This window comes from Pseudophryne corroboree, chromosome 5, assembly GCF_028390025.1.
Source record: "Pseudophryne corroboree isolate aPseCor3 chromosome 5, aPseCor3.hap2, whole genome shotgun sequence".
Lineage (NCBI taxonomy): Eukaryota > Metazoa > Chordata > Amphibia > Anura > Myobatrachidae > Pseudophryne > Pseudophryne corroboree.
Genome location: NC_086448.1, coordinates 479,010,819 through 479,082,907, shown reverse-complemented (window position 1 = coordinate 479,082,907; position 72,089 = coordinate 479,010,819).

The following is a 72,089-nucleotide window of genomic DNA, read 5'->3' as shown; positions in this document are numbered from 1 at the left end:
TCACTCTGCAGCAGCCACAGGGGACGGCTCATTCTGAAGATAGGCAGCAGAAGCTGAGGGCCGGCGCGGCGCGACGTGGCGCGCGCGGGGGGGGGGGAGGTGTACGGGGACCGGACTATTGGGGTTTTTTTTAAATAAAGAGACATAAATTCCCGTGGAGGGGGGGGCAGGGGGTGCGCGCACCTGACCCGCGTCCTTCCTCCGATCCACATGTGATAAAGCTGCCACTGTAGCTCCCTTCCTGTACAGCACTGACAGTGACTGGTTACAGTCACTGTCAGTGCTTAATCTGTTGCTCAATCACATCTGCCTTCAGTGGCAGTGGCGTGCTTTCATATATGCTGAAAGCACGTCCCTGCACTGAGGCACTCACACTGGTGCCGCTTACACTGATTTTTTCAATGGGCTTTTACAGCACTCTGCTTGGTCCCGCCCCCTACCCGCCCCCTGCTTCCGGACATTTACTATTGACAGCGGGAGGCACCGCTCTTGGTGCCTCCGAAATCAATTTAAATACCTATTTACACCGAAAATTATTACCATAATATAAGGAAGATAGTTATGACACAGAATATGTGACATAAGTATCTTCTTTGTATTATTTTAATCATTAGTGACAGGAGAATGACAGGGGAGGCACTGCCTCCCCTGACTGCACGTCCCTGGGTATAACATGTGCAGAGAGAGTTAGATTTGGGTGGGGTATGTTCAAACTGAAATCTAAATTACAGTGTAAAAATAAAGCATCCAGTATTTACCCTGCACAGAAACAATATAACCCACCCAAATCTAACTCTCTGCACATGTTATATCTGCTCTACCTGCAGTGTACATGGTTTTGCCCATTAGCTAAAAAAATTGCAGCTGCGATCAGAGATCATGCAAACTCACACTTGCATTTCCTCTTTTGGCATCACCAGACTCACCAGCCTGATGTTTTCCATTCAAAAGATATAACTCACCGGATGTAACAGGCTGTGAGTTTTAAATTTGTTCAGAACTAGTAAAAACAAATCACAACATAAAAGGCTTGCTTCTTGCTGGCTAGTTCAATTGGACACAATACTGTAAATCTTCATAACACAAAAGGAGACCATTAGCAAGAATGATATCCCTATAGAAGCACAAATGATTTATCTTACTTTAAAAAAGACAGACACAATTGTATTGGCAATCCAAATTTACTGGACTCAGATGAGTTTACAAAAATTTTTAATTTTTACAGCAAAAAGAAAAAAGCACTTATTTCAGTAGTGCTACTGTACTGATGTCGGTATTCAGACCATTGGTATCCCGTCCATCAGGAATACATACTGAAACCCTTCCAACATCTCTCACTTTCTGGTTCACACTACTACATTCCCTTCATGCTTTGGGTGAATGTTTAGTGATTAGGTTGGTAGGGTTGTTGCCTGACTGATAGTAGGCAATGTTCTAGGCCCTCCCAATGATTTGCTTTGTTCCATAAGCTCTCTTTGTAGACATATAAGTGACTCTGTCCCCTAATAGCCTAGCTAATCTTCAACAAGCTCATATCTATATTATAGGACATTCTGGTTCTCGTACCTTGGGCAAATCTGGTTGTGTTGGTTATTTTGCACAGTTGACTACTGATGGTATTCATTTGTGTTGTTTGTACATTCATAAAATTAACCTGAATGTTATGAAAATTATACAAAGACTGTGCCATTTCTTCCACAGTAGGGTTGGTTGAGGTGTTGGTGTGGGCTGTACCTGAGCCTGTTGCTATTATTTTGTCTCCACAATGTTGTCTGCTGCTGTGTCCTCTGCTTGCTCAGTAGACATCAGGATGATGCCCTCCTTATCCAAAAACTCTTTGATGACTATCAGTGCTTGTGGGGTCGCATGAAAAGGACCTGTAAATTGAATATTAATGGTAACTAGCCATGCTTGTCAAATACAAAATGCACTGTCCTAGTAATTTGGCCCTCCTAACAATGCACATTTTGCAGATACCCATGCTTGTGCACAGGCTTTTTCCAATAGTGACTCCATTAAGTTATTGAATTCAGCACAATTCAAGCATGGTTTATTAGGAATTTCTGGAAGGGAAATCAGTGACTTAAAACTAGAGATGTGAGCCAGACCATTTTTTCTGGATTTGGATTTGTCTCTGATTCATCATCCAGCTTTGAATTTCTATTTGGATTTGCCAAACTGCTGTGACTGGCCTTGGATTTGAATTTGGATATGGATTTTTTCCAAAATTTAACAAAACAGCTAAAATCACATGTTTGCCTTTTTTTGTTCCTAGACTATTACTAACCTCAATAACAATCATTTCCAGTCAATGTTGACCACATCACAGCTCACAATATTGTTTTTACCATTAGTGGCTGAAAACTTCAATAAGCTGACTGGTTACTAAGCGACAGAGCTGTGGCACAAACACTCTGCAGTTTATAGCACATCTATAAAACTTTGCCACACAGCAGTGGCAGAAATGAAAGGTGGTGCAAGATTGAATTCTCCTTGGGGCCTCCCACCCCTCCCACCCACCCTTATGTTGGATATTAAAAAGGCCATGCACACTTTAACAAACCAAGCACTTTAGCAATAGGGACTGCCACTTTTTTGGCTGAAGTGCTTTGTTTGTTGGGCCCCCCACAAAACAAGCTATCAATAGGCTTATGGCAACATCTCTACAATGGCAAGATGTCATCATCATTGCCATCTTCACCCTCCTCATGGTGTAAATCATACTCACTCAATATTAATTCATCCCCTGCTGTAATCCACTATTACAGAAGTCTCTGTACTTTGATGTAATTGCTGGGAAAGGCCTTCCTCGTGGAATTTCCAGGTCATTTTTATGAAGATATTTTCCAAAATATTGAGGAAGTAGCTTCCCACGCTGTTTGCTCACACACTGGATGGTGAGCAGCTTAAGTAATGCAAATCCAATTTGTACAAGGGACTACAAATTGGCTTTTTTTCCTTCTAGTACTCGATGGGACATGTTTATTTGTATGGTGTTATGAAAATAATTTTCCACCATTCTTTGGATGGTGACTGTATCAGATGGAGTTACTGTAGTGGTGTTACTAATGTTGGGCAATTCTTTTACACCCAACCAGATATCAACATGTTGGGGTTACTTATCAGATTCCCCACTTGGTCCTTTGGGAAAGCTGAGTTTTTTCTGGGAATGTTGGGAACACCCAAGATGCGACACGGGTAGGACTTGGATCCCAATGTTTGCAGAGGTTTGGCTTTTGAGATATACACAAAAGCAATAAATGATCTGTAATAAAAGGCATAAACACGTATGACCTGATCTAATATATGTGATCAAAATGACCCTATGAGCATATTACTTGCATATGACTAGGAGACTACATTTGACTGATATATATTTCATTCTGAATCTTTGAGTGAAAAAAGGACATGGAAAGAAATGAAATAGTCCTGAATCAGGTAATTTCTTCACCCCTGACCTCAGGGGCTCTGTCAGATCTGCGTGTGTTATTCTGAACGCTCTGCCAGACCTTCTTGCAAGGTACAGTGGGAACAGCCTCATCCTGAGGGTCTAGGCAATTCAGGACCATTATAGCAGGCAGACCAAGGGAAATACAAAAATGGTGTACATCGACAGGCTTACTGAGCACATAAAGCTTCCCCTCATGCATGATCTGGATATTGAGTAGGAAATCCCAGCAAAACGTGATATTCCACTGTGGGAGGACAAAGCAGTCACCTATGCTGGAGAGCGTTCCAGGAAAGATCTTGAAAAATCTGTATCAAGCAGCCATTGAAGTCAATCTCCTTTGCTTGTTTAGCTTTTCATAGAAATTCTTAATTAACAGTGTAGTAATGTAATTGACAAATAATGTCTCTAGGTCTTTTAGAAGGCATACCTTTAGAATGTAAAGCCTTATGAGCACGATCAATTTGTATCCTTTCATTTGGATTGGCATGCAGAAGTTCATTAAATATTTTAGTAAGAACATCTTCAATGCCCGCTGGAGGTACATCTTAGGAAATTCCACACACCCACAAATGATTTAATCCTCCTATTGTCAACATTATTTAAATGCTGGTGCATTTCTATCATCTTACGTGACTGTAGGGAAAGCAACAAATGGAAATCCCCAAGCTGGGTATCAACTGTATATGTTCCTCCAGAGAGACCACCCTCTCTGCTACATGGGTAAGGTCTGACTGAAAATAGTCAAGATGAGTCTGGACAGTTCTTGTATCCTCTTTTCCAAGAGTTGCAAATCCTGATTGTCCTATCTCATTGGGGAGGACTGAATGTATTGTAAGAGGTCAGAGGAGTTATCAGAGATAGAGTTAGAGGGATGTCATGAACAGGTTTTCGGTGTAGATGTAGAGCCTCCATCAGAACCTCTGGTAGCCATCTGTGGAGTGTTATGTCCTGAAGAGGCAGCAGATGCAGAGGTGGTATCACCAGAGTACAGAATGCAGTTTTAGGGGAATATTTAGCCAGAGTTGCATTAAGGCATCTAGTAGACTTCCATCAAACCATATGGAAGCATATTAGAGAAGATCCAAGCTTAAAACGAAGTGTACCTCTAGACACAGCAGAAGATGAGAGCCATAACTCTAGTTCACCTCATTTCTTTGTATTTATATTGTGGCAGTAGTTATTGAATCATATAGTCTGGCCAAGGTGGATTCCAGGTTTACCACTTAATCTGTAATTCACTTTCTCTGTGGTTACACAACAATAAGGGGTAGCATGTGGGAAACCAAATCCCGTTATGCCAAAGGCAAGTAAAGGACCACCCAGAAGAATCAATCAGGATTCAACACCAAGGGTTGAAATAGGAGTCCAGCACACACTCGCAGCCACCTAGCCCCCCACAGTAGCCATCAACACATTCCAGGACAGCAGCACAGGGTTTGCACGGATTAGGGAAACCCAAAATGGCAGCCTGGCCATGGCCATTTTCAGCAGCCCTCCTGTGGTATACAATATCCCTTCACAGTGGCACCTTGTCAGCGGAGATCCAGGGAAGCGCAGGGAGTGATGGCGGCAAATGATATCTGTGGCAGCACCCGTTTGCCAATTGCCACCGGAGCTCCAAACTCTAGGCAAGGACATCAGAGGGAGAGACCGGCTATGGAGTTCTTGAGACCTGGTGACCCCATCCAGAGCCCAGTTCATGAATCAGCAGAGCTGCATGCACATTTTAAGGTCAGATGCAGTCATGGCAATGGGTAAGTGTGTCACAGGATCCTAGGCAAATCAGGCCTTGAGCCATCCAGGGACCTGGTAACATTTACTTTGACCATAAAATCATATAAGGTAGGGTCAATATATGATTTTGAGTGTAAATTGTTCTGGATTCAGGGGTGAGATCCAATTGGGTAAATTTTTTCCATCGGCAGCTTTCCCTTGCGCCTATTTGTGTGGTTTACAAGAAAAACTATTATTCCTTCTGATTCATTTTGACCATACCTAGATTTTATGTTTGTCCTTCACAAAATGGATTTTGACCCTCCTACATGGCCATGTTCATAAGTTTTTATAGGGACCAATTTAAGTTCCCAATATGAACTGGGGCCCTGCGTGGCATTATGTGAACTGAAGATACATTGTCACGTAACGTGATCTTTGGGCACTGTGCTGTATAATTGTAACTGGAATACTGTGAAATATTGTGCACCTGATATGAAGGGTCATTCCGAGTTGATCGCTCGATAGCAGCTTTAAACAGCAGTGCAAACTCATTGTCGCTGCCCTTTGGGGAGTGTATTTTCACTTTGCAGAAATGCGAACGCCTGTGCAGCAGAGCGCCTGCAAAACCATTTTGTGTAAAACAAGACCAACCCTGAACTTACTCTTCGTGTGCGTTAATTCTAACATTGGAGGGTTGGCTTTTGACGTCACACACCTGGCCAGCATTTGCCCAGCCACGCCTGCAATTTCCCTGGCACGCCTGTGTTTTTATAAGCACTCCCAAAAACCCCCCTTTCCTGTCAATCTTCTTTCGCCCGCCAGTGCGAATGAAAACATTGCTAGAACCTGTGCAAAACCACAAAAGCCTTTGTACCCGCACATCGTGCGTGCACATTGCGGTGCATACACATGCGCAGAAATGCTGATTTCTAGCCTGATCGCTGCGCTGCGAACAACGGCAGCTAGCGATCAACTCGAAATGACCCCCATGGATAATTGAATAAAGAAAATGTAATCTTGATGTCAGTTTGTCTATTGCTTAAAAGAAACTTGCTTTAAATGGAATTTATATGTTTGCAAAGAAACTTTGATTTAGTAGTAGTTAAGGAAGTTAGTCTAGCTATACAGTATTTCATAGACTGTGGTTAGCTAGTATCCTATAAAAAAGGGAAGCCAAAAGTATGTTGAATGTAAAAGTATATTTTTAATATTAAAATCATAATCACAAGATGCTGGTCTAACTACTGTAATTGGAATCCCCCATAAGGGGAGTATATAATTTGAAGTGAATCTGAAATGTAATTGGTCTATGTATATGATTGGGCTGTTGATTTGATTGGTTTATGTAATACTGTCATTAAGGTACTGTATATAAGATTAAATCATTATGTATGTCTTCAGTTCACAATTCATTTTATTGTGATCTCCTGTGTACATTACACAAAATAAATCTACCAAAGAGACTTCATTTTTCTTCAATTACTTATTGATGCTATATCACTTGGAGCATCCACCAAGATCAACCCTACATTAACACACAAAGAAGGAAGGTGGGCTAGAGCCGGGATATCTGGATCAACAGTGGCCACAGGTAAGAGCTGTTATCTTACTTCTGCTCCATGTGTCCCTGCCTCGGTCTGCTGCCTTTGTGTGTCATTGTCGGCTTGTGACTCCTTGAAGTCTTTTTGGAGATTGTGAGTATAGAACCAAACTTTAAAAATGTTACAGTATTGTTAGGATTGCAATTTCATCACTAAGTTTCACATTTTGTGAGATATTTTGTCTGCCATATCCTGCAAAATTGAGAGTGAGGTCTATGAGTGATTGTGAGTGTGATTGGCTGAGGCTTTACACCGGCGGAGTCTGGATAGTGCCCTGGTAGGAGAGAGGCTCCGGTTAAACTCTCCTATGCTGGATAGTATCAGGGATACTCACCCACTGTGAAAAGCACGTTGTATACTATAAGACCAAGCTTAGCAGAGTGTGGAACATGTGCGTCTGTCCAGAACTGTGGCACCTGATGAGGTGGTGTGATTTCCTGAGAAGGGAGTAATATTTCCTTAATAGGGGAAGCGTTCCTATTACCATTGTATTGAACACTGAGGCTGGACTTTAAAATAAAGATTAGCCATTTCAATGGGACAGGATATGTCCACACCGAAGGGTTCTAATGTTAGAGATCCCGCACGGCAGTCTAGCAAGTGTGATGTATCAGAGACATGGATGTGTAGCTATTACATTTTTTCAGGAGAAGGAGATAGCATGCAAAATACCTTGACCTATCATTGATAGGAACCTTTAGCATAGACAAGTGGAAAGGATTAAGATATAAATTAAGGGAAGAAGGCCAAAGAATGGAAAGTATATACATTATGGCTAGAAGCATCTAATTATGTTCCCCCTTCAGCCTATTTAACACAGATATCATTGTTTAGAGAGAAATGAAGACAATCAATGTGTTCCACTTAGATAAGAGTAGGGGGGGAGCGGGAAAAGTATGCCAATATACACCCAGATAATGTTACTACAACTGGAAGTACACAAAGTAAGGTAGCAAGCAACAAACAGTTTTATAAACTCTACTTAGAGAGATACTGTAACTACTGATGAGGGCAAGTTATGGTGAATCCATATGCCCTGGACCAGAGAAGAAATAAACCAAATGTGTACTTAATGTGCTGATTATAGGAGAAAGCCAAAGTAAGTTAAACTCAAGCTGGAATGGCTGTATAAGACACATTCACTTACACATATGTGTACAGTAACATGGTACAATTGTTTACTGGTTTAATAACAACTGAAGAATAAAAGGCACTCACTAAAGAAGCAGGGTGAGAAAACATCCATTTCAAACACACAGGATACAAATAGAGTAAGAAAAGATGTTTCTCAGTGACCTGCAGAGAAACAAACTAGACATTTTTGGGTAAGGTTCAAACTAGTGATGAGCGGGTTCGGTTACTCGGAAACCGAACCCACCCGAACTTCACCCATTTTACACGTTTCCGAGGCATACTCGGATTCTCCCGTATGGCTCGGTTAACCCGAGCGCGCCCGAACGTCATGAACAGTTTGCTGACCACCAGTATATAATATATAGCAGTACGGTACAGTAGGCCACTGCTGTACCTACCTCTGTGTCGTCAAGTATACTATCCATCCATACCTGTGGTGCATTTCAGTTTTGCACAGTTTGCTGACCACCAGTATATAATAAATAGCAGTACAGTACAGTAGGCCACTGCTGTACCTACCTCTGTGTCGTCAGGTATACTATCCACCCATACCTGCGGTGCATTTCATTTTTGCACAGTTTGCTGACCACCAGTATATAATATATAGCAGTACGGTACAGTAGGCCACTGCTGTACCTACCTCTGTGTCGTCAAGTATACTATCCATCCATACCTGTGGTGCATTTCATTTTTGCACAGTTTGCTAACCACCAGTATATAATATATAGCAGTACGGTACAGTAGGCCACTGCTGTACCTACCTCTGTGTCGTCAAGTATACTATCCATCCATCCATACCTGTGGTGCATTTCAGTTGTGCGCAGTATATATAGTAGTAGGTCATTGCTATTTATAATGGCATATAATTCCACACATTAAAAAATGGAGAACAAAAATGTGGAGGTTATAATAGGGAAAGATCAAGATCCACTTCCACCTCGTGCTGAAGCTGCTGCCACTAGTCATGGCCGAGACGATGAAATGCCATCAACACCGTCTGCCAAGGCCGATGCCCAATGTCATAGTAGAGAGCATGTAAAATCCAAAAAACAAAAGTTCAGTAAAATTACCCAAAAATCAAAATTGAAAGCGTCTGAGGAGAAGCGTAAACTTGCGTAAACTTGCCAATATGCCATTTACAACACGGAGTGGCAAGGAACGGCTGAGGCCCTGGCCTATGTTCATGGCTAGTGGTTCAGATTCACATGAGGATGGAAGCACTCATCCTCTCACTGGAAAAATGAAAAGACTTAAGCTGGCAAAAGCATAGCAAAGAACTGTGCGATCTTCTAAATCACAAATCCCCAAGGAGAGTCCAATTGTGTCGGTTGCGATGCCTGACCTTCCCAACACTGGACGGGAAGAGCTTGCGCCTTCCACCATTTGCACGCCCCCTGCAAGTGCTGGAAGGAGCACCCGCAGTCCAGTTCATGATAGTCAAATTGAAGATGTCACTGTTGAAGTACACCAGGATGAGGATATGGGTGTTGCTGGCGCTGGGGAGGAAATTGACAAGGAGGATTCTGATGGTGAGGTGGTTTGATTAAGTCAGGCACCCGGGGAGACACCTGTTGTACGTGGGACGAATATGGCCATTGACATGCCTGGTCAAAATACAAAAAAATCAGCTCTTCGTTGTGGAATTATTTCAACACAAATGCGGACAACAGGTGTCAAGCCGTGTGTTGCCTTTGTCAAGCTGTAATAAGTAGGGGTAAGGACGTTAACCACCTAGGAACATCCTCCCTTATACGTCACCTGGACCGCATTCATCAGAAGTCAGTGACAAGTTCAAAAACTTTGGGTGACAGCGGAAGGAGTACACTGACCAGTAAATCCCTTCCTCTTGTAACCAAGCTCCTGCAAACCACACCACCAACTCCCTCAGTGTCAATTTCCTCCTTAGACCCACTTGATTGAGGTACTGTTTCCCCGGTACCAAATACCATCTAGGTTCCATTTCTCTAGGCAGGCGATACCGAAAATGTACACAGACCTCAGAAAAAGAGTCACCAGTGTACTAAAAAATGCAGTTGTACCCAATGTCCACTTAACCACGGACATGTGGACAAGTGGAGCAGGGCAGACTCAGGACTATATGACTGTGACAGCCCACTGGGTAGATGTATTGCCTCCCGCAGCAAGAACAGCAGCGGCTGCACCAGTAGCAGCATCTCGCAAACGCCAATTCGTTCCTAGGCAGGCTACGCTTTGTATCACCGCTTTCCAGAAGAGGCACACAGCTGACAACCTCTTACGGAAACTGAGGAACATCATCGCAGAATGGCTTACCCCAATTGGACTCTCCTGGGGATTTGTGACATCAGACAACGCCACCAATATTGTGCATGCATTACATCTGGGCAAATTCCAGCACGTCCCATATTTTGCACATACATTGAATTTGGTGGTGCAGAATTATTTAAAAAACAACAGGGGCATGCAAGAGATGCTGTCGGTGGCCTGAAGAATTGCGGGCCACTTTCGGCATTCAGCCACCGCGTGCCAAAGACTGGAGCACCACCAAACATTCCTGAACCTGCCCTGCCATCATCTGAAGCAAGAGGTGGTAACGAGGTGGAATTAAACCCTCTATATGCTTCAGAGGATGGAGGAGCAGCAATAGGCCATTCAAGCCTATACGTCTGCCCATGATATAGGCAAAGGAGGGGGAATGCACCTGACTCAAGCGCATTGGAGAATGATTTCAACGTTGTGCAAGGTTCTGCAACCCTTTGAACTTGCCACACGTGAAGTCAGTTCAGACACTGCCAGCCTGAGTCAGGTCATTCCCCTCATCAGGCTTTTGCAGAAGAAGCTGGAGACATTGAAGGAGGAGCTAGAACAGAGCGATTCCGCTAGGCATGTGGGACTTGTGGATGGAGCCCTTAATTCGCTTAACCAGGATTCACGGGTGGTCAATCTGTTGAAATCAGAGCACTACATTTTGGCCACCGTGCTCGATCCTAGATTTAAAACCTACGTTGTATCTCTCTTTCCGGCAGACACAAGTCTTCAGAGGTTCAAAGACCTGCTGGTGAGACACTTGTCAAGTCAAGCGGAACGTGACCCTTCAACATCTCCTCCTTCACATTCTCCCGCAACTGGGGGTGCGAGGAAAAGGCTAAGAATTCCGAGCCCACCCGCTGGCGGTGATGCAGGGCAGTCTGGAGCGAGTGCTGACATCTGGTCCGGACTGAAGGACCTGCCAACGATTACTGACATGTCGTCTACTGTCACTGCATATGATTCTATCACCATTGAAAGAATGGTGGAGGATTATATGAGTGACCGCATCCAAGTAGGCACGTCAGACAGTCCGTACGTATACTTGCAGGAAATAGAGGCAATTTGGAGGCCCTTGCACAAACTGGCTTTTTTCTACCTAAGTTGCCCTCCCTCCAGTGTGTAATCCTAAAGAGTGTTTAGTGCAGCCGCTCACCTTGTCAGCAATCGGTGTACGAGGTTACATCCAGAAAATGTAGAGAAGATGATGTTCATCAAAATGAATTATAATCAATTCCTCCGTGGAGACATTCACCAGCAGCAATTGCCTCCAGAAAGTACACAGGGACCAGAGATGGTGGATTCCAGTGGGGACAAATTAATAATCTGTGAGGAGGGGGATGTACACAGTGAAAAGTGTGATGAATCGGAGGATGATGATGAGGTGGACATCTTGCCTGTGTAGAGCCAGTTTGTGCAAGGAGAGATTGATTGCTTCTTTTTTTGGTGGGGGCCCAAACCAACCAGTCATTTCAGTCACAGTCGTGTGGCAGACCCTGTCGCTGAAATGATGGGTTCGTTAAAGTGTGCATGTCCTGTTTATACAACATAAGGGTGGGTGGGAGGGCCCAAGGACAATTCCATCTTGCACCTCTTTTTTCTTTAATTTTTATTTTCATCATGTGCTATTTGGGGACAATTTTTTTTAAGTGAAATCCTGCCTGACACTGCAGTGCCACTCCTAGATGGGCCAGGTGTTTGTGTCGGCCACTTGGGTCGCTTAGCTTAGTCACACAGCTACCTCATTGCGCCTCTTTTTTTCTTTGCATCATGTGCTGTTTGGGGACTATTTTTTTGAAGTGCCATCCTGTCTGACACTGCAATGCCACTCCTAGATGGGCCAGGTGTTTGTGTCGGCCACTTGTGTCGCTTAGCTTAGTCACACAGCGACCTTGGTGCGCCTCTTTTTTTCTTTGCATCATGTGCTGTTTGGGGACAATTTTTTTAATCTGCCATCCTTTCTGACACTGCAGTGCCACTCCTAGATGGGCCAGTTGTTTGTGTCGGCCACTTGGGTCGCTTAGCTTAGTCACACGGCTACCTCATTGCGCCTCTTTTTTTCTTTGCATCATGTGCTGTTTGGGGACTATTTTTTTGAAGTGCCATCCTGTCTGACACTGCAATGCCACTCCTAGATGGGCCAGGTGTTTGTGTCGGCCACTTGTGTCGCTTAGCTTAGTCACACAGCGACCTTGGTGCGCCTCTTTTTTTCTTTGCATCATGTGCTGTTTGGGGACAATTTTTTTAATCTGCCATCCTTTCTGACACTGCAGTGCCACTCCTAGATGGGCCAGGTGTTTGTGTCGGCCACTTGGGTCGCTTAGCTTAGTCACACGGCTACCTCATTGCACCTCTTTTTTTCTTTGCATCATGTGCTGTTTGGGGACTATATTTTTGAAGTGCCATCCTGTCTGACACTGCAGTGCCACTCCTAGATGGGCCAGGTGTTTGTGTTGGCCACTTGTGTTGCTTAGCTTAGTCACACAGCGACCTTGGTGTGCCTCTTTTTTTCTTTGCATCATGTGCTGTTTGGGGACTATTTTTTTGAAGTGCCATCCTGTCTAACACTGCAGTGCCACTCCTAGATGGGCCAAGTGTTTGTGTCGGCCACTTGGGTCGCTTAGCTTAGTCACACAGCTACCTCATTGCGCCTCTTTTTTTCTTTGCATCATGTGCTTTTTGGGGACAATTTTTTTTAAGTGCCATCCTGCCTGACACTGCAGTGCCACTCCTAGATGGGCCAGGTGTTTGTGTCGGCCACTTGTGTCGCTTAGCTTAGCCATCCAACGACCTCGGTGCAAATTTTAGGACTAAAAATAATATTGTGAGGTGTGAGGTGTTCAGAATAGACTGAAAATTAGTGTCAATTATGATTATTGAGGTTAATAATACTATGGGATCAAAATAACCCCCAAATTCTATGATTTAAGCTGTTTTTGAGGGGTTTTTGTAAAAAAAAAACTGAATCCAAAACACACCCGAATCCGACAAAAAAATTTCAGGGAGGTTTTGCCAAAACGCGTCCGAATACAAAACACGGCCGTGGAACCGAATCCAAAACCAAAACTCAAAACCCGAAAAATGTCCGGTGCACATCACTAGTTCAAACCAGAAGTACAAAATTATGGACAAATAAAAGAGATATTTGATCACAAGAAACTTTTACCATTGTTGACCATTGCTTTTGTTGAGGGTATTAGACCACATATCAAAAATTGGTTGACCATTAATGATCTACTGTGGCGCACACAAGTCACGGAGGATTTGACAACTTTTGCAGTACATCATGAAGATAAGTTGGTGTTCAATAAATTTGCAAACAAAAAACTAAGCTTATGAACCTACAAGTTAAAGTTGCTGAAGCCAATTGTGATATGGCTGGGTGGGCAACAGAAAGGTATAAACCCTAGACATAGACAGTTTCAGCATGAAACAGGCAGGTGTTCAGCTTGATCAACTAATACTTGTGCTGCCAGGATAAAATTGTTTGCTAATTCTGTAGAAACAACAGCAGATACGTTGTTAATTTGACCTGCAGACCGTGCTAGGTAGGACAGTTCCAGAGAAGAATAAAATATATATTAATTGTTAATTAAGGCATATAATGTAATTTCACCTCATATTGTATAACAAACCATGCTATCAGAAATCCCTGCAAAGCTAAATAATAATAATAATAATAATAATAATAATACTAATAGCAGCTCTACTAACTTGTCAGAAAACTCGATATGCCACTGCAGCACGCTTACCAGAATAAGATCTGGTCTTCATTATTCCTACCACCATTACCCTGGTCAAATGTAATATTTCGAAGTCTGCAAATTTACTAATGGTTAATGAAAATGATAAGTTTCAGAGAGAGGAATGGGGAAGAAAAGTGTAACTCCTCATGCTTGCTTAACATGTGAAAAACCCTGACTATGCTCATAATAGCTGCCAAGGCAGCAGCACAAAGAGAAATTGTAATAAAAATGTTTACATGTTTACTAAAGATATATGTATTCCAAATGAACAAACATTAATCACAATACAAAAATCTTGTTATTTACAGGAAAGGACTAAAGAGGGAAAATGCAATGAAGGCTTGTGGCACAGCTCTAAAGGTAAGACTGTTGGCCCAAATCACTCTTGCAAGATTTGGCACAGTTGTCCCATGGACTGATCCATGCAGGTAAGATGGCCATAATTAGTCTGATTCAGACATATTGGTATGCACCTGGTTTTGCATCAGTTGCAACCAAATACTGTGCTTATTGCATTATCTTGCAGAGGAATGCTGGAAGACCTGTTAAGACTATACCTTCAATACCTTCAGATCTTCCCCAGGCAACTGGTCCTTTCCGAGTTATACAAATTGATATCATTCAGCTTCCAGAGGGTAGGATATTTTCCTATGTATTAGTTTGTGTAGACATGTTCAGTGGCTGGACAGAGCATCAAGTACAGTACGGAAATTGGTACAAGAATATATAGGTATGGTATAACATATGTGATATCATCTTACCAAGGCATACATTTTTGGGGACTAGTGTTTAAAAAGATGTGCCAACCAGCAGCAAAATTGAACATTACAATGGGACTATTAAAAAAAAGATGGCCAAAATATGTAAAGAGACTAGTTTTCAGTGGCCACAAGCTTTGCCATTAATACTACACTCAATCTGGACTGCCCCTAGAGGAAAACTAAATATTTCCCCTTATAAGATACTACTTGGAAGATTGCCTAATGTTACTATTGCATCCGCATACGAACTCAGTAAAACAAATGACTTAACTGTGAACTATCTTATTTCATTAAGCAAACAGCTATAGAAAATCCAAGCTACTGTGACCAGCACACAACCAACTCCAGTGGAAGGTGCTTGTCATAATCTACAACCTGGTGATGAGATAATGGTCATAAATTTCCTTAGTTCGGGCTCGCTGACAGACTGGTGGGAAGGACCTTATTAAGTCTTGCTGACAACTCCAACTGCTGTTAAGATAAAGGAGAAGACATCATGGATCCAGTCCACTCACTGCATAAAAGTCACACCTCCTGAAACAGCACAAGTAGAAGATATTTTCCAAGACACCGCCTCTTCTCTTCTCCAGTAAAACCAGCAAGTGAGTGGTTCGGGCATAATAATCCCTTGAGCTACTTGCTAACGCAGTGTCTCTATGGAGGGTACATAACTCCTGCATTAGTACTGTGAAGATCAAGGAGACCAAAGACAATCCTAAACAGGATGATGTTAATGGGCCAAAGGCCAGACCATGGACTGTGGCGGTGCATTCTCTCATGGACATTTCTAATTACAATAATATTTGTTCTGATTGAGTTTGGTATATACACTCCAAATACTATGAAAAACATGATGGAAAAAACAGGTAATAGATCTCTATGATATAAAAATAGTTTACTAGAACAAAATGTGTATGCAGAACCTTGCAGAGGGAGACCATAAAAATAAATATACAGGTAACTCCATGATAGAAAGGCATAGTAAAATTACAAAACTCTCCTATGAAGTCACTTTGTAAAAGTTACTAATTATTGGATCAATACCCAAGAAATATTACCATAGAACATGATTTGGTGCCAGATAATTTGACATATTTATAACATCACATTAAGAGGGAAGTAAAAAGAAGAGACATATCTTTTAGATTTTCTTATGGTGAATGAACTGCTTGGACTCTGTTCCCATTATCTACTATTTATCTTATAGAAAATGCTGTGTTTCAGATATTGATAGACCTAGGTAAGATGGTAGGGTAGTTGGTGGTTTGAATTAACCAGACAGTAGAGGAATTTGCTCAGGTGAGAAAGGTGGCTTTCCAGAATAAAATAGCATTGGGACAATTGTTGGCAGCAGAAGGTGGCACATGTGCTGTGGTAAAACAAGGATGTTGTGCTTACATTGAGGCTCATAGGGCTGAGATTGGTGTCCACTTAAGCAAAGTGTGAGAATTGCAGAAGGAAATGAAGAAGTTTGGTGCTGGTGAAGGTTAGGATTCCCTTGGATGGTTAGAAGATAGGAAAAAAACTGTGTTCCCTAATGCACACCGAGTGAATAATATTTCTACATAATAATAGTCAGATAATACGGAGATCTTAGTTGCGTATATCTGCAGATATAGGGTTAAGCCCCCAGGCCGATCGACAAGGCTTCTCCGTCACTGGGGGTCCCTAATACTAGGTATGGGCCGGGGGTGCAGGACCCCACGATGTCGGCACAGGTCGGCCACCCCAGGTCAGCACACAGGTGAGAATTAATAAGGGTTAATAAGAAGCACAGAAGTGCTATGTAAGTGGTGTGATTAAAATAATATATACAAAGTGATAGGAAAAATAATAAGTGTTAATAAAGTGTTAGGGTGTGCCGACCTGAAGCAGCCCAGCCATACCGACACAGGGGCCACCGCACCCCACACCCACCCCATAAATAATTACAAATATATCTGGGTTAAATTCCCAGTGTAAGGCCACATGGTAATGGCACCTACAGCATCTGAGAGCCAGCTTACCTGGGGATACCCCTGGCTTCCCCTATGGCACTTCTGGAGTCAGCAATCCCTCCCAATGCTGACCCACTTATGCCTCTCTATATACAATACACAAAGTGGAAAGCTGCTCAATCAGATTGTAATGTCACTCAGGTGCTAAAAGGGGAGGGGTAATTCTGTGTAGGAAAAAAACTGTGTTCCCTAATGCACACCGAGTGAATAATATTTCTACATAATAATAGTCAGATAATACGGAGATCTTACTTGCGTATATCTGCAGATATAGGGTTAAGCCCCCAGGCCGATCGACAAGGCTTCTCCGTCACTGGGGGTCCCTAATACTAGGTATGGGCCGGGGGTGCAGGACCCCACGATGGTTAGAAGATAGTATTGCAAAGCTAATCTCTGAAATAATACAGTATATGGGTGGTAATTCCAAGTTGATCGCAGCAGGAAATTTTTTAGCAATTGGGCAAAACCATGTGCACTGCAGGGGGGGCAGATATAACATTTGCAGAGAGAGTTAGATATGGGTGGGTTATTTTGTTTCTGTGCAGGGTAAATACTGGCTGCTTTATTTTTACACTGCAATTTAGATTGCAGATTGAACTCACCACACCCAAATCTAACTCTCTGCACATGTTATATCTGCCTCCCCTGCAGTGCACATGGTTTTGCCCACCTGCTAAAAAATTTCCTGCTGCGATCAACTTGGAATTACCCCAATAATGTATGCTGCCATTGTTGTAGAGATCATATACCTTACCATCTCATGTGCAAAGTTGTAAAGAATTTAGAAAGTTGAAACTACACCATGAGATGACCATTGTGGTAATAGATAAGGAGGGTCCACTGGAACAGGTAACTCAGGAAAATAGCCAGGAGCAACAGGGAAGACAGGTGGTGTATGCCGACATGAACAAGTCTTATGAAAGTTTATAGCTCATGGAAGTTGACCCCATATACCAGACTTTAGAAGGTGATTAGGAAGGTAGGGAAGGTACTCAGCATGTAAATTTCATTTATGTGATGGCTAACAAGGTGGAAACTGACAAGGATGATTATGTTTGACATGAAATACAGATGAGTTTCAATTAACTGTATTGAAACCCTCCTAACCAACACTGGAAGGTTCACATGAAAATTAGGGATTACCCGTCCAGTGTGGTGAGCATTGGCGCCAAGCCCAACCACATGAACATAACCTTTACATGTGTTGTGCATCTACCTAACCTTCACTAGAAATTGTGAATTTGAACCTTCAGATTTGTGTATTAGAGTGCCAAGTATATTTGCAGAGAGAGGAATGATATGGATAATTGAATAAACAAAATGGAAGCTGGATGTCAGTTGTTTATTGCTTAAAACAAACTGTTGCTTTAAATGGAATTTATATGTTTGGAAAGAAACTTTGATTTTAGTAGCAATGAAAGAAATTAGTCTAGCTGTATAATATTTCATAGATTGTGGTTAGCTAGTATCCTATAGAAATGGGAAGTCAAAAGTATGTTGAATGTAAAAGTATATTTTTAATATTAAAGTTATAATCACAAGATGCTGAGCTAACTAATTGGAAATCCCCCATAAGAGTAGTATATAAATTATAATATATTCTGATTCAGTATTTGAAATGTAATTGGTCTATGTATATGATTGGGCTGTTGATTTGATTGGTTTATGTATATAAGATTAAATCATTATGTATGTCTTCAGTTCACAATTTATTTTATTGTTATCTTCTGCGTACGTTACACAAAATAAATCTACCAAAGAGACTTCATTTTTCTTCAATTATTTATTGATGCTATATCACACCGATGGTAAAATGTGAACTATGGCACATTAAAGAACTAGAGTACAGCTATAGGCCAAAAAATAGACTAGGGCACTGTGGTAGGTCTTATAATGAAGTAGGGCAATACTGTGATGCATAAGATGACCAATTGCAGTAGAGAGAGGTGCCATCTGAAGCGTTGCGGGCCCTTAAAATATTGCTATGAAGTTCCAGTTATGCTCCTATGGCCTTAAACTCTTCCTTTTTGCTGACTTTGATACACTTTTTTACAGTATGAGTATGGATGATATATCTTTATCAGAGCAATCTGCCATGTCAAGTGCATAACAACCTGGTTGTGTTAAGCTAAAATCTAAAGAAATACTATACACACATGTAGATCTTTAGCCAGTGTTGACAACATCATACAGTACTTTAGAGATTCATAGTAAATCTATATGAATAAGCTTCTGGAGCCCTTAGTATGAGTCAACCATATATGAAAAAGCGATCACTTATTTGATGTGGGTACTTGTGAACTGTCTCCAAATTCACCATCTCAATGGTGCTCTTCATGATTTATCATATTTCCACTAGAGTGTGTTGTTTTATTTATTGATCCTTTTCCTCACAATTTAATGAAATGTTAAAAATTCCAATACTTGTGTATTTTCTTATTGCTTGCCTTATTTCTTCAATAAAATAAATTGATTACACAAAAGAAATATAGATGAATATAGTTGGTATTGCCACTGAAAATGCACATGCAAATAGCCTTCACAACAATTAAATCTCAACTCAAAATATTAATTCATAAAAATCAGGATAGATTCCCATAATATACAACAAATCAGCAATTGTGAACCAATAAAGTAAGCTACCCTTTACTACATTACTTGGGAATAAGCTCAAATCCAATTTCATGTGGTTGGGGATGGAGGATAATATGCTCTATAGTTCTTGAAGTACAGAAAATATTTCTTTTATATTGTTGAAAAATAATACAAATGTGAGTTTGCTGTAAACTATCAAGTGCCAAAGGTTTTTCCCATTAAAGATTACATTAAGATAAAAGTGTCACAAACATCAAGTGAAAAAGTAGCATTGCATCTGCAGGTACAAAGTCCCATGTTGATACAATAACACTCTCACATTGATGCATTGAATAAGAATCAGCAGGTCTGTTCAAAATGCCTGTGAAGTGGCAAATCAACATAAAGATTACTGTAGTTGACATCTCTTTTCTGGGATCAGAGTGTCCGCAGCTCAGTATGAATGGTGAGCTTCAATTTAACATGCTATCCTCAGAGGAATAAGTCTCCCAAATGCATCACTTTCTTACAAGCCTGTTAAATGTTTTATATCATTTTACAAAATAGCTAATTTCTTTGGTATTTCTTCTTAAATGATTACTATTAAATACACAGTATAGCACTTAGATTTTTGTTTGTTTAGTGGTCTATAATTGATATAGTTTTGCTATAAAAAGCTATAATTATACACACTAGAATATCTGAAAGCTAAATATTGTTTTACTAATGGCTTATGTTACAAATCTTTAATGCTGATCTAATGATATCAACAGTTGCAGATTACTATTGTATCCCAATAATGGCACAAAAGAACAGGTCAATAACTTTTACAAACAGATTCAACAAAACTGAACACATTTAATAATGTTTGTGGTGTTTTCCTCTAACCATACTGCATTTACACAAAACAGTACGTCAGTGAATGGGATCAATATGGAGCAGTCAGATAAACTGTATTTACTTCAGTTAGAAAAAGCACTGGGGGCCTGATTCAGAAGTGAAAGTTAATACAGTAGTGACTGGGAAACTGCAGTGGGCAAATAGTCATACAATCAAGCAGACATCAACTGCACCATTGGACATTAGAGCAACCCTGTGGTCGCTCAGAATGTCCAATGGTACATGTGTTGTATATGTGCATGTGCCTGTGTCAGTGGAACTGCATCTACAGATGAAGTGCATCCCAGATACATGTACAGAGCAAAAACATTGAGTGCTTTCACTTTATGTCTCTCCTCAGTCCAGGTCTGAATATTGCCCTGGTTTTAATCACCTCACAGAAATCTACTGTGTCCAACATATAATTATGAAATGCAAATGGAAAATAAATATACTGTATAGGAGTGTGTGCCACATTAAATTCACAATTAATTTAGTTAATATTGAAAGACAGATGTCACTCATTCACAGTGTACTACTGTATATAGTTCTGGGCTTGCCACTTCATTTTAGAGATCTGCAGTGAACCCAATGTTTTGATTTTGTATCTGTGGTAATTTAATGTTTTGGCAAAATGACCCTCACATGTTTTGGATCTGTAATTTTAAAATGCTTAAAACAGATAAAATCCTTAAATTCTGGCCTGATTTGTTCGTACAGTATTATTATCCTGAACATTAATTTCCAGTCATTTCCAGTTAATTTTTACAAGCCAAAGGCTGCAGAGAGCTGGCAGGTTACTACAGGTAAGCAACAAAAGTGGCACAAACACAGCAGTTTATAGAACATCTACATTATGAAACATAGCCACACAGCATTGGCAAAAAAGTTATGCAAGATGGAATTGTTCTTGGACCTCCAACCTACTTTTATGTTGGATATTAAAAAGGACATGTACAGTTCAACAAACCAAGCACTGAAGTGCTTGGTTTGTTTGGGCAAAACTAAAAAAAAAAAACAACCAATATGCTTAAGCCACCTAGCCGTGTTGTTTGTTAAAAATCTCTTCTGTACAGTGTCAAGATGTTGTAATTATCACCCTCACCCTTGCCAGTGTTAACATCATCATTACACAATATTAACTCATCCCTGCTGGAATCCAAAATTACAGATGTCTTTGTACTTTGACGTAATTGGTGGGTTAGATCTTCCTCATGGAATTTGTAGTTAATTTTTATAAACATCATCTTTGCCACATTATGAAGAGGCCTTCTATGCTGATTGCTCTCCAGGTTCCTTGCTGTGCTGAAAACTCTTTCTGATTACACACTGAAGGGAGGGCAGCTAAAGAAAAGCATAGTGAATTTCTTAAATTGTCTCCAAATATCCTTTTTTCCTCCCAGTAGGGACTGTCTAACAAGCTCATATGTACACTGTCATTAAACTAATCCTCTACCATTGTATGGATGGTTACCATATTAGATTGAGCCATGGTAGATGTGTCATTAATGTTGGGCAATTCTTTAGACCTGACCAGAAGTTAAAATGTTGTGTCACTCCAGTACCCTGAGTTGACTCATTCTTATCACTAGTGGGTCTCTTGGGAAACCTAGGTTTTTTTCCTGGCAGCCTCAGTTTCTCCTGAGACATTGGGCCTAATTCAGACCTGATCACAACAGCAAAATAGTTCTCTAATGGGCAAAACCATGTGCACTGCAGGGGGCGCAGATATAACATGTGCAGAGAGAATTAGATTTGGGTGGGTAATTTTGTTTCTATGCATCGTAAATACTGGCTTCTTTATTTTTACACTGCAATTTAGATTTCAGTTTGAACTCACCCCACCCAAATATAACTCTCTCTGCACATGCTACATCTACCCCACCTGCAGTGCACATGGTTTTGCCCATTACAGAAAAAAATTGCTGCTGATATCAGGTCTGTATTAGGCCTATTGTTGTTTTTGTGCAGCTTGAGCTGCCAACTTGCTTACACAGAGCATTTTACATTTCTTAAAATCTATCTTCATTGGAAAGAGATACATTATTATTATTATTATTATTATTATTATTATTATTATTATTATTATTATTATCCTTTATTTATATGGTGCCATAAGGGTTCCACAGCCACTAAAAAAGTACATAAACAAATGAGCAAAATGAGAAAAACAGTGACTTAACTTATAAAACAATGTAGGACAAGTACATAGTATATAAATATTTCTGCATCTGCAGATATGACACAAGCATCATGGTGACTGAAACTGAAAGCTAAGTGCCATTTTAAGTGTGGAGTAGAAGATAATCTAATTAAAAGAAAGAAAGAAAGAAAGGCACATGAGGGGAGAGGGCCTTGCTCATAATAGATTACTTTCTAAAGGGGAGAGGCATACAGACAAGGATGACATAGAGGGTGCAGACAGTGAGAACATTAAATATGACTTAAACCTAGGATCAAGTATGGTTGCCAAAGTATAGTGATCTAATTTTTTATAATTCTTTGGCCCTGCTGAAGCAAATAAAGAACTTGATCTACAAGTCCAACATACTTACCATAATTGCTTAGATTCATCTCCTCCTTCAGTTTCTTGTGCTCCCTTTCCATTATTCTATTTTAGGGAATCACCTGACACAAGCTGAAACCATCTGAACTGACTTCCAAGGTTACTAATTTGAATGGTTTCAGTACCTTGCATAAAACAGAAAGAATGCTCCACTATACTGGACTAAGGTACATTCCTTCTCCTCTCCCTATGTCTTGGCTTGTTTGTGTACGCTTAAAGGGCTTGCTGCTGTTCTCCCTGGAATTTTACCTTGTTACTATCATTTGCTTCAGTGGGTGACATTGCAAATTGAACTGTTCTTCCAGCCACTTTTAATCTCCTACATGCTGTTTCTGAATTTGAAAAATGTCACAAAACATTTTTAGGTCACAGACAGCATCTACTGCACACCCCTGTCATTTAAAAAACAATTCTGTACCAACAAGTTGAACTTAGCTTTATTAACATTTTGAAACTGGTATACCTCTCAGTGAAGTCAGTGATACACAGAGTAGACTGTATGTAAATGAGCTGGTATTTTGTGTTACATACTGCTGCTGCTGAAGGTGATAACCCACCCAGTGGGCTGTCACAGTACTGGTGGATAGTGGATACAATAGCATTTTGGAGGTCAAGTATTATTTTTTCTTAGTGTCCTGGTTCGGATGAGTATTTGCTTTTTTGGGTAAAATGGAACCAAATTTGGTAATAGAGACACAGTACCGCAATTAACTGTCTAAACCAAATGCATTAATGACAGATATTGGCCACATATCTAATACTAGCATTGCCATCATGGCTTCAGTGATTGGCTGTGAATCTAGATGGCAGCTTTCATGCTTGTTTCCTCTTGCAAAGGACTGTTTTACAGTTAATTTTTGTTTGTAACTACTAGTAGTCTTCTTTGTCACCTTCTACAGTGTACATACACCCTGACCAGAAGGCCTAGTGCTCAAGGATTCTTCTTAGGAATCCTGGATAGGGGAAGAGTTGGTTAGCCTTAGCAAATTAGATGCAAGAGGTCTATCTCATTAATAAGGATATTTATGATAAAGATGTTGATGAAGGAGATTGCATTTGCTGGGACCAAGCAGAGAGATGGGTACTAGCTGATGCTGGAATGCATGTTTGATTTTAGAAGATTTTTTTTTTTTTTTTTCAGATTTTGAAAAAAAACTTAATGAACTCACTGCAAATGATGTAAAAGAGAAGAGGTATTTGGTATTATAAACACTACAGATAACTTGGCATTTGTAGTCAGGATGTGGATAAAAATAATTCCACAAATATTAGGTAGATTTTTTGATCTTTGCTCATCCATGCAACTGGTGCCTGACTTGCAGAAACAACATACTCATCATGAACATCCTAATTAACAGTGTCAGCTAGGCAAATATCACCCTCATCCTGTTGCACTTCAGGGTGGCATCTTTAAGTTCTTTGTCACCATCACTACTTGTGCTACTCATCCGCACATCTGCAAAGGGTACACAAATGGGTGAAGTAGGCTTTTCAATGAGTATAGTAACAGAAATGTTAGGCTCACACATACAGTAGCTAACATGGATGCCCTCAGACAATCCTTAGTGATTTGTGACCTTTATGAACACAGTTTGTCTTTCAGCCTTAGTGTTTTTTTTCTGCACTGATTTTCCTGTTTTATATTTGACACCTCTTCTATAGTGAAAAGGTGTTACATCACCATTTGAGGTTACAGAAGAAGATGCCTCGCTGACAACAGTTCTAGAACCACCAATTGCAATAAAGGTCAAGACCTGTGCTTTTTATTGCCACTGTTGGTGAATTGTATGTTGGCTATCAGGTTACTAGGTTTTAATGTTCTCAGGGAAGACACTTGACCACTTTCGGTGGTGATGCTGTGTGGAGGAAACTGGGCAGGCATATGTAGTTCTTATTCATAACATGGTGAATAGGTCAGCAGACTAAATTCAGGCTTGGCAGTGCAAGACAGAGCTGTTGCTGATTACTACAGTAGATGTTGACTGGAACAAACTGACTAGCATGAATGACAGCAGAAATTGGATCTTTGGAGGATGCTGAGCTATGAATACAGCCTTAGAAATACCATACTCAAACAAATATGCAGCAGGGACACTGGGACTGGAAATGGCTATCTCTTAGATACCAGACCAGGACTAGGTAATGAAATGAAACTTTGCTAGTTCTGACCTGTACAATGCTTTTCGACATGGCATTGGCTGGGACTGGTTTTGCACAGTTACTGGGATGGGACTGGTTAGAAGTGAGAATGCTGGGCTGGAACCAGCTTTGCACACTGTTACCTGGCTGGGACTGGTTAGGAGCAAGAATGCCAGGTTGGAACTGGCTTTGCACACTGTTACCCGAACTTCACCTATTTTACACAGGTCCGAGGCAGCCTCGGATCTTCCCACCTTGCTCGGTTAACCCGAACGCGGCCGAATGTCATAATCCCGCTGTCGGATTCTCGCAAGATTCGTATTCTATATAAAGAGCCGCGCGTCGCCGCCATTTTCACTCGTGCATTGGAGATTGAACGGAGAGGACGTGGCTACGTTCTCTGCCTGAAAAGCTCCATATCTGTGCTCAGTGTGCTGCAAATATCTGTGCTCAGTGTGCTGCATTGTGGTGAACAACAGTATATCGTTGTACAGTACAGTAGGCCATTTCTGCATCTTGCAGCTCTGTGTCACTGCAAGTATCCATTCCATATCTGTGCTGCATTTTTGTGAGCAGTATATATAGTAGTACAGTGCAGCATTTTGGTGACTAACAGTATATAGTTGTACAGTACAGTAGGCCATTGCTGTATCTTGCAGCTCCGTGTCACTGCAAGTATCCATTTCTGTGCTGCATTGTTGTGAGCAGTATATATAGTAGTACAGTGCAGCATTGTGGTGACCAGTATACTACAGTACAATAGTCCAGTGCTGTTCTCGCTGCTCAGTGTCAGTTCTCCGTAGTATCATCAGTGCTCAGTAAAATCAGTGCCATTTAATTCCAGTGATTTTGTCATTTTCTTCCAGTGATTTTGACCAATAATACCATTGATTAGAATGAATAATTCCTGTGATTTTGTCATTTTCTTCCAGTGATTTGGACCAATAATACCATTGATTAGAACAAATAATTCTAGTGATTTTGTCATTTTCTTCCAGTGATTTGGACCAATAATACCATTGATTAGAACGAATAATTCCTGTGATTTTGTCATTTTCTTCCAGTGATTTGGACCAATAATACCATTGATTAGAACGAATAATTCCTGTGATATTGAGGTGTTTGTGTCGCTAAGCTTAGCCGTCTAGCGACCACAGTGCACCTATTTTTTTTTTTATTGCATCATGTGCTGTTTGGGGCCAATTTTTTTAAGTACCATCCTGTCTGACCCTTCCGTGTATGTCTAGTGGTACTGCCATTTGATATAATTCCTGACATTACTGCCATTTAATTCCAGTGATTTTGTCATTTTCTTCCAGTGATTTGGGCCAATAATACCATTGATTAGAACGAATAATTCCTGTGATTTTGTCATTTTTTTCCAGTGATTTGGACCAATAATATCATTGATTAGAACGAATAATTCCAGTGATTTTGTCATTTTCTTCCAGTGATTTGGACCAATAATATCATTGATTAGAACAAATAATCCCTGTGATTTTGTCATTTTCTTCCAGTGATTTGGACCAATATGACCATTGAATAGAACAAATAATTCCTGTGATATTGAGGCGTTTGTGTCGCTTAGCTTAGCCGTCCAGCGACCACAGTGCACCTCTTTTTCTCTTTTCTTTGCATCATGTGATGTTTGGGGCCAATTTTTTAAAGTGCCATTTTGTCTTACACTGCAGTGCCACTCCTAGATGGGCCAGGTGTTTGTGCCGCCCTCTTGGGTCGCTTAGCTTAGTCATACAGCGATCTCGGTGCAAATTTTAGGACTAAAAATAATATTGTGAGGTGTGAAGTGTTCAGAATAGACTGGAAATTAGTGGAAATTATGTTTATTGAGGTTAATAATACTATGGGATCAAAATTACTCCCAAATTCTATGATTTAAGCTGTTTTTAAGGGGTTTTTGAAAAAAAAACACCCGAATCCAAAACACACCCGAATCCGACAAAAAAATTTCAGGGAGGTTTTGCTAAAATGCGTCTGAATCCAAAACATGGCGGCGGAACCGAATCCAAAACCAAAACACAAAACCCGAAAAATTTCCGGTGCACATCTCTAACTGTTACCGGTCTGAGACAAGTTAAGAGTTAGAAATCCAGGCTGGAGCCTGTTTTGTACACTATTTCCAGACTGAAGACTCTCTAAATGGCAGCATCACTGATGACTATACAGTCAACTCAGGAACTGGAAGGGTTGTGCAATCCCAAAGAAGCCAGATGAGCAGAGGCAGGCATAGCATGCGCTAAAGATTTTTCCATAGGACCTGGAGCCAAAAACACAGGGTATGTCCAATGTTGTTGTGATAGTTTGACTGTCTCTCAGAGCCTCATTTTGTCTCCCTTGCTGAGCTTTGATTGATGAAGTTAGTCAGCTGGCTGTGACCTGATTCTACATTGGTTAAGCTGTAGTCAGGGGATTGAGTCAGTGGGAAGGACAACGGAGGAACACCTGAGGGGGACACCACATGGATATTGCAGCCACAGGAATCCTGTGGGTAAACACGGGAATGCCCTTAGCCTGAACTTAGACCATTGGGCAGGTAAATATACAGGAGCTGTCTGGCAGGACCTGACATTGGCAATTTTATGTTTTTCACTAGAAAACTTTCCCTGTTTTCCATGTTTTGTGAAATATTGTTTAGATGTCAAATGCCCTTTCTTAAACCCTCTATGCCCTTGACGTACTAGAAGTACTAATATCACATTCATCAAGACTGGCAGCAACCACAGCACTAGCACTTGATTGCTGCGTCTGCTCTACCAGTGACTGATCGTGATCCATATAAACTCACAGCACTTATATTAATAGAATTGCATGTCAGCTACTGAGCATTATATATATATATATATATATATATATTACACACTACTGCAAATCACTGCACTTATATTATAGAAATGGTAGCACACACCAGATAAATTTGTGAGCACCAGTGTTAATGCTGTCTTGTATTATTATTAGGAGCTCTGGACGGCACAGTGGGCAGTTACAGCACCAGTAAAGGGTTAATGCTGACCTGTATTACAAGATCTGGATTCCACTTCAGGCAGTTTTAGCACCAGTGTGAATGACTGTGCACCAATAAAGGGGTAATCTAATGGTTAAAAAATAATGGCCTTAAAAAAATAATAAATTATGCTGCCCTGAGGAGGGGCTCTTGAATTTGTGAAGTGCATCAGTTAAGATCCTAAATGATAAATATTGGTATGATGCCCTGGCAGTCTAATGGATATGCTCTCTGTCTGGAGTCCTGTGTGAAATGTCACCCACATTACCAAATGAGGGACTTATATTGAATCTATAATACATGCTTGATCCAACATCAGGTAGATGACATTTTGCCTTGTTTTGGAATCCAGTCAAGATGGGGAAACCCAACATTCGGATTCCCTTGGAAACAGGAAATTTGGTTGTGCTCAGTTTCCTAGAAACCCTCACCTGCACAGACTCCCCTCCTCCCCAACACATGTTCCCTGACACCCTCTATCTCCCTATCACCCAATGTCTCTCTTTCATCCTCTCCTAGCCAAACAAAGTCTTCCTGCAACCCATTATCTCTGTAACTCACTATCTCCCTGTCACCCTCACTATGTCACCTACTATTTCCCTGTCACCCTATTATTGACACACTCTATCTCTCTGTCACCCAATGTCTCCCTGCCATCCTCTGCCTGTTACCCAATGTCTTCCTGTCACACACTAGCTCCATCCCCCACAATCTCCCTGTCTCCCTTGCTATGTCACCCAATGTCTCCCTGTCACCCATTATCTCTGTCACTCTCACTATGTCACCCACTGTCTCTATGTCAGCCACTATCTCCCTGTCAGCCACTACCTCTCTGTCACCCTTGCCTCCCCAGTCACAAAATACAGATGGAGCCATGCTCATCTTGGCTTCTCTGCTGCGCCTAGGTGCACCATGGTTTATTACCATAAGCCTTTCATCTATTGTTCTCAGCTGCAATACAATATAGAGAGATCAATACAGCAAGGGATTAAGTATGATTGTTCTGGCTCAGTTAATCCTATTAAAGGCAAAGATGAAGAGGACTCCATCTGTATCTCCCCAGTCACTCACTATCTCACTATCACCCCTGCCTCCTTAGTCACCCACTATCTCCCTGTCATCCCAAATCTCCCCGTCAACTGTTCCTCCTCAGTCACCACTATCTACCTGTCATCCACTATCTCCCTGTTAACCCTGCCTCCCATTTCACCCACTATCTCCCTGTCACCCCTGCTTTTCCAGTCACCCACTATCTCCCTGTCACTCCCTATCTCCCTGTCAACCCTTCCTTCCCAGTCACCACTATCTCCCTGTCAACCCTGCCTCCCCAGTCACCACTATCTCTCTGTCACCTCTGGCTCCTCTTTCACACACTATCTCTAGCACCCACTATCTCCCTGTCACCCCTGCCTCCCAAGTCACCCACCATTTCCATGTTACCCAATGTTTCCATCACCCACTATCTGTGTCACCCATAATCTCCCTGTCACCCTCACAATGTCACCCAATGTCTCCCTGTCATCTTTTCCCTATCACCCAATTCCTCCGTCACCCATTATCTCCATAACTCACTAGGTCACCCACGATCTCCCTGTTACCCACTATCGCTCTATCACTTCTGCCTCCCATTACCCAATATCTCCCTGTCAGCCACTACCTCCCCATCACCCCTGCCTCCCCAGTCACCCAATATCTCCCTGTCACCCCCTATGTCACTGTCACCCTTGCCTCGGATAATGCCAAATTGTTTCCTCACAAATATTTAAAATGCCCACTCTAATATATACTGCAGACACCAGGCGCATCTTATTACCTTATACGATAAAAGTGCACTGTGCATCGCAAAACACTGCATCCCATAAGAGAAAACAATACACCCACACATTATCTAGTTTCAAAGCTCATTGATGTATATATTTGTTATTAAAAGGATATGTATTCAATATATTACAATGTACCGTATACACATAATTACATGGTTATACTCACACAGTAAGCAGTTAAAACATACAGTTACATACAGTTGCATACAGTTACAGGCCAGCGATACAATTACCATATATTTCAATGCATCCTCCTCTTAATATCGCTCTCTCTCAGCAAATAAATACAGGAACTGATATGGCAATAACTCCATCATCGTCTAGTCCAAAACAGGAACTGACTTCCTGTTTGATCAGCAATGTGTTATCTAGTTTGGGGGAGGGAACATACTCATTCATGATGAGTCACTAGTCTCTTTGTATATGCTAAACAGGTTCAGCCTTGGAGACGTCCAAAGGGGCTGGCCTGAGCTTCCTGTCCACTACCTGTTTGGAATATCTATTGTTCTAATAAAAGTGATTTTAGCTTATATACATTAAATCATAATTATTTGTTGCAATGTCCTACAACTTAATAACAAATATCAAATGAATCTTCACATTAATCTGCTTACTTTAATACCAAATATGACAGTATTATCTGGTTTTGTTCAAATAATACACATACATGACATTACTTCATTATATAATTTTAAATCATCATGATGTCTGGCGCTTGATATTATTATAATTATGTACTGCATGAAATAAGTGTTGAATCCATCTCTGTGGCATGTCCGTGTAAATGCGTGTGTTACCATATATTGCTGTGCTTGCTGCGCGTATTTACAAGTATAGCAACTCATATATGTGTAATTTGTATGTTCTTTTTATGTAATATTTTTGACTTCGACACCTCCATGTTACCCACTATCTCCATCACCCACTTTCTCCATGTCACCCCTAACTCACCAGTCACCCACCTTCTCTCTGCCTCCCACTATCTCCCTGTCACCCCTGCCTCCTCAGTCACCCACTATTTCCCTGTTACCCCATGTGTCTCCCTGTCACCCACAATCTACATCACCCACGATCTTGATATCACCCTCACAATGTCACCCAATGTCTCCTTGTTATCCTTTCCCTATCACCCAATGCCTTCATGTCACCCATTATCTCCATAACTTTCAATATGTCACCCACAATCTCCCTGTCATCCACTTTCTCACTGTCTACCCTGTTACCCACTATCTTCATTATCCACTATCTCCCTGTCACCCCTACCTCCCCAGTCACACATTCTTTTCCCAGTCACCCACTATCTCACTGTCTCCCTTGCCTCCCCAGGTACCCACTATCTCCCTGTCACTCCTGCCTCCCCAGTCAACCACTATCTCCCTATCATCCACTATCACCCTGTCACCCCATCCTTCCCTGTCACACACTATCTCCAGTACCTACTCCCTATCATCCCTGCCTACCCAGTCAGCCACTATTTCCCTGTCACCCACTATCTCCCTTCCACACATGCCTCCCCAGTAACCCACTATCTCCCTGTCATGCACTATCTAACTATGTCCTCTGTCTCCCCAGTCATCCACTATCTCCCTGCCACCCACTGTTTCCATCACCCAATATCTCAGTCACCGTGCCTCCCAAGTCACCCACTATCTTTATCACCCACTATCTCCCTGTCACCCTCTCCCTGTCAAAATTATGAACCTGCTAGAATATTGCCTATGGCATCAAAATAGTAAGTGACAGCTATGCCTATTTGTTAACAGGTTTAATTAAGCACCAAATACAATGTTCCCAAAATGTTTCATACCAGTGTGATAATATCATCAGTTAAATTTCATCAAGGGCATCTGTTGCTATTACTAAGGAAGACATGTGTGTGATAAACACACTTATTTTTAGTTTTTTGATAGATATATATATATATATATATATAATTAATTTATTAAATATTTTTAATTTGATGTTATTTTTTAATTCTTGTATATATTATTTTAGGGAGTGCTGTTGTTTATATATAGAGTATATAATTAAAAAGGTGAAAGAAAGCAATCAGCAGTGCCAAAGTGTTTAAATTAATTGACTAAGCTGATATGTCAAATGAATACCAAAGGATGTTTCTCCAAAATAATGTCTTGTGTTAGAACTCACAAAAAAATAACATACTGTAGGAAAGCGCATTGTGTAATTATATTTAGGCTTATAACAAATGTGAAGAAAATAAGAATCAAACCTACTATTTTTTAAAAAAACCTTTTTTTCTAAATGTAGTAGAAAACAGCAGCCACCAAGTACCCAAATCATTTAATTCTGATGCTAGAGACATTGCTGGACATTTTTGTCTGTCTGACTATCTATCGATCTACTGTATATATCTGTTTTGAAGATATTTCTGTAATTTTATTTAGTAAAAATCTAAATAAAATTTTTTATAACAAAACTTTCTAAAGTCACATTTCATAGTCATACATTTTCAACACTCTCATAACTAAAATAAAGTATACATACTACAGTAGGTGTTTGCAATTCTATTATTTTTATACCCCACAGGGAGAATGATGTACTGCCATCAAGTTCTCAAAAAAAATGTGCAAATTATATGGATAATGTAATTTGCATACTGACAGCTATGTTGTGATGTTATAGAGCAAATGATTTATGAAGTTAAAATATTCAAGGTGCCCACAGGGCAATCTATGTATAAAGTTGTATGTAGTGAAATGGTAGCAAGTAAACTTTACTAGAATTGCAGATTTTGTGTGTATTTAACTGTTCACCATAAATGTATGAAGGCAGAGCATATATAAAAGATAAGATCAGAACATGTCAGGTTTCTGAATCTTTAAAAAAATAACCATTACTGCCAACCTTATAATAAAAATGATGGACAAACCATATTGTTAATTGAGTTTGGTTTGCAATCTAGAAATATTATACTGTATATAACATTGATTTTAATGAAATACAGATGGAGAGTAAGGGGCTCATTTTTCACAACACTACTAACTCACTTCTAGTGAGAAACAGGTTATAGTCAATTTTGTACCTATATCAGAGTGTAATACTGTAGTTATAATGAATTAGAGATAAACACAGACCCCTCTGGTTTAGTTTTGGTTCTAAATCAATATTTTGTTTTGGTTTAGATTTTTGACAAAATTACCCTCTGTTGTTTTGGTTTTTAATTGTTATTTTATGTTATTTGACAATGTTTTTGTTTCTATGGTATTAATAACAATCAATAACATTAATAGCCATAACCAATAAACAATGCTGACCACCTCACAGCTCACAACATTGTTTTCACCAATATTATCCAAAGGCTGCATCAAGCTGGCTGGATAAACTAAGCAACAGAGCAGTGGACCAAACGCATGTCAGTTTCTCTTATAAGACCCTATTGAATATTTTCATTAATCAAGCACTAATAGCCTAGTAGAAAATATAATATATTACCAACACTCTTCTCCAAACTGCAAATCACAGTCCTCAGGTGAGTACACATGATTGCTGTCAAAGTAAAGTCTAGTAGAAAATAATATCATCAACTATATTAACTTACTCCAAACAGCAAATCACAGGTCTGAGTCTAGTACATATGATTGGAGGTGAATTATTAAGTGGGATGTAAACCATTAATTGCTATAAGGAAAAGTCAATTTGAAGCTTGGAGCAAACTATTAAAATTCAGTAATTGACTTTCATAAAAAAATAACAATTTAATAACAAATTTCTACAACCAGTGAATGAGAAGCCTCATGCTAATACATACATTTCAGGGTAACAACCTAGTAGGAAATATAATACATTAATATGTTAATAACAAACTACTCCAACCAGCAAATCACAGGCCTCAGACCAATACAGGTGATTCAAACCAGGATAACAGACTAGTAGAAAACATAATAAATTAATCACAATCTTTTTTAACCAGAAAATCACAGTCCCTAGACCAGTACAGGTGATTGAAGGTAACATACTATTTAGTGGAAGGTAAAGCATTAAATTATAATCTACAGATGTGTCCTCATACAGTTTTTCTGCAGTCATGCCAAACATGTATATTTCAAGCCAGGTCACATGAGAATCTTCTAGCGTCAGAGATGGGGTTTTTTTTAACCAAAAATGCAGATTATTTACAATTCAGTGTTACTAGGATGCACAAGGAGACTGTATTAATTAATGTGATATATAACACTTGTATATCTGTATTCAACTAAGTCTCTGAATCTGTACATTAATTGCTAAAATATAGTTACCACAGCTTTAATACAAAAACGTTATGTACTGCTCCATATATACAGCCCCAGTCCCAGTCACACACAATCTACAAGTGTAATATATCAAAGGAATCATCTCCTTGTGCATCCTATCCATATTGCAGTGTGAATTAGACGCATTTTAAGCAAACAAAGACTCCCAACGTTAGCAGAGTTGCAGCTCACTCACACCAGGCATATCGTGCTGCATGGTGTATTGAGGCTGGATGTATGAGGACACATCTTGTGTAGGATGGAAAAGTAAATTGTAAACATGGAAAAAAGTTAGTCTAATCTTCTAAATGTGAGTTTTCAGATGCAAAATGAGCAATGGTCGCTAGTAACTAGACAAGCATTACATGCTATATTTGAGGGAGCTATGTCTAACACAACTCAGGCTGTTAATGTTGCATATTGTAGACTGTATCTGTGGAGAAGCTGCAGGAAACATGGGCCTATACACCTGGCTGAGAAGCTGGTGATAAATAGTCTTCCAAGACACAGAACATCCATGTCTTTAACAAGTGACTTTTCTTGGTGCTGCTGTGACCAAAGAAAGTTGAGAAGTTGGGACTGATATTGTACTTCATATTCATATTCATATTAGGACTGATACTGTACTACTGATATTGTACAGAAGGAAGAAAATCTGAAATGACGAGCAACTTTGGTAAACTGTACTCATAGTCATTTATGGGTAATATACGACAATTTAAATACTAGAGGTCACTATTTAGTAATTCTATATGTCATGATCTGGGCTATTTCAAGTAGGAATAGACCTGTTAATAAGTAGTGTGATATCATTGTACAGTAGGTGATATCAGGATATCTGAGTGATGTATCAAGGGATGTGATGCCAATGCATCTGGGTTAAATCAAAAAGGGCATGATTGAGACATTAATCAGAATACAAATTTCAAAGTACCACTGTACAATACCAGTCAAATGTCTTTGCATGTTAAATAGTAGAGACTTAATTAATCTGCTTATATAGAGATGTTTACTGTACAGAGGTGTCAGATACCCTTTGATTCAGTGAACCAGAGATACTTTGGCCAGCAGAGTGTGACTGTACTTCCTGGGATCCACACAGGCACCACACTACAGCTTTAAAGGCAAGGCATAAAAGACGAGAAGAACCAGAGCTATGGCCAGAAAGGTGTTAAGTACTTCCTGGCATGTGTCTCTCAGAACTGGCCATTTGTTTACACAAGAACCATGGTCAGAGCTTCAAATGCTATTAGAAGATAAGGCCATTCACCCCTGACAGAGTGGCAGGGAATCCCCATATGAGCTGGCACTTAATTCCTTCCCTGCTTGGAAGAGTTGAAACAATCCTAAAAAGGGTGGCTGAAGGGGGAATGCAAAATGTGTTTTAAATAGTAGAAACACAGGCTGTTCAGGGTTCATTCTGCATGAGGCTATAAGTTCCAATAAGTCATCAACTGGAAGCCTCATCCCATAACTACTGAGTCCAAAGAGACTGGATTGGTTTGTTTTTATTATTTCCCTATTTTTTTTTATTTTACTTGAAATTGAATTTACATGTGTGACTATTTAACTATTATATTCTTATAACCTCCATTGTTTCTGTAACAATAAGCTTTGAAGTTTTGACTTGGATAAAAAACTTTATCTTATTTCTATTATCTGTATTTTCCAAAACCCAAAGCCTCGAGAGGTCAGGTTACCAAATGTTTACATAAAAATAACTTTGTGTGCAGGAGATAGCAGAAGCTTGCCCTGGGCATGGTCCCTCAATGTCGCCTAGCCTGGCAGATGCAGTGACTGGTACTTCTGCTGGTGGCAGTTACCGCATGGATTTCCCACACATGCTGAGATGAAAAGTATGGTGTCACGGGCAGCATGCTCAGATTGGTGTACCTGGAGAATTGCTGCGCTAAGATCGTGAAACCATATATTTGATTTGGATGAGATAAAATGCTGACTTCTTTAATTTCCATAATAGTTTACAAGTATTCACACTGTTGGCCTCACTATTCACAATCATTGTACAGGAGCGTAGTGCTGAAAATTGTAGTGTGATTTGTAAACTTTTATTCAAATGGTCAGAATTTTGCTTTGTATTCGCATAATTTTGATTAGGGGCAAAAACACCTACTCTTTTGTTGTATATTAAAAAGAACATGCACAGCTCTTCAACAACAGTGACTGACACTTTTTTAGCTGAAGTTCTTGGTTTGTTTAGGCCCCCACAAAATAAAACATTTGGTGCATGTCAGTTAAACCAAGCTACTAATGGGCTAACAGTACTCATCCTCACAGTTGAAGATGTCATCATCATTATTATCATCAACATCATCATCATCATCATCATCATCATCATCATCACTGTTGTTGATATCACACAATCTTATCATGTCCACTGGTATCCACTGTTACAGTCTGTTTGTATTCCTCCAGTTAGTTTTGATAAACATCAGTTTTTCCACATTTTTTTTAAAGTAGCCACCTACGCTGATTTATCACAAGGTTCCTGAGTGTTCTAAACACTCTGCCTGAGTGCTCAATGGGGGGATACATCTTAAATATACCATACTGTAGCTAGTTTGTACATTTCATTCTTCCCAACATTCAAAGGAACTATGAGAATTACTAATATGTACATTAGCATTAACGTAATCCTCCACCATTATATTGATGCTTACTGTAACAGATTGAGTCATGGTAGAAGAGTCAATGTATTTTGGCAATTATTTTAACCCTGTGAAAAAAGGGAAACAATATCCAGGGCTTTATGAACAAAAGGATAATTATATGCACCTGCAGAAGTAATAAAAAGAGTGAATTACTAGCATCACCATCCAAAGAAAAAAAAAATACTGCAATGGTGTATACTATTGAAAAATTATATTTAGCCAGATAAATATTTAGATCTGAAAGTTCTTCTGCAGTTAGTTATCATCTCCAGTGACTGTTGGCAGATAAAAATTATAAAAATAATCAATGCAGTAGCAAAGCAATCTATGTGACCATAAATGTCAATTGGTGGTCATTTGTCAGCTGTAATAGAATTGCAGAATTACAGAAAATAACATGTAGGTGCCAAAAAAAGTCTCTTAGAAGAGTAACGTAATCAAATCGGGAAAACAAAAGTCAATAGTACTGTACCATATTCCAATAGTATACTGTACCATATTCTCTTTGGTATATAATGAGCTCAAAATCCTTCATGGATAATCAAGGCTGCTGAAATGCTGCCTGCAACAAACATAACCAGTTGCCTCTTGGCGTTGCAGACCTGCTACTGGATGTCAGCTCATACCAAAGCCGTAGCTGTTCTATTGACATTAATCCCAAAAGCTCTCAGTGGTTTGCTGATTGAGTAACTCCCATTTCCCTATGCAATGAACTCAGTGCTGAGATGCTAATCGGGTTTTCCAAACTTAGAACTCCAGATCTAATGAAGACATGGTCAGTTGCTTCACAGGTATAGTGTAGTGAGGGAGGAGTGCTGTGAATGGGATAGCAGCAAGTCCAACTTGTCAGCAGAGAGAACTGCAACACATTTAAAGCACTAATTCAAAGAATTTGGTTAGATGGTTCAACAGCGCAGCCCTCCTATGCAGCCCGTGTTAAATACTAAGACCAGCGAGGTATATGTGGATAAAAACAAGGTGAGTATAGATCACAGGGTGGTAGAGTGTTTAAAATGTACACAAGGTTTTATTGGACAGACAGATAAAAAGTGGATGTTGCACATCCAGTAAGTAAAAATTATGTAGATCATAATAAAAAGGGTAGCATACAGTCAGCTTGTAAATAATATATATGACTCCTTTGTAGCACCACAAATGGTGTAATAATTGTCAAATAGGAACCAGAAGTAGTCTTACCCATGTGCAGAGTATGGATCCATTGGTGTTGAAGCAATGTGTTGTCCGGAATAAACACAGCTAGGCTACAAGTCTTATCCCCGTGTGATCACTGGTGGTCCACAGCAGTCAAGCTCCAATGCGTTTTGGACCTCATTGGGTCCTTCATCAAGGCTAAATGACTGCTAGGGTAATGAAAATCCTTTTAAACTTTCAAATAGGCAGCGCCCCCATTTACCGGAAGTGCGTGGCGGTGGGACTTCCGGTAATTGTGGCTTCCTGTTTCTCCCGGTTGGCAGAAGTTCATCCTCAGTTGGCGGAAGTGCGTCAGTTCCTGCACATTGCATCCTGTTCCTCCTGGTTGGCGGAAGTCTCTCCCTGGTTGGCGGAAGTGCGTCAGTTCCTTCACTTCCAGTCAGCGTGGCCCGCTGTACGTGTGGTTGGCTGAAGTGGTGAATACAGAAAAGAGTGAATGCACGTTCTGGTTGGTGAAAATGTGATATCAATTGGTAAATTAAATATTTTTCTCCTATGCCTTGGTTGTCTTCTTGTTAAATAAAGTGGTTGGAATGAATACTTCATAGTCGATCTCTCCAATGTTTCCAAACTTTTTTATTATTCCCACAATCCACTCGGATGGGAACATGAAAAACAAGAAAAAAGGAAAACTCATAACATATGGAATATATAGGTATTACATGATATAACTTTGTATAACATAAATTCAGTTGATCAGATGTTTATATGTATTGTGTGACTCTATAAGAACCATTAAAGGTCAAAGACCTTATTGAGGCTGTTGAGGATGAGAGATTTAAGTTTGAAGATCCACTCTATCTCCTATCGTGCGAGCCTTGATTCGCTATCCCTATTCCTCCATGTGTTCTTTATGGATTGAATCCCCAAGAATTTCTTTATATGGGCTGTGGAGCAGGAGTTCTGTTTTTTAAAATGTTCCGAGTCTCTACTCCTTTTTTGATATCCCTCAAATGTTCTGCAGTTCTTGTTTTTAATGCTCTTGATGTTCGACCAACGTATATGTGGCCACATGTACATTTGATCAAATAAATTATGTTGAGGGTGTGATGAAATCATTAATGTTATATTCTTTACCTTTGACACAAAAATTGGTATATTTGGTTACTTCACTTTTTACATTCCTGCACATAATGCAGGTCCCACACCTATGAAACCCTTTTGTACGTATTCTCTCTTCTTTAGCGGTTTCAAACGTACCCCTGACAGGTTTCTTGTGAAGATTATCTGATTTTCTGTAGATGAATTCAGGTTTAGCTGGTAGTAGGGTGCAGAAAATCTGAACTTTTTGAAGGACATGGCAGTGCCTTCTGAATATGCCTTCTAATTTTAGATCATGTGAGCCATACTTGGTTATGAACACAAAGTTTTTATTTTTCTGGGATTGTCCTTCTTAAGTAGGAATTCTCTGTTGGTATTCAAGACTTCCTGTTTGGTTTCTTCAATAAACTGATTTTTGTAACCTTTGGCCAAAAAAATTGGTTCCCATAGTGATCATCTGTTCTATGCAGACATCTTCCTCTGTACAATTTCTCCTGATGCATAATAGTTGACTTTTAGGCAAACCATCAAGACATCTTTTCAGGTGTTCACTGTCTTTATTTATGTAGCTATTACTGTCAGTTGGTTTCTGGTAGGTTTTACTATGCAATGTTCCATCCTTGATGTAGATGGTGAGGTCGAGAAAATTTATGCTTTCTTTACTTGTTTGAAATGTAAATTTGAGGCTCTTGGAGTTGGAATTTAAAACCGTGCAGAAGGTTGTGAGTTCTTCCTCTGACCCTTTCCAAAATAAAAGTATATCATCAATATAGCGATATCTGGATACCAGGTTTGCCCCCCAATCCGGTCCCCGTGAGATGGTTTCCTCCTTCATCATAGCCAGGAACAGGATGGAAAGTGTCTTGTTTATCCTTAATAACAACTACTATTTCAACGGGAACTATTTTTTACAAAAGGTTGACACCACCATGGTACCAGGTTTGCTCCCAGCTATGCCAACCTAGGGGAACAATATTTAATTTACCAATTAATATCACATTTCCACCAACCAGAACGTGCATTCACTCTTTTCTGTATTTACTACTTCCACCAACCACACGTACAGCGGGCCGCACTGACCGGAAGTGAAGGAACTGATGAACTTCCATCAACCAGGGAGAGACTTCCACCAACTAGAAGGAACAGGATGCAATGTGCTGGAAATAACTTACAGAAGAAAAAAGGGGGGTGTTGTAGGTGCACTGTCTCTAGCATTACTGATATCATATAGCTTAGCATATAATAAATAGTGGAGTTTAGTTATGAATTGATCAATGCATGAAGCTGCAGCCCCGCGGCAAGGGACTCCACTCTGCTGCAGTACCTAACATTATAGGGGTTCAAACCTAGGGCACGGGACCCCCCAAAAAACCACAGCCAAGCAACCCCAGGGCATCGCAGGGAACTTACTTCTGCCAACCGAGGATGTACTTCTGTCAACCGGGAGAAACAGGAAGCTGCAATTACCGGAAGTCCTGCTGCCATGCACTTCCGGTAAACAGGTGTGCGGCCCTTTTGAAGGTTTAAAGTGATTCTCATTACCCTAGCAGTCATTTAGCCTTGATGAAGGACACAAGGAGGTCCGAAACACATTGGCACTTGACTGCTGTGGACCACCAGTGATCACCAAGGGATAAGACTTGGAGCCTAGCGAGGTGAATTCTGGACAACACACTACTTTAACACTGATGGCTCCATACTCTGCATTTGGGTAAGACTACTTCTGGTTCCCATTTGACAATCATTACACCATTTGTAGTGCTACAAAGGAGCCATATATATTTTTTACAGGCTGACTGTATGCTACCCTTTTTATTGGGATATACATAATTTTTACTTACCGGATGCACAACATCCACTATGTACATTTTATACACTCCAGCGCCCAGTAATCTATATTCACCTTGTTCTTATCCACATTTAAATAACTGCTGTGGCCTTTATAAAGCAGATTGTAATTTGTAATCTTCTTAAAAAAGTCCACAGCAGTGGCTGAAACATCTCCAGCAGCAGCAGCCCTAGTGGATTTCCTTAGTGATGTTAAATCACCTTTGCAATTTGGATGTAGGAGGACTACATCTGATTGCTAATGAGTATTTTGAAGATGAATGTGTTGGTGGTTTAGATTGCATGTGTTGGGGTATAGCCATGCTGCTAGTAGTTACTGCTGGACTGCTTCCACATTTTGATAAATAATTTTCAGAGAGTTTATTCAAGTTATTTAACAGGGAGGAGCTGCCTAAATGTATAACTACCCTACCTTTACTTACTGTATCAATGCAATGAAACAGATGCCTTGATAAATGCTGTCAGGATTTGGATAAAAATATTTCCACAGAGATCAGGTGGATTTTTCTGGTCTTTTGCCCAGTCATGGCAATGTGTTTTTTGTTACCACTGGCTTGAATTGCTGCTACTGATGGCTGACTTACTTTGACACAAACAGCATAATCATCCTGAATTTTATCAACTTGTTCTTATCCAACACATTCTTCCTCTTCATCTTCTTTGTCATCTTCTTCTTTTTCTTGTTCATCTTCTTCTTCTGTGACAAATACACAATTATCCCTCTCATCCTGTTGCATTTCCAAAGTAGCACCCTCAATTTCTAAATTTAAATGATAATCTACATTCATTTTACTACTACCCATTTTCACATTTGCAGAGTGTTCAGAAATTATGGAATTATGCTACTCTATGATTACAGTGTCAGAAATAGAAATTTCAGACTCCACATAGCAATTGTGGACACCCTTAGACTCTCCTAAGAAATCTGTAAATTTTGTGAACACAATATTTGTTCTTCAGCCGTAGTATTATTAATATGTCCAGATGTGCCTTTAGAGGTGACACATCTAGACTCAGAAAGGAGGAGATGCTGAAAGAAGATGCCTGACTGTATTTGGCCTTAGCTTTAAAAATTGGAATTCTAGGGCATGAAAAGGCAGAAGAAGGAACACATCTCACAAAAAAGCCCATGTTCTGAGCCTTTTCTTACCACTGCATGTGATTTGTGGCAATTTATCAATTTTATATTTTTCTAATTTTTCCCTTTACAGTTAGAGGCAATGTTGTCATAAAGATTGTCAAACATTGTTTAGATTTGGAGTGCCCTTTGAAGAACTATGACCGACAGCACTAGTACTGGGATATTTATAGTCCTATCTATTTCAATAGGTTGTTTATGATTGATTTACATTAGAGATGAGCAGGTTCGGTTCCTCGGAATCTGAACCCCCCCGAACTTCAGCCTTTTTACACGGGTCCGAGGCAGACTCGGATCTTCCCGCCTTGCTCGGTTAACCCGAGCGCGCCCGAACGTCATCATCCCGCTGTCGGATTCTCGCAAGGCTCGTATTCTATCGCGAGACTCGGATTCTATATAAGGAGCCGCGCGTCGCCGCCACTTTCACACGTGCATTGAGATTGATAGGGAGAGGACGTGGCTGGCGTCCTCTCCGTTAGAATAGATAGAGACACTTGAGTTGATTGACTACTAACTTAGTAATTTTGGGGAGCATTAGGAGTACTCAGAGTGCAGAGTTTTGCTGATAGTTACTAGTGACCACCACCAGTTTTATTTATTATTTAATATAATCCGTTCTCTGCCTGAAAAAAAAACGATACACAGTCACATACGATATCTGTGCTCAGCCTCAGTGTGCTGCATGATAATATCATCTATGTATATCTGACTGTGCTGAGTGCTCACTGCTCACACAGCTGAATTGTGGGGGAGACTGGGGTGCAGTTATAGCAGGAGTACAGTGCACACTTTTGCTGCCAGTGTGACTGACCAGTGACCACCAGTATATTGTCTGCCTGAAAAAGTTAAACACTCCTGTGGTGTTTTTTTTTTTTTTCTATAAACGCATTCTGCTGACAGTGTCCAGCAGTTCCGTCATTCATTATATTATATAAATATTTACCTGCAGTAGTGTTATATTTTTTTTGTTCATCTCTATCATCTTTATCATCTCTATATTAGCAGACGCAGTATGGTAGTCCATGGCTGTGGCTACCTCTGTGTCGTCAGTGCTCGTCCATAATTGTATACCTACCTGTGGTGGGGTTTTTTTTTCTATCTTCTTCATACTAGTAGTTTAGGAGTCTGCTGACAGTGTCCAGCAGGTCCGTCATTATATTATATATACCTGCAGTAGTGATATATATATATATTTTATATCATTATCATCTCTATACTAGCAGACGCAGTACGGTAGTCCACGGCTGGAGCTACCTCTGTGTCGTCAGTCACTCGTCATCCATAAGTATACTAGTATCCATCCATCTCCATTGTTTACCTGAGGTGCCTTTTAGTTGTGCCTATTAAAATATGGAGAACAAAAATGTTGAGGTTCCAAAAATAGGGAAAGATCAAGATCCACTTCCACCTCGTGCTGAAGCTGCTGCCACTAGTCATGGCCGAGACGATGAAATTCCATCAACGTCGTCTGCCAAGGCCGATGCCCAATGTCATAGTACAGAGCATGTAAAATCCAAAACACAAAATATCAGTAAAAAAAGGACTCAAAAATCTAAAATAAAATCGTCGGAGGAGAAGCGTAAACTTGCCAATATGCCATTTACCACACAGAGTGGCAAGGAACGGCTGAGGCCCTGGCCTATGTTCATGGCTAGTGGTTCAGCTTCACATGAGGATGGAAGCACTCAGCCTCTCGCTAGAAAAATGAAAAGACTTAAGCTGGCAAAAGCACAGCAAAGAACTGTGCGTTCTTCGAAATCACAAATCCACTAGGAGAGTCCAATTGTGTCGGTTGCGATGCCTGACCTTCCCAACACTGGACGTGAAGAGCATGCGCCTTCCACCATTTGCACGCCCCCTGCAAGTGCTGGAAGGAGCACCTGCAGTCCAGTTCCTGATAGTCAGATTGAAGATGTCAGTGTTGAAGTACACCAGGATGAGGAGGATATGGGTGTTGCTGGCGCTGGGGAGGAAATTGACAAGGAGGATTCTGATGGTGAGGTGGTTTGTTTAAGTCAGGCACCCGGGGAGACACCCTTATGTCCGTGGGAGGAATATGGCCATTGACATGCCTGGTGAAAATACCAAAAAAATCAGCTCTTCGGTGTGGAAGTATTTCAACAGAAATGCAGACAACAGGTGTCAAGCCGTGTGTTGCCTTTGTCAAGCTGTAATAAGTAGGGGTAAGGACGTTAACCACCTCGGAACATCCTCCCTTATACGTCACCTGCAGCGCATTCATCATAAGTCAGTGACAAGTTCAAAAACTTTGGGCGACAGCGGAAGCAGTCCACTGACCAGTAAATCCCTTCCTCTTGTAACCAAGCTCACGCAAACCACCCCACCAACTCCCTCAGTGTCAATTTCCTCCTTCCCCAGGAATGCCAATAGTCCTGCAGGCCATGTCACTGGCAATTCTGACGAGTCCTCTCCTGCCTGGGATTCCTCCGATGCATCCTTGAGTGTAACGCCTACTGCTGCTGGCGCTGCTGTTGTTGCTGCTGGGAGTCGATGGTCATCCCAGAGGGGAAGTCGTAAGACCACTTTTACTACTTCCACCAAGCAATTGACTGTCCAACAGTCCTTTGCGAGGAAGATGAAATATCACAGCAGTCATCCTGCTGCAAAGCGGATAACTGAGGCCTTGGCATCCTGGGCGGTGAGAAACGTGGTTCCGGTATCCATCATTACTGCAGAGCCAACTACATACTTGTTTGAGGTACTGTGTCCCCGGTACCAAATACCATCTAGGTTCCATTTCTCTAGGCAGGCGATACCGAAAATGTACACAGACCTCAGAAAAAGACTCACCAGTGTCCTAAAAAATGCAGTTGTACCCAATGTCCACTTAGCCACGGACATGTGGACAAGTGGAGCAGGGCAGACTCAGGACTATATGACTGTGACAGCCCACTGGGTAGATGTATTGACTCCCGCCGCAAGAACAGCAGCGGCGGCACCAGTAGCAGCATCTCGCAAACGCCAACTCTTTCCTAGGCAGGCTACGCTTTGTATCACCGCTTTCCAGAATACGCACACAGCTGAAAACCTCTTACGGCAACTGAGGAAGATCATCGCAGAATGGCTTACCCCAATTGGACTCTCCTGTGGATTTGTGGCATCGGACAACGCCAGCAATATTGTGTGTGCATTAAATCTGGGCAAATTCCAGCACGTCCCATGTTTTGCACATACCTTGAATTTGGTGGTGCAGAATTATTTAAAAAACGACAGGGGCGTGCAAGAGATGCTGTCGGTGGCCAGAAGAATTGCGGGACACTTTCGGCGTACAGGCACCACGTACAGAAGACTGGAGCAACACCAAAAACGCCTGAACCTGCCCTGCCATCATCTGAAGCAAGAAGTGGTAACGAGGTGGAATTCAACCCTCTATATGCTTCAGAGGTTGGAGGAGCAGCAAAAGGCCATTCAAGCCTATACAACTGACCACGATATAGGAGGTGGAATGCACCTGTCTCAAGCGCAGTGGAGAATGATTTCAACGTTGTGCAAGGTTCTGCAACCTTTTGAACTTGCCACACGTGAAGTCAGTTCAGACACTGCCAGCCTGAGTCAGGTCATTCCCCTCATCAGGCTTTTGCAGAAGAAGCTGGAGACATTGAAGGAGGAGCTAACACTGAGCGATTCCGCTAGGCATGTGGGACTTGTGGATGGAGCCCTTAATTCGCTTAACAAGGATTCACGGGAGGTCAATCTGTTGAAATCAGAGCACTACATTTTGGCCACCGTGCTCGATCCTAGATTTAAAACCTACGTTGTATCTCTCTTTCCGGCAGACACAAGTCTGCAGGGGTTCAAAGAACTGCTGGTGAGAAAATTGTCAAGTCAAGCGGAACGCGACCTGTCAACATCTCCTCCTTCACATTCTCCCGCAACTGGGGGTGCAAGGAAAAGGCTCAGAATTCCGAGCCCACCCGCTGGCGGTGATTCAGGGCAGTCTGGAGCGACTGCTGATGCTGACATCTGGTCCGGACTGAAGGACCTGCCAACAATTACGGACATGTTGTCTACTGTCACTGCATATGATTCTCTCACCATTGAAAGAATGGTGGAGGATTATATGAGTGACCGCATCCAAGTAGGCACGTCAGACAGTCCGTACGTATACTGGCAGGAAAAAGAGGCAATTTGGAGGCCCTTGCACAAACTGGCTTTATTCTACCTAAGTTGCCCTCCCACAAGTGTGTACTCCGAAAGAGTGTTTAGTGCCGCCGCTCACCTTGTCAGCAATCGGCGTACGAGGTTACTTCCAGAAAATATGGAGAAGATGATGTTCATTAAAATGAATTATAATCAATTCCTCCATGGAGACATTCACCAGCAGCAATTGCCACCACAAAGTACACAGGGAGCTGTGATGGTGGATTCCAGTGGGGACGAATTGATAATCTGTGAGGAGGGGGATGTACACGGTGATGAATCGGAGGATGATGATGAGGTGGACATCTTGCCTCTGTAGAGCCAGTTTGTGCAAGGAGAGATTAATTGCTTCTTTTTTGGTGGGGGTCCAAACCAACCCGTCATTTCAGTCACAGTCATGTGGCAGACCCTGTCACTGAAATGATGGGTTGGTTAAAGTGTGCATGTCCTGTTTATACAACATAAGGGTGGGTGGGAGGGCCCAAGGACATTTCCATCTTGCACCTCTTTTTTCTTTCATTTTTCTTTGCGTCATGTGCTGTTTGGGGAGTGTTTTTTGGAAGGGCCATCCTGCGTGACACTGCAGTGCCACTCCTAGATGGGCCAGGTGTTTGTGTCGGCCACTAGGGTCGCTTATCTTAGTCACACAGCTACCTCATTGCGCCTCTTTTTTTTCTCTTTGCGTCATGTGCTGTTTTGTGAGTATTTTTTGGAAGGGCCATCCTGCGTGACACTGCAGTGCCACTCCTAGATGGGCCAGGTATTTGTGTCGGCCACTTGGGTCGCTGAGCTTAGTCATCCAGCGACCTTGGTGCAAATTTTAGGACTAAAAATAATATTGTGAGGTGTGAGGTGTTCAGAATAGACTGAAAATGAGTGGAAATTATGGTTATTGAGGTTAATAATACTTTGGAATCAAAATGACCCCCAAATTCTATGATTTAAGCTGTTTTTTAGGGTTTTTTGAAAAAAACACCCGAATCCAAAACACACCCGAATCCGACAAAAAAAATTCGGTGAGGTTTTTCCAAAACGCGTTCGAACCCAAAACACGGCCACGGAACCGAACCCAAAACCAAAACACAAAACCCGAAAAATTTCCTGTGCACATCTCTAATTTACATCAGGGCAGGAGTAAAGCTACAGTACTGGAACTTATATCTGCCACTAAACCAATTGAATGTATAATGAAATAGAGAAATGAGGGACTGTTAGCTTTACCATGCAGTTTTATAGAGACTTGATCTTTTTTTTAAACACTTTTTTTTCTCTTTTTTCGTTTTAGCTTTTAATAATATTTTGGGGTGCAGCTGATGGGCCTATAACAGTAGAGTAATATAAGCTGTATCTCAAAAACAAACAATCTTCCCTTAAAATATCTTAGTTGAATTAAAAGACTTCATAATGTATCTTAATCTAGACAAATATTCAGATTTCACCTTTAAATATGTACAAAAATAACAAGGATTGCAGCATATAGGAGCAAACGGAGGTTTCACTGAACTTTCAGGAGACATACCTGTAGAATACAATAAAAAATTGTTCCAATCTTGTGCTTCAAAACAGTCAGAGGCATAACTGTGGGAGGCAACAAAGTCAGTTGCCGCCGGTTTCCTGCTCTGTTGGGGGCACCTCTCCTCCTGTTGCATGATGCCATAATTATTAGCTACTGCTATTTCTTCTTCCCTGCACATGGCTTACACCACACCCTCTTTATCATAGATACATATTTTACATGTATTATACCAAGGATTAGAAACCACAACAAATTACACTGATCAGACACCTTACTGATGAAGCTATTTTCTCCTGTATAGGGAGCAGGAGAATTATAACTATATGAAGTTACTTCTCTGACAATTACACGTAACTTCATATAGTTATAATTCTAATGTTTCCTATACAGGAGCAAATAGCTTCATCAGTAAGGTGACGGCATCCAGTGTAATAGGTTGTGGGTTCTAATCCTGGGTATGACACTTGTAAAAAAAATTGTCAGACAGTCAGAGAAATAATCAGCATTCTGAGTGACTGAGCAGATCTATGTAGTGTGTGCCTGCGCACTACATGGATCTGCCTAGTTGCAATAGTTTAGAACTGACAATTCTAAGTAGCTTCATATAGGGCCTAATTCAGTCCTAATTGCAGGAGCAAAATTGGTCTCTAATGGGCAAAACCATGTGCACAGTAGGTGGGGAAAATATAACGTGCAGAGAGATTTAGATTTAGGTGGATTATATTGTTTCTGTGCAGGGTAAATACTGGCTGCTATAAATATATATATATATATATCAATCCGGTGATGCAGCACTCATGCTGGTCTCAGAATGAAAAAGCGGACAGCCGTCCAAATCTCTTCAACGTTTCAATTTATTTTTCAAATTGTCATCAGGATGACAATTTGAAAAATAAATTGAAACGTTGAAGAGATTTGGACGGCTGTTCACTTTTTCATTCTGAGACCAGCATGAGTGCCGCATCACCGGATTGATATTGAATTACCTTTATGAGCGCACCAGCGAAATCTACCAGAAAGGCTCATATGGAGTGCCGGACCGCATCATCCATATATATATATATATATATATATACAGGTTGAGTCTCCCATATCCAAATATTCCGAAATACAGAATTTTTTGAGTGAGACTGAGATAATGAAACCTTTGTTTTCTGATGGCTCAATGTACACAAACATTGTTTAAAACACAAAGTTATTAAACATTGTATTAAATGACCTTCAGGCTGTGTGTATAAGGTGTACATGAAACATAAATTAATTGTGTGTATGTAAACACACTTTGTTTAATGCACAAAGTTATTAAAATATTAGCTAAAATTACTACCTTCAGGCTGGGTGTATAAGGTGTATATGTAACATAAATGCATTCTGTGTTTAGACTTAGGTCCCATCGCCATGATATCTCATTATGGTAAGCAATTATTCCAAAATACAGAAAAATCCGATATCCAAAGTACTTCTGGTCCCAAGCATTTTGGATAAGGGATACTCAACCTGTATATACAGTATATAAAGGGTGTATATGACAGCACCCATGTAACTTGAATAGACATCATTGTGGTGCTCAATAATGATCATTGTGGATCAGAATATAGACAGTTTTGGTATATAGGCACTCACATTCAATAAGCTGATTGCAGCAAGTCTTTTATTACTTACAGTCCATAATTAAAGTGTAGATTGTTGATGTTTTTGGACCTTCTACTGGACCCACAGCTGTGCATCATTTCATCAGGACATCCAGAGAGCAGAATGAGACACTATCACCAACAAACATCTATACCTGTATATACCCCTATGAATTACCCAGAAACTTCTGCAGTAAACCAAACCACATAGTGGGATAGCTAGAACACAACAGAATCAATAATCCACTGTTACATGATACAGTAAATGATATGTAAACACTATTAAATAAAGCGCTGAAGCGCTTAGTGTATCCATGAAAAAATAGGATTTTAATTACCTACCAGTACATCCTTTTTTCGTAGTCCATAGAGGATGCTGGGGGCAATTTAGTACCATGGGGTATAGACGGGTCCTTTGGGAGCCAATGGCACTTTAAGAGTTTACTAGTGTGGGCTGGACCCTCCCTCTATGCTCCACCTACCAGACTCGGTCTAGAAACTGTGCCAGAGGTGATGGACATACTTCAAGAGAAGGAAATACACAGATACTGTAGTGGTGACATTTACACCAGCTCACACATAACAAAAGGATAGCCAAGCTAACCAACTTGGAACAATTCAGAAATGGCTGAAACAATACTGAACCAAGTAACAATGCAGGAATATGATGCACTTAGTGGGTGCCCATCATCCTCTATGGACTACAAGAAAAGGATTTACTGGTAGGTAATTAAAATCCTATTTTCTATTATGTCCTCGAGGATGCTGGGGTCCATTTAGTACCATGTGGATTTACCAAAGTTCCCAGTATGAGAGGGAGAGTTCTGAGGTTCCTGCAGAAAAGATTGATAAACTTTAGGTCCTCAGAGGCCAAAGTATTGAACTTGTAGAACTTAGCAAACTTGTTCGACCCAGACCAAGCAGCTGCTCGGCAAAGCTGTAAAGTCGAGACACCCCGGGCAGCCACCCAGGAAGAACCCACTTTACGAGTAGAGTGGCCTTATCAGATTTTGGAATCGGCAAGCCTGCCATAGAATAAGCATGCTGGATAGTAAGACTAATCCAGCGAGAAATCATCTGCTTAGAAGCAGGACACCCAATCTTGTTGGGATCATAAAGGACAAATAGTGAGTCTGACTTCCTGTGACGAGAAGTTCTCTTCACATAAATTTTCAAAGCCCTCCCAACATCCAAGGACTTTGAGGTAATTGAGGAGTCAGTAGCCACTGGCACCACAATAGGTTGGTTGATATGAAAAGCCGTCACAACCTTTGGAAGAAATTGCTGATGTGTTCTGAGCTCAGGTCTATCCTCATAGAAAATCAAGTAGGGGCTCCGGTAAGACAATGCCCCCAATTCTTACACACGTGTAGCAGATGCTAAAGCCAACAGTGTGACCGCCATCAAAGTAAGAAACTTGACACCCACCTCCTGTAAAGTCTTGAACCAATCCGATTGCAGGAACTGCATCACCACATTAAGATCCCAAGGTGCAGTAGGCAGCACAAAGAATGGTTGGATGTGCAGAACCCCTTTCAAGAACATCTGAACCTCAGGGAGAGAAGCCAATTGTTTCTGGAAGAAGATGGACAACGCCGAAATCTGGACCTTGATGAAGCCCAAACGTAGGCCCACATCCACACCAGTCTTCAGAAAGAGGAGGCAACGTCCCAGTTGAAACTCCACCGTAAGAAACTTCTTGGATTCACACCAAGACACGTACTTTTTCCAAATCCGATGGTAATGTTTTGATGTTACTCCCTTCCTAGTCTGTATCAGGGTAGGAATGACCTTTTTCAAAATGCCCTTCCGAGCTAAGATCTGGCGTTCAACCTCCATGCCGTCAAACATAGCCGCGGTAAGTCTTGATAAGCAAACGGCCCCTGTTGTAGAAGGTCCTCGCAAAGAGGAAGAAGCCTCGGATTCTCCAGGAGTAATACTAGAAGATCCGCGTACAAAATCCTTCTTGGCTAGTCCAGAGCAATGAGGATCACCTGAACTCATGTTCTTTTTATTAGATTTAGAATCCTTGGGATGAGTGGAAGTGGAGGGAACACATACACAGACTGGAACATTCACAGAGTTACCAGTGCGTACACCGCCACTGATTGTGGGTCTCTCGACCTGAAACAGGACCTCTGAAGCTTCTTGTTGAGGTGAGAAGCCATCATGTCTATCTGAGGTACACCCCATCGGCTTGTCACCCCTGCGAACACCTCTGAGTGGAGGCCCCATTCTCCTGGATGGAGATTGTGTCTGCTGAGGAAATCCGCCTCCCAGTTGTTCACTCCCAGAATGAAGATCGCCAACAGCGCCACCGCGTGCCCTTTATGCCCAGAGGAGGATTCTTGTTACCTCTGACATTGCAGCTCTGCTCTTTGTTCCGTCCTGTCGGTTTATGTAGGACACCGCTGTTACATTGTCCGACTGAACCTGAATGGCCTGATCTTGCAGAAGATGTGCCGCTTGTAGAAGGCCATTATATATGGCCCTCAATTCCAGAATATTTATCGGAAGGATGGATTCCAGACTTGACCACTTTCCTTGGAAATTTTCCGCTTGGGTGACTGCTCCCCAACCTCTGAGATTTGCATCTGTGGTTAGAAGGATCCAGTTCTGAATCCAGAACCTGTGGCCCTTGAGTAGGTGAGATGTTTGCAGCCACCAAAGGAGTGAAATTCTGGCTTTCGGCGACAGGAGTATCTGCTGGTGCATGTGAAGATGTGATCCCGACCATTTGTCTAGGAGATCCAGCTGGAAGGACCTCGCATGGAATCGTCCATACTGTAGAGCCTTGTAGGAGGCCACCATCTTCCCCAGAAGGCAAATGCACTGATGAACAGATACCTGGGCTGGCTTCAGGACATCCCGCACCATTGATTGGATAACCAACACTTTCTCCACTGGAAAGAACATCCTCTGCACTTCTGTGTCGAGTATCATCCCCAGAAGAGTCAGTCTCCTTGTCGGCTCCATATGTGATGTTGGAAGGTTTGGGATCCACCCATGATCCTGGAGTAGTCAAGTTGAGAGAGCAGTACTGCGCAAAAACCTCTCCCTGGAGGATGCTTTTATCAGCAGATCGTCCAGATATGGAATTATGTTCACTCCCTGCCTGCGGAGGAGTAGCATCATCTCTGCCATGACCTTGGTGAACACCCTTGGTGCACTGGAGATACCAAATGGCAGTGCCTGGAACTTATAGTGACAGTCCAGTAGCGCAAATCTGAGATAAGCCTGGTGAGGTGGCCAGATCGGAATGTGAAGGTACGCATCCTTGATATCCAGGGATACTAAGAATCCCCCCTCCTCCAGACCTGAGATCACTGCTCTCAGAGACTCCATCTTGAATTTGAGATACCTTAAGTATTGGTTAAATTACTTTAGGTTTAATATTGGCCTTACCAAACCGTCCAGTTTTGGTACCACAAACAGGTTTGAGTAATAACCCTTGTGTTTTAGGTGAGGTGGAACTGGAACAATAACATTTGTTCAAACCAATTTTTGAATGGCTTCCTGTAGGATAGCACTTTCTGTCAGCGAAACTGGTAAGCCTGATTTGAAGAATCTGTGAGGTGGGAGTTCTTGAAACTCCAGTTTGTACACCTGGGCAACAATATCTCTTACTCAGGGGTCTGGGCATGAAGACGCCCAGATGTGACTGAAATGTTTTAGTTTCGCTCCCACCTGCCCAAACTCCAGGCTGGGAGGTCCACCATCATGCTGAAGATTTTGACGAAGCAGAACCTGGTTTCTGTTCCTGAGAACCTGTTGATGCAGGTTTTCTGGATATTCCCCGACCATCCCTAAAGAAGGTGGAAGGGGGTTTAGACTTCTTAACTTTTGCAGTCCGAAAGTACTGCAGTGTGGACATAGGATAAGATTTCCTAGTTGGTGGTGTTGCTGAGGGAAGAAAGGTTGATTTACCTGCAGTTGCCATGGAGATCCATGCATCCAATGCATCCAAACAGAGCCTGACCTGTGAAGGGTAGGTTCGGCACACTTTTCTTGGAATCTGCATCTGCCATCTATTGGCGTAGCCAGAGTCTTCTGTGCGCCGAGACCGCCATGGTAGTAGCCCTTGCGTTTAACATGCCAAGGTCCTTCATGGCTTCCACCATGAAACCTGCAGAATCCTGTATGTGGTGTAAAAACAATTCAATGTCACTCCTATCCATAGTGTCTAAGTCCTCTATTAATGTGTCCATGACCACTTTACTATGGCCTTAGAAATCCATGCACAAGCAATAGTGGGCCTTAAAGCCATGCCAGTAGCAGTGTATAGTGATTTGAGTGTAGTCTCAAACTTGCCGTCAGGAAGCCATTCAAAAAAGGTAGTTGAACCAGGGACAGGTGAAACCACCTTTTAGACAACTTAAACACAGAAGTGTCTACTATAAGTGAGTTTTCCCACTTCTTTCTATCCTCTTTAGGGAAAGGGAAAGCAATGAGAATTCATTTAGGGATCTGGAATTTCTTCTCTGAGTTTTCCCAGGATTTTTCAAATAAAGAGTTTAATTCTTTAGAAAAAGGGAAGGTAAGCGAGGATTTCTTATTTTCAGTAAAAAAAATTCCTTCTCCTGCTTAGGTACCTTCTCAGAAATACGTAAAACATCCCTAATGGCTTCAATCATTAGCTGCACCCCTCTAGTAATGGATGCATCTCCCCCCTGCATATCCCCATCACCATCCCCTGTATCAGAGTCAGTATCAGTGTCAACTTGAATTATCTGGGCAAGTGTACATTTTGTCGGGAATGTAGGTGGGATATTTGAGGAAGCAGGGGGAGCTGAATACTTCAAACCCTCTACAGATTTTCTCAAAAACTGCATCTCTTTCTCAGTATGTGACATCCTTGTTGAAACCTGGGATATCATTCTCCTTAAAGAATCCACCCATGGGGGAACGGATTTCAAAAGCTGGGAAAGTACATTACAGTCCTGAGTACATGGGATAGACTCATCGGGAGAAGATACACATTCTGCTGCACAGGCCACAGAGGCCCTCATTCCGAGTTGATCGCTCGCTAGCTACTTTTAGCAGCCGTGCAAACGCATAGTCGCCACCCATGGGGGAGTGTATTTTCACTTTGCAAGAGTGCGAACGCCTGTGCAGCCGAGCGGTACAAAAACATTTTCTGCAAAACAAGACTAGCCCTGTAGTTACCTGTTCTGTGCAATGATTGCTGCGACGAAAGGTCCCGGAATTGACGTCAGATACCCGCCCTGCACATGCATGGACAGGCCTGCATTTTTCCATACACTCCCAGAAAATGGTCAGTTGACACCCATAAATGCCCACTTCCTGTCAATCTCCTTACGATCAGTTGTGTGAATAAAATCGTCGCTAGAAGCAGTTCTAAACATCGATGCTCTTTGTACCCATATGCCGCGTGCACATTGCGGCCAATATGCATGCATAATTTTGCCATTTTTTTAAATAATCACTACGTAGCAAACAACGGCAGCTAGCAATCAACTTGGAATGAGGGTCAGAGTAATTAGACATGGTAAAGTGGATATACACACACACACAGAAAAATGTCAGAAACAGTTTCCCCCAGAGTACCTTCAGAGAGTCACAGAGTATAAGGAGCTAGCCACACAGCACCCTTGTAGGCCGTTATTATGATAAAAGCCTGGTGCTGACTAATTAACCTTAATAGGATAACTAGTACTATAAGCACACTCCCCCCCTGTCTACAACACTCTTGTACCGCAGAGGTAATGCTGGAGTTATCTGGAGGGCAGTGCTCCCTGTCAGCGTCTCTGTCTGTATGTCTGCAGGGAGAAAATGGTGCTGGTGAGTGCTGGATCCACTCTGAGAGGAAACCCCACCCCTTACAATGGCACACAGCTTCCCACATCAAGTTGTTTATACTGGCCTGAGGTATTTCTTGCTAATGGACTTTATGAAAACTACATAATGAAACACAGAACCTAGAGCCAAAAGCAGTAAAAAAGTAAGGTGGCTACATTGCAAACGAGTACTCCTGGTGTGACTAGGTGATCCGTCTACCTAGTCACGCCGAAGGTGCACAGAGAAGCCCCCAAGTAGATAAAGACAATCTTTCTGTCAAACTGACAGGTGGCAACACCCCCTTTCTCCTAGGCTCCACCCCCTTTAATATTAAATGATAGTGTTTGATATCGCTTTAATATAAAATTTTATATAAATGTATAGAGTTCGATATTAAACTGTATTAAAAGATAATAGCTTTGAAAAGAATGTCACATATGACACTCAAAAAAAAAAGATATATTTTGAAGTAACACAAAATGTTCTTACATTCCAGCAGCTGAAACTTCATGCCATGTCACATATGGTACTATTTAAAAATCATACTATGTCACACATGGCACTGGTTGAAAAAGCATACTGATTTTAATGACCGTGTCCATTTTCTTAGATGCACGAAAGCATCACACCTGGTACGGATTTAAAAAGCTTATTGATTTTAATGGCAATGCATGATTAATGATGACAGCACAAATTTCAAAATGACATTCTCACACGTTATTTTTTGCAAACATATGTAGAAACAGCGTATTTGGTTTTAAATTGCAGAACATTTAAAAAGCTTAACTGTATATTACAACCTATGCTGCATACATGACATATGTTACTGTGTGTTAAATAGCACTAAAAAGTTTATCTTTATTATGGCCGATCGCTGAACTTTGATTGCAAGCAGACATGACCAGACTTGTCGGTATTACAGCGTGACATGTCCAGACCTGTATATTAACGATAAAAGATTTACACCAAATACCCCATATTACTGTGTATTAAACCGTTTATATCGATGCATACAGACCACATATTACAGTGTATTACAGAGTGTATAGCACCGTATACAGACCACATATTACAGTGTATTACAACGTGTATAACGCTGCAAGCATACCACATATTACTGTGTATTAAACCGTTTATATCGCTGCATACAAGCCATATGTTACAGTGTATTAAACAGTGTGTATATCGCTGCATACATGCCATATATTACTGTGTATTACAGAGTGTATAGCACTGTATACAGACCACATATTACTGGGTATTACAACGTGTATAACGCTGCAAGCATACCACATATTACTGTGTATTAAACCGTTTATATTGCTGCATACAAACCATATGTTACAGTGTATTAAACAGTGTGTATATCGCTGCATACATGCCAAATATTACTGTGTATTACAGAGTGTATAGCACTGTATACAGACCACATATTACTGGGTATTACAACGTGTATAATGCTGCAAGCATACCACATATTACGGGGTATTAAACCGTTTATATCGCTGCGTACAAACCATATGTTACAGTGTATTAAACAGTGTGTATATCGCTGCATACATGCCACATATTACAGTGTATTACAACGTGTATAACGCTGCAAGATGTATAGCACTGTATACAGACCACATATTACTGGGTATTACAACGTGTATAACGCTGCAAGCATACCACATATTACTGTGTATTAAACCGTTTATATCGCTGCATACAAACCATATGTTACAGTGTATTAATCAGTGTGTATATCGCTGCATACATGCCATATATTACTGTGTATTACAGAGTGTATAGCACTGTATACAGACCACATATTACTGGGTATTACAACGTGTATAACGCTGCAAGCATACCACATATTACTGTGTATTAAACCGTTTATATAGCTGAGCACCACATATTACTGTGTATTAAACCGTTTATATCGCTGCATACAAGCCATATGTTACAGTGTATTAAACAGTGTGTATATCGCTGCATACATGCCATATATTACTGTGTATTACAGAGTGTATAGCACTGTATACAGACCACATATAACTGGGTATTACAACGTGTATAACGCTGCAAGCATACCACATATTACTGTGTATTAAACCGTTTATATAGGTGAGCACCATATATTACTGTATATTACATCGTGACATGTCCAGACCTCATACAGCTCGAGGACTGAGGGCTCACCTCCCCATGTTTTAACGATGATCTAAGAACTAATGACCACAATGAGCCATGAGGTACTACATGCCTCTGTGGCATAACTAGTTAAAAAATTGATGGGCAAAATCATTCATTTTTGGTCGACACGGGCTGCGTTTGTTCGGGTTGATACAGCCGTGATGTATCCACATAGCCAACGGACTATCATTCTTCTTTAGGCTGTTATGTCCGATCGAGGGCGTTGCAAATTGTTCGTTCGCCATTTCAGCGACGGTTGTGCGAATTGTTGTTTTGCCCAATTATGCTAGGACAGTGCATTAGCGCATCTGTAACATTGCAACTTGGTAATCTAATAGGATTGATATATATGAATGGAATTGAATGTGAACTAAAAAAACAAAACAAATCAACTCTAGGTAACAGACTATAATAGGTAGCATGTATCACCATCCCAAGTTTGTGATAAACCCCAGGGCAATTCCACTGGATATTTATCCTATAATTTGGTTATAATTTTTAAACAAATAATACTATGTGATCATGGGCAATCTTCCTATCTACACCAGTATTATGTGTTCCAGAATCATAATATATTTGATAAATGTATATCGTTTAAATAAGACACAGATGCATTAAATTGAATAGTAACAATACTCGTATGTTATGTTGGTAATAATGTAACGAGCTATTTTAACATAACAGATCCTATTTAGGAAAATGATGACATGATATGCCTAGTGACCCAAGTTATTAAAACTTTTTACTGTAAATATAATGTTTGTGCACGCATACACCATGAGATATGTACTTCTATTAAGCACAAACAAGCATATTGGCATTCTACTCTAACATTTAGGGTAAAAGATTAGAATGGATCAAGGTAACATAGCTTAAGGACAGATATAGGTTCAGCGGCCTCTTTGACAATCCATGTTATGGATATGAAGTAAACCCACCATTAATAAGCATTAAAAAGGATACCATCCTATAACTTTGGTATAATTTTTAAACAAATACTACTATGTGATCATGTGCAATCTGACTATCTGCACCAGTATTATGTGTTCAAGAAACATAATATATATGATAAATATATAGCGTTTAAATAAGATACCGTATTCTCACACTGACATACATATAAAAACCGATAATAAGCAGTTCCGGCTACTGTAATCCTTTACATGATGATTTTGGTATATACACATATACTACAGGTCACTAAGAAGATATGAATCATGATGTATAAGATCGCTAAACAAAACAAGAGATCTGTAATGATTTCTGACTAACTAGTTAACTCAGTATACAGTAATCATATAGGTCCCTGTGTCGTATAGATATGTGCTTGGCATAAATATTTCCAAATGTTCCTAAATCTAAGATGTTTCATGCATGTTGTAACACTAAATATTGTAAATAGAATATCAACATGACAGATGATATAACTGAATTTTTCATGATGAATCTTATATGTTCCTATATTTTGCTAATGTAATACCCATATGGGGGTATGAATTTTAAACAAATAATACTATGTGATCATGGGCAATCTTCCTATCTACACCAGTATTACGTGTTCCAGAATCATAATATATTTGATAAATATATATTGTTAAAATAAGACACAGATGCATTAAATTGAATAGTAACAATACTCGTATGTTATGTTGGTAATAATGTAACGGGCTATTTTAACATAACAGATCCTATTTAGGAAAATGATGACATGATATGCCTAGTGACCCAAGTTATTAAAACTTTTTACGGTAAATATAATGTTTGTGCACGCATACACCATGAGATATGTACTTCTATTAAGCACAAACAAGCATATTGGCATTCTACTCTAACATTTAGGGTAAAAGATTAGAATGGATCAAGGTAACATAGCGTAAGGACAGATATAGGTTCAGCGGCCTCTTTGACAATCCATGTTATGGATATGAAGTAAACCCACCATTAATAAGCATTAAAAAGGATACCATCCTATAACTTTGGTATAAAATTAAAAAGCGTATTGATTTTAATGGCAATGCATGATTAATGATGACAGCACAAATTTCAAAATGACATTCTCACACGTTATTTTTTGCAAACATATGTAGAAACAGCGTATTTGGTTTTAAATTGAAGAATATTTAAAAAGCTTAACTGTATATTACAACCTATGCTGCATACATGACATATGTTACTGTGTGTTAAATAGCACTAAAAAGTTTATCTTTATTATGGCCGATCGCTGAACTTTGATTGCAAGCAGACATGACAAGACTTGCCGGTATTACAGCGTGACATGTCCAGACCTGTATATTAACGATAAAAGATTTACACCAAATACCCCATATTACTGTGTATTAAACCGTTTATATCGATGCATACAGACCACATATTACAGTGTATTACAGAGTGTATAGCACCGTATACAGACCACATATTACAGTGTATTACAACGTGTATAACGCTGCAAGCATACCACATATTACTGTGTATTAAACCGTTTATATCGCTGCATACAAGCCATATGTTACAGTGTATTAAACAGTGTGTATATCGCTGCATACATGCCATATATTACTGTGTATTACAGAGTGTATAGCACTGTATACAGACCACATATTACTGGGTATTACAACGTGTATAACGCTGCAAGCATACCACATATTACTGTGTATTAAACCGTTTATATCGCTGCATACAAACCATATGTTACAGTGTATTTAGCAGTGTGTATATCGCTGCATACATGCCATATATTACAGTGTATTACAGAGTGTATAGCACTGTATACAGACCACATATTACTGGGTATTACAACGTGTATAATGCTGCAAGCATACCACATATTACGGGGTATTAAACCGTTTATATCGCTGCATACAAACCATATGTTACAGTGTATTAAACAGTGTGTATATCGCTGCATACATGCCACATATTACAGTGTATTACAACGTGTATAACGCTGCAAGATGTATAGCACTGTATACAGACCACATATTACTGGGTATTACAACGTGTATAACGCTGCAAGCATACCACATATTACTGTGTATTAAACCGTTTATATCGCTGCATACAAACCATATGTTACAGTGTATTAAACAGTGTGTATATCGCTGCATACATGCCATATATTACTGTGTATTACAGAGTGTATAGCACTGTATACAGACCACATATTACTGGGTATTACAACGTGTATAACGCTGCAAGCATACCGCATATTACTGTGTATTAAACCGTTTATATAGCTGAGCACCACATATTACTGTGTATTAAACCGTTTATATCGCTGCATACAAGCCATATGTTACAGTGTATTAAACAGTGTGTATATCGCTGCATACATGCCATATATTACTGTGTATTACAGTGTATAGCACTGTATACAGACCACATATTACTGGGTATTACAACGTGTATAACGCTGCAAGCATACCACATATTACTGTGTATTAAACCGTTTATATAGGTGAGCACCATATATTACTGTATATTACATCGTGACATGTCCAGACCTCATACAGCTCGAGGACTGAGGGCTCACCTCTCCATGTTTTAACGATGATCTAAGAACTAATGACCACAATGAGCCATGAGGTACTACATGCCTCTGTGGCATAACTAGTTAAAAAATTGATGGGCAAAATCATTCATTTTTGGTCGACACGGGCTGCGTTTGTTCGGGTTGATACAGCCGTGATGTATCCACATAGCCAACGGACTATCATTCTTCTTTAGGCTGTTATGTCCGATCGAGGGCGTTGCAAATTGTTCGTTCGCCATTTCAGCGACGGTTGTGCGAATTGTTGTTTTGCCCAATTATGCTAGGACAGTACATTAGCGCATCTGTAACATTGCAACTTGGTAAACTAATAGGATTGATATATATGAATGGAATTGAATGTGAATTAAAAAAACAAAACAAATCAACTCTAGGTAACAGACTATAATAGGTAGCATGTATCACCATCCCAAGTTTGTGATAAACCCCAGGGCAATTCCACTGGATATTTATCCTATAATTTGGTTATAATTTTTAAACAAATAATACTATGTGATCATGGGCAATCTTCCTATCTACACCAGTATTATGTGTTCCAGAATCATAATATATTTGATAAATGTATATCGTTTAAATAAGACACAGATGCATTAAATTGAATAGTAACAATACTCGTATGTTATGTTGGTAATAATGTAACAAGCTATTTTAACATAACAGATCCTATTTAGGAAAATGATGACATGATATGCCTAGTGACCCAAGTTATTAAAACTTTTTACTGTAAATATAATGTTTGTGCACGCATACACCATGAGATATGTACTTCTATTAAGCACAAACAAGCATATTGGCATTCTACTCTAACATTTAGGGTAAAAGATTAGAATGGATCAAGGTAACATAGCTTAAGGACAGATATAGGTTCAGCGGCCTCTTTGACAATCCATGTTATGGATATGAAGTAAACCCACCATTAATAAGCATTAAAAAGGATACCATCCTATAACTTTGGTATAATTTTTAAACAAATACTACTATGTGATCATGTGCAATCTGACTATCTGCACCAGTATTATGTGTTCAAGAAACATAATATATATGATAAATATATAGCGTTTAAATAAGATACCGTATTCTCACACTGACATACATATAAAAACCGATAATAAGCAGTTCCGGCTACTGTAATCCTTTACATGATGATTTTGGTATATACACATATACTACAGGTCACTAAGAAGATATGAATCATGATGTATAAGATCGCTAAACAAAACAAGAGATCTGTAATGATTTCTGACTAACTAGTTAACTCAGTATACAGTAATCATATAGGTCCCTGTGTCGTATAGATATGTGCTTGGCATAAATATTTCCAAATGTTCCTAAATCTAAGATGTTTCATGCATGTTGTAACACTAAATATTGTAAATAGAATATCAACATGACAGATGATATAACTGAATTTTTCATGATGAATCTTATATGTTCCTATATTTTGCTAATGTAATACCCTTATGGGGGTATGAATTTTAAACAAATAATACTATGTGATCATGGGCAATCTTCCTATCTACACCAGTATTACGTGTTCCAGAATCATAATATATTTGATAAATATATATTGTTAAAATAAGACACAGATGCATTAAATTGAATAGTAACAATACTCGTATGTTATGTTGGTAATAATGTAACGGGCTATTTTAACATAACAGATCCTATTTAGGAAAATGATGACATGATATGCCTAGTGACCCAAGTTATTAAAACTTTTTACTGTAAATATAATGTTTGTGCACGCATACACCATGAGATATGTACTTCTATTAAGCACAAACAAGCATATTGGCATTCTACTCTAACATTTAGGGTAAAAGATTAGAATGGATCAAGGTAACATAAAGTAAGGACAGATATAGGTTCAGCGGCCTCTTTGACAATCCATGTTATGGATATGAAGTAAACCCACCATTAATAAGCATAAAAAGGATACCATCCTATAACTTTGGTATAAAATTAAAAAGCGTATTGATTTTAATGGCAATGCATGATTAATGATGACAGCACAAATTTCAAAATGACATTCTCACACGTTATTTTTTGCAAACATATGTAGAAACAGCGTATTTGGTTTTAAATTGAAGAATATTTAAAAAGCTTAACTGTATATTACAACCTATGCTGCATACATGACATATGTTACTGTGTGTTAAATAGCACTAAAAAGTTTATATTTATTATGGCCGATCGCTGAACTTTGATTGCAAGCAGACATGACAAGACTTGTCGGTATTACAGCGTGACATGTCCAGACCTGTATATTAACGATAAAAGATTTACACCAAATACCCCATATTACTGTGTATTAAACCGTTTATATCGATGCATACAGACCACATATTACAGTGTATTACAGAGTGTATAGCACCGTATACAGACCACATATTACAGTGTATTACAACGTGTATAACGCTGCAAGCATACCACATATTACTGTGTATTAAACCGTTTATATAGCTGAGCACCATATATTACTGTATATTACATCGTGACATGTCCAGACCTCATACAGCTCGAGGACTGAGGGCTCACCTCCCCATGTTTTAACGATGATCTAAGAACTAATGACCACAATGAGCCATGAGGTTCTACATGCCTCTGTGGCATAATCATAAATTTTCACCTTTTTGTGATTACTAGTGTGGAATCGTAGAAAGTGTCATGCCAAAGCTTGTAATTTTCTTCATGTTGCTTATATCTCTTTGTGTATTTTTAATGATATACACATGATCCAATATTCGTTTTTAAAAAGCATCTTAGTCGTGCCGATATATTTATAAATGAATGGGCCTATTAAGCAGTAAATTACACCAAATGTGTGGAGCAGTTAATGATTCTTTTTTATTTCTGTTTTATTGTTATTTCTGTCAGAGAACTTCTGAGTGATATGAATATATTGGCATGCTTGACATGGTCCACAGGGATAACAGACAGATAATGATGGGTTTTTCCTCTGATGCTTGGAAAAGTGACTAATAAACAAATTATCCCGTAAATTTGTTGATATCTTCCAGATGATCTGTATGGTCTTATCAAATTCTTTCTTCAGATCATAAACAGTGGTGAGTATATATCGATATTTGTGTAATGACGCATTGATGTGTATCCACTCTTTACAGTATGTAACTATGTATCTTATTTGGCACAAGGTGCGTTCTCTTGTCTTGGATATAAGTAAGGATATACTTGAAGTTTTATTGATGGCATTATAAGATTTCTGCAGGTTCTGTTTTTCATAGACCATCATAGTGTATATCTTTAACTAATCTTGCTCTTTTTCTATAAATTTCAACATCCGATCAATTTCTTCTGGTTCGGATATATTCTCCTTTTGGAATTGATCTCAGAGTGACGGGATAATGGGAACTGATGTGGTGTAAAATGCTGTTGGCGGACGTGGCCTTACGGAAAACAGCGGCGATGATTTCTCCAACGGCTGTTTTGGAAATCTACAAGTCATGAATAGTATTACTATTGTGACTTATATCCGATGTAAGTTTAAGTACTAAGTATAAAGATATTAACACTCTATGGGGGCGGGCAGAGGAAGGTGAGGAATCCACCTCAGATGTTATAGATTACTCGAGATCAATCCTACGGAAAAAAAAAAAAAAAATGTCCCTAGCCCTCAAATATGTACCCAAGTACAGCTATTCACTGAACTATTCTCCAACCAGCGCAATAATTAATATGATATTTAATCTACACAGAGTGCAAAAAAGACACAAAGGTTACCATAGCAAATTATTGGTTGATAGTGTAATCCCATACATTTTATTCAGTATGTCCATGATATCGTGCACATACGATGGATTATCTAATACAAATCTTCGTAAGTGTTTACCCACAAAAATGCTGGGTTTTTCCGTTATATTTTCAATACCAGAGACAAAAGGGGCTACCGGATTGTACATGTACAGTACTAATGTACTTTCGGCAATAAGCACAGCGTAGAAACATTAGGATCAATTACTTTGAGGAAATTAAAATCAGACTTGGTTATAGTTCCACCATTAAAACCTCACTTAATGAGCTTTTCATAGAATATGAGTAAATTGGACGTAGAATTAAATCAGAGTCTCTGGTACGTAGTAGTGTCAGCTAGTTGACTGTATGTCTCCTTCAGTTTTTTTTTCTCCGTAGGATTGATCTCGAGTAATCTATAACATCTGAGGTGGATTCCTCACCTTCCTCTGCCCGCCCCCATAGAGTGTTAATATCTTTATACTTAGTACTTAAACTTACATCGTATATAAGTCACAATAATAATACTATTCATGACTTGTAGATTTCCAAAACAGCCATTGGAGAAATCATTGCCGCTGTTTTCCGTAAGACCACGTCCGCCAACAGCATTTTACACCACATCAGTTCCCATTATCCCGTCACTCTGAGATCAATTCCAAAAGGAAAATATATCCGAACCAGAAGAAATTGATCGGATGTTGAAATTTATAGAAAAAGAGCAAGATTAGTTAAAGATATACACTATGATGGTCTATGAAAAACAGAACCTGCAGAAATCTTATAATGCCAACAATAAAACTTCAAGTATATCCTTACTTATATCCAAGACAAGAGAACGCACCTTGTGCCAAATAAGATACATCGTTACATACTGTAAAGAGTGGATACACATCAATGCGTCATTACACAAATATCGATATATACTCACCACTGTTTATGATCTGAAGAAAGAATTTGATAAGACCATACAGATCATCTGGAAGATATCAACAAATTTACGGGATAATTTGTTTATTAGTCACTTTTCCAAGCATCAGAGGAAAAACCCATCATTATCTGTCTGTTATCCCTGTGGACCATGTCAAGCATGCCAATATATTCATATCACTCAGAAGTTCTCTGACAGAAATAACAATAAAACAGAAATAAAAAAGAATCATTAACTGCTCCACACATTTGGTGTAATTTACTGCTTAATAGGCCCATTCATTTATAAATATATCGGCACGACTAAGATGCTTTTTAAAAACGAATATTGGATCATGTGTATATCATTAAAAATACACAAAGAGATATAAGCAACATGAAGAAAATTACAAGCTTTGGCATGACACTTTCTACGATTCCACACTAGTAATCACAAAAAGGTGAAAATTTATGATTATGCCACAGAGGCATGTAGTACCTCATGGCTCATTGTGGTCATTAGTTCTTAGATCATCGTTAAAACATGGGGAGGTGAGCCCTCAGTCCTCGAGCTGTATGAGGTCTGGACATGTCACGATGTAATATACAGTAATATATGGTGCTCAGCTATATAAACGGTTTAATACACAGTAATATGTGGTATGCTTGCAGCGTTATACACGTTGTAATACCCAGTAATATGTGGTCTGTATATAGTGATATACACTCTGTAATACACAGTAATATATGGCATGTATGCAGCGATATACACACTGTTTAATACACTGTAACATATGGTTTGTATGCAGCGATATAAACGGTTTAATACACAGTAATATGTGGTATGCTTGCAGCGTTATACACGTTGTAATACCCAGTAATATGTGGTCTGTATACAGTGCTATACACTCTGTAATACACAGTAATATATGGCATGTATGCAGCGATATACACACTGTTTAATACACTGTAACATATGGCTTGTATGCAGCGATATAAACGGTTTAATACACAGTAATATGTGGTATGCTTGCAGCGTTATACACGTTGTAATACACTGTAATATGTGGTCTGTATACGGTGCTATACACTCTGTAATACACTGTAATATGTGGTCTGTATGCATCGATATAAACGGTTTAATACACAGTAATATGGGGTATTTGGTGTAAATCTTTTATCGTTAATATACAGGTCTGGACATGTCACGCTGTAATACCGACAAGTCTTGTCATGTCTGCTTGCAATCAAAGTTCAGCGATCGGCCATAATAAAGATAAACTTTTTAGTGCTATTTAACACACAGTAACATATGTCATGTATGCAGCATAGGTTGTAATATACAGTTAAGCTTTTTAAATATTCTTCAATTTAAAACCAAATACGCTGTTTCTACATATGTTTGCAAAAAATAACGTGTGAGAATGTCATTTTGAAATTTGTGCTGTCATCATTAATCATGCATTGCCATTAAAATCAATACGCTTTTTAATTTTATACCAAAGTTATTGGATGGTATCCTTTTTAATGCTTATTAATGGTGGGTTTACTTCATATCCATAACATGGATTGTCAAAGAGGCCGCTGAACCTATATCTGTCCTTACGCTATGTTACCTTGATCCATTCTAATCTTTTACCCTAAATGTTAGAGTAGAATGCCAATATGCTTGTTTGTGCTTAATAGAAGTACATATCTCATGGTGTATGCGTGCACAAACATTATATTTACAGTAAAAAGTTTTAATAACTTGGGTCACTAGGCATATCATGTCATCATTTTCCTAAATAGGATCTGTTATGTTAAAATAGCCCGTTACATTATTACCAACATAACATACGAGTATTGTTACTATTCAATTTAATGCATCTGTGTCTTATTTTAACAATATATATTTATCAAATATATTATGATTCTGGAACACGTAATACTGGTGTAGATAGGAAGATTGCCCATGATCACATAGTATTATTTGTTTAAAATTCATACCCCCATAAGGGTATTACATTAGCAAAATATAGGAACATATAAGATTCATCATGAAAAATTCAGTTATATCATCTGTCATGTTGATATTCTATTTACAATATTTAGTGTTACAACATGCATGAAACATCTTAGATTTAGGAACATTTGGAAATATTTATGCCAAGCACATATCTATACGACACAGGGACCTATATGATTACTGTATACTGAGTTAACTAGTTAGTCAGAAATCATTACAGATCTCTTGTTTTGTTTAGCGATCTTATACATCATGATTCATATCTTCTTAGTGACCTGTAGTATATGTGTATATACCAAAATCATCATGTAAAGGATTACAGTAGCCGGAACTGCTTATTATCGGTTTTTATATGTATGTCAGTGTGAGAATACGGTATCTTATTTAAACGCTATATATTTATCATATATATTATGTTTCTTGAACACATAATACTGGTGCAGATAGTCAGATTGCACATGATCACATAGTAGTATTTGTTTAAAAATTATACCAAAGTTATAGGATGGTATCCTTTTTAATGCTTATTAATGGTGGGTTTACTTCATATCCATAACATGGATTGTCAAAGAGGCCGCTGAACCTATATCTGTCCTTAAGCTATGTTACCTTGATCCATTCTAATCTTTTACCCTAAATGTTAGAGTAGAATGCCAATATGCTTGTTTGTGCTTAATAGAAGTACATATCTCATGGTGTATGCGTGCACAAACATTATATTTACAGTAAAAAGTTTTAATAACTTGGGTCACTAGGCATATCATGTCATCATTTTCCTAAATAGGATCTGTTATGTTAAAATAGCTTGTTACATTATTACCAACATAACATACGAGTATTATTACTATTCAATTTAATGCATCTGTGTCTTATTTAAACGATATACATTTATCAAATATATTATGATTCTGGAACACATAATACTGGTGTAGATAGGAAGATTGCCCATGATCACATAGTATTATTTGTTTAAAAATTATAACCAAATTATAGGATAAATATCCAGTGGAATTGCCCTGGGGTTTATCACAAACTTGGGATGGTGATACATGCTACCTATTATAGTCTGTTACCTAGAGTTGATTTGTTTTGTTTTTTTTTAATTCACATTCAATTACATTCATATATATCAATCCTATTAGTTTACCAAGTTGCAATGTTACAGATGCGCTAATGCACTGTCCTAGCATAATTGGGCAAAACAACAATTCGCACAACCGTCGCTGAAATGGCGAACGAACAATTTGCAACACCCTCGATCGGACATAACAGCCTAAAGAAGAATGATAGTCCGTTGGCTATGTGGATACATCACGGCTGTATCAACCCGAACAACCGCAGCCCGTGTCGACCAAAAATGAATGATTTTGCCCATCAATTTTTTAACTAGTTATGCCACAGAGGCATGTAGTACCTCATTGCTCATTGTGGTCATTAGTTCTTAGATCATCGTTAAAACATGGGGAGGTGAGCCCTCAGTCCTCGAGCTGTATGAGGTCTGGACATGTCACGATGTAATCTACAGTAATATATGGTGCTCACCTATATAAACGGTTTAATACACAGTAATATGTGGTATGCTTGCAGCGTTATACACGTTGTAATACCCAGTAATATGTGGTCTGTATACAGTGCTATACACTCTGTAATACACAGTAATATATGGCATGTATGCAGCGATATACACACTGTTTAATACACTGTAACATATGGCTTGTATGTAGCGATATAAACGGTTTAATACACAGTAATATGTGGTGCTCAGCTATATAAACGGATTAATACACAGTAATATGTGGTATGCTTGCAGCGTTATACATGTTGTAATACCCAGTAATATGTGGTCTGTATACAGTGCTATACACTCTGTAATACACAGTAAAATATGGCATGTATGCATCGATATACACACTGTTTAATACACTGTAACATATGGTTTGTATGCAGCGATATAAACGGTTTAATACACAGTAATATGTGGTATGCTTGCAGCGTTATACACGTTGTAATACCCAGTAATATGTGGTCTGTATACAGTGCTATACATCTTGCAGCGTTATACATGTTGTAATACACAGTAATATGTGGCATGTATGCAGCGATATACACACTGTTTAATACACTGTAACATATGGTTTGTATGCAGCGATATAAACGGTTTAATACCCCGTAATATGTGGTATGCTTGCAGCGTTATACACGTTGTAATACCCAGTAATATGTGGTCTGTATACAGTGCTATACACTCTGTAATACACAGTAATATATGGCATGTATGCAGCGATATACACACTGTTTAATACACTGTAACATATGGTTTGTATGCAGCGATATAAACGGTTTAATACACAGTAATATGTGGTATGCTTGCAGCGTTATACACGTTGTAATACCCAGTAATATGTGGTCTGTATACAGTGCTATACACTCTGTAATACACAGTAATATATGGCATGTATGCAGAGATATACACACTGTTTAATACACTGTAACATATGGCTTGTATGCAGCGATATAAACGGTTTAATACACAGTAATATGTGGTGCTCAGCTATATAAACGGTTTAATACACAGTAATATGTGGTATGCTTGCAGCGTTATACACGTTGTAATACCCAGTAATATGTGGTCTGTATACAGTGCTATACACTCTGTAATACACAGTAAAATATGGCATGTATGCAGCGATATACACACTGTTTAATACACTGTAACATATGGTTTGTATGCAGCGATATAAACGGTTTAATACACAGTAATATGTGGTATGCTTGCAGCGTTATACACGTTGTAATACCCAGTAATATGTGGTCTGTATACAGTGCTATACATCTTGCAGCGTTATACATGTTGTAATACACTGTAATATGTGGCATGTATGCAGCGATATACACACTGTTTAATACACTGTAAAATATGGTTTGTATGCAGCGATATAAACGGTTTAATACCCCGTAATATGTGGTATGCTTGCAGCGTTATACACGTTGTAATACCCAGTAATATGTGATCTGTATACAGTGCTATACACTCTGTAATACACAGTAATATATGGCATGTATGCAGCGATATACACACTGTTTAATACAGTGTAACATATGGTTTGTATGCAGCGATATAAACGGTTTAATACACAGTAATATGTGGTATGCTTGCAGCGTTATACACGTTGTAATACCCAGTAATATGTGGTCTGTATACAGTGCTATACACTCTGTAATACACAGTAATATATGGCATGTATGCAGCGATATACACACTGTTTAATACACTGTAACATATGGCTTGTATGCAGCGATATAAACGGTTTAATACACAGTAATATGTGGTATGCTTGCAGCGTTATACACGTTGTAATACACTGTAATATGTGGTCTGTATACGGTGCTATACACTCTGTAATACACTGTAATATGTGGTCTGTATGCATCGATATAAACGGTTTAATACACAGTAATATGGGGTATTTGGTGTAAATCTTTTATCGTTAATATACAGGTCTGGACATGTCACGCTGTAATACTGACAAGTCTGGTCATGTCTGCTTGCAATCAAAGTTCAGCGATCGGCCATAATAAAGATAAACTTTTTAGTGCTATTTAACACACAGTAACATATGTCATGTATGCAGCATAGGTTGTAATATACAGTTAAGCTTTTTAAATGTTCTTCAATTTAAAACCAAATACGCTGTTTCTACATATGTTTGCAAAAAATTACGTGTGAGAATGTCATTTTGAAATTTGTGCTGTCATCATTAATCATGCATTGCCATTAAAATCAATAAGCTTTTTAAATCCGTACCAGGTGTGATGCTTCCGTGCATCTAAGAAAATGGACACGGTCATTAAAATCAGTATGCTTTTTAAACCAGTGCCATGTGTGACATAGTATGATTTTTAAATAGTACCATATGTGACATGGCATGAAGTTTCAGCTGCTGGAATGTAAGAACATTTTGTGTTACTTCAAAATATATCTTTTTTTTTTTTTTTGAGTGTCATATGTGACATTCTTTTCAAAGCTATTATCTTTTAATACAGTTTAATATCGAACTCTATACATTTATATAAAATTTTATATTAAAGCGATATCAAACACTATCATTTAATATTAAAGGGGGTGGAGCCTAGGAGAAAGTGGGTGTTGCCACCTGTCAGTTTGACAGAAAGGTTGTCTTTATCTACTCCCCCATTCAGAGCGTCTCTGTCTGAGCACGTGGACGGAGACGCTCTATATTCAATTGAATGGGGTGCGTCTCTGCCGCGTGTTCCCAGGTGGACGTGGACGCTCTTGGTGTTAGGCCTAGTCACAGATGGAGCTACGACTAGCATGGCTCCATCTGTACACCATTAGGTGATCATATAAACATACCAATAAAAACATACAATGTAAAAAAAAACAAAAAAAACAAGATGACCTGATCACTTCTGGTAGTAATAAAATTACTAACATACTTATCAAAAAAGTAAAAAAAAATGAAAATTTAAATACTGTTCATCAGCAATATATTCCGCAAAAATTTATAGATCAGTAAAGTTCATTTAAAAAAAAAAAATTATACGGATCATTCTTATTTAATCCACGTGGAGAGACAGTATCTAGTACAAATATCCATCTCGCTTCGCTCTACTTTAATTCATGGAGCCGGTCACCACCTCACATAATAAGGATGTGATTAATCAGCATACACTTGAGGCTGGCTATAGAATGACCGGTCTGTGCAAAATGTTTCACAA